The 69,122-nt window shown below is 37.3% G+C and overlaps 1 protein-coding gene across 1 annotated transcript; it reads left to right on the top strand.

The window, feature by feature from the left end:
* Window positions 1–917: 917 nt before the first annotated feature.
* Window positions 918–26,820, top strand: LOC143368049 (zinc finger protein Elbow). Its single transcript, XM_076810407.1, has 2 exons — window positions 918–1,331; window positions 20,186–26,820. Exons 1-2 carry the CDS (start codon window positions 1,269–1,271, stop codon window positions 21,581–21,583), a joined length of 1,461 nt encoding a protein of 486 aa, XP_076666522.1. The 5' UTR covers window positions 918–1,268; the 3' UTR covers window positions 21,584–26,820.
* The last annotated feature ends 42,302 nt before the right edge of the window (window positions 26,821–69,122 follow it).

Genomic DNA, 69,122 nt, shown 5'->3' on the forward strand with positions numbered 1-69,122 from the left:
AGTATTTTATGCTGTCGAATTCCCTCAAAATAACCGTTTCGAAAAACAAAGAAACTACATACTCCTCCCCCTCCAACCTCCAACAACAAATCATATGCGAACAGTTACCGCCTGGGCCCCCGCCCAGAAGGGCCCCCAGGGTCCCATCTTTAATAAAATTATAATTTTATCCAAACTATATTTGTTCTGTACTACTACACTAAGACCGTTTTTAGTAAATTAACTCTACATTTTCCTGAAAAAATGGGCCCCTTCAGAAGGCCCCCCTAGGGCCCCATCCTAAAAAAAATCAATTTCATCCAAACTATATTCTTTTTCAGTACTACAACCCTTAGCACGCTTCATTAACTACCTCTTCATTTTCCCGAAAAAATGGGCCCCTCGGAACCATTCCCACCTGGGCCTTTTTTCTTAAATCCGCCACTGGCGACAACCACTGTAACTGTCACTTGTAAAGGTTAGATAGAAAATATATCAAAATTTTGCAACTTTTTAACGAATAGATTCCTAAACTCAAAATTGTTAATTTTGCATGTTATTTGATACGAGCTTTCGATCCATATAAATTTTCGGTGAAAAAAAAGGTTTCCCGGAGGAAAAGTTCACATAAAAGGCATCACTCATTCAGAGTACCAAGTACAATATTAGTCATATCGTATAAACGTTGATTACTACCAAAAAAAAAAAAACAAACAGAAAAATAATTACTTTGGTAGAAAAGCATCATTCCCGTCGCTAGAAAGTCGAAATTACATGGGTGGGGGAATCCAGGATGTGCATACCGACCGAGCGAGTGGCGAAGGGGAAAGCTTCCCGGGGAGCATGGCGCGGCGGGGTAAGTCAGCTGAACGCTCATCGATGACCAAGCTCTGGCGGGGGTCGCGGCGGCGGTGGGGGTAAGGGGAGGCTCGGTCGACGGAACAGTATGCGAGCCGAGTCAGTCGCGATTCGAAGTCGGTCGTGTGAACTATAGTTGGTTTTGTGTATTGTAATGCATACCGTGTATCCCCCTTTTTATGATTCCACTGTATATTCTTGTGTGTGGTGTTCCTTGAACGTCGAGGGAAAATTCTGTGCACAAGGAATACGCCGTTAGAAGCCGCCAAATGGCTTCGCCTACATGCGCTTTCACTGTTCCGCCACGACGAATACAATAAGGAAAGAGTACGAGAGTGTTTACACAGAATCATCAAGGTTTCGATTGTCAGTCCTTCGTGGACTGTCGCGAGTGATCACAGTGTCATCTGTTAAGAGGAGAGTTAGTGAAGATGTTGACTTCTAGCGCAAATCAGTACCTCCGTCCGGAATACCTTACGCCTCTACCAACTACGGTCAGTGCTGTGCTTCCGTTTCCTTAGCTTTCCTTTTTTCGTCGCAGCGATTACAGTGGGCGGTTCGGTGCATCTGCGATACAAACACGCGTTAAAAACTTTCCGTCCAGTACGCGGTGACGATTGCGGGAAGCTTTTCTTCGGAACACGAAGCCCTAGTGCCCCTTTGGAGTACAACCCCTGCGGGAGAAATTTATTCCCCGACGATTGATCGTGTTGTACGATGCTACTGAATCTTACACTTTACTCCGCCGGTGTTCCTCTTAGAATTTTATTATTTATCCTTATTCCGTCGAACTTAGTCGGAGCAAATGAATGCCCTCTTTAAATCGGCAGGCAAGCAATTGGAGCACCCAATTAACCCTGTCGAAACCGGTTGGAAAATTCCTCCTTTATAAATAACTGAAAAAAAAAATATGAATTGGGTTACAACGTCGATTGAATAAATTGCAGGCAATTAAACTTTGGCGAAACGGCGTGGATGCAATAACAGCCGCTATCGGATCGTAATTAACTCGGCATAAAATAAATACCGCGAAGGACAATCGTTTCGACAGCCCATTCATTGCGACTGTCGGCGTGTCCCGTTAATCTCGACGGGAATGCATTTCACGTCTTACGCTTTAACTCCTGTAAACTATTTTGAGGACAGCGAGCGCTGGCAACGTTTCTGCCTGAACGTTTGTTGATTTACGACGCTCGTAAATCAAACGGCGATTCGGTAATACAATGCTTCGCGGATACACACTAGAGATCCTGCGGACGCACCAAAAACGAACGAAAGCTTAAACCCGTTTCTTCTCTTTTCTTTCACTTTCCCATCGCGCGCGTACTTCTGCGAGTCCAAACGGCCTCTTGCGATGACTGTGCGATGTGACGGAATCGGATCGCCATTTCAGTTTTTTTTTTTTCAGTTCTTTTACTTTGCCATTGCATGGTACGTGAACTGTAACGTAAGCTGTACCTACAATGGATATGTTTACGTTTTTAGAATTTTCTATTGTATCAACAGAGGCGATCAAAAGTCGAGAGAATTGTAGTTTCAACTGAAAACTGCAGTTAACACTATTTTCAAACGTTTCAGCATAAATAGTTGAATACTTTTTTTTTATAAAATAGATGAGCTGACTAATACATTGAAGCATATACGGTTTCATTTAAAAAAGAAACACAGTAGTAGTATTGGCATTCAATTTTGACTCTCTCGAAACCATTCAATTGTTGTTGGAAATGTTTTCCGGCATTATCAACAGTTTCGAAGACATTCGTGGGTATCGCTTTAAATGTGACACTGTACGTGCGGGAAAAACCTGTTTTATCTATAAAAAGAGGATTACTAATGCGTTTATTCTGTTCCCGGAAAGTTTCTGATATCGGACATCATTATTACTTAAGAAATAAAAGTAGCACCGACCTTAATACCCGCGTGTAGCGGATAATGTTTTTGTAGGTATATTTAGGGATATTACTACGAAAATACAAAACGAAGCTCACGAAAATGGGCAATTAAGGACTGTATATTGAAGTTATAAATGGCGCCGCGAAACTTCCCGCAGCAATCGGGACAACAGGAAAGTAGCAAATGCGTGGAAGAATTTATGCAGTTATTCATTAGATCCTAGAAAGTGTCTTGATTATGGAAAAGACCAAAGTCGTTAATTACTATAAAAGTCACAAATGGGGAGGGGAGACAAATCGCTTAAACAAAAATGGCGCCTCCATATAGTTGAGAGGTTAACAATGTACAGAATATAACTTTCTTTCCTTTTTATTTTTTAATTCTTTCGTGTGCTTTTATATTTCTAAAATGGTGGTCGTGGAACACCCAGAGGAAGTTACTAAACAACAAAATAATGTACTAGAGAATACTCGTAGGTACTTCTACCTCCTCTTTTTAATCGTGTTGAGTGCAAGTCCTCGAAATTATTTTTCAAAATTGCCATTTTTTTTTAAATTAGTTTGCAGTTTTGTACTAGCGAGAACGTTATTGCTATTCACGAACGTATTTCATGAGTCATTATATGTAGCTCTAAAAACCTGTGCAAAAATAGTACTTTGAGGCAAACTGGTAGAGGTGCAAGACATATTGGCCATTATGAAAGAAGATATAACGGATTTATAACACGTTATTGGATTCTGAAATGGTTAAATCGTGTTACACTGAATTAATTATATTGAAAGTGTTTGTAAAAAATAAATACCTAAATGCATTACGAAAATACCTGCATATAGTATTTCGCAATTAAGGTAGTTCCTGAATATTCTACTAAATTCAGGAATTCTTTTAAATTTCGTCCAAAACTAATTTCGAATACAAGAAACCCTTGTGCAAAGTTTAAAATCGATTTACCACATAGTTATCGAGAAATTGTTAATTAAAGTTGATGCATTTTAACACAGTGGCATATGGCGGAGTCGGAAGAGGGGGGTTATAGTTTCAGGTTTTCATCTGAAACAGGAAAACTATATTCAAGAAGGGTAGCAAAATTGGCAGAAAAGTACATCGAAATGTCACGAAATGAATTTATTAATTTCTGCGAAACTGACCGCATGGTTTCTTCGTAAATGCCCATAAAAAATAGGTTTAAATATTTTAGAAATTACGCAGAGCAGCCAACGTGGCAACGTCGCACAATCGATGTGTTCAGATATTTAAATAGCGAACGACGATTCAAATTCATATGAACATTTTTTCTGACATTTTGGTTATAAAAGACGCTCCGAATGTATGCGACGTTGCCAGATCTGCTGCTCCAATTCACTACGCTAACCGATTTAATATTCTGTTTTCGTATTACGATTATTTATATTAACATTGAACTTTTTAAAATATATATACACGATGTTAAAAATTATTATTATTATTTCTATAGTATCATACTACTTTATATTTATCGTTTATTACTCAAATCTAATTTGACTAACACAGTTGGTTAGGAATTACCTTGAGGGGAGGTTCCGGTCGAAAAGTCGATTTTTTTTATTTCATTTTTCGAATTCAACCTTTTAGGAATACGTGTTTAAAAGGATTTTTTGAAATTCGTAAAATTCCCGAAGTTATATGCATTTGAGTAGCGGCCACTCGGCACTTACGTAAAACTTTAAACGCGTTGTTCTCGAAACAGTGTTCTCAAGACGGTGGGAGCTGTATTTCCAAAAGTTATTATCCGATTCGACTGAAACTATTTTTATTTTGAAGAATATACTTCTGGCTAGGAAATGAACCAGAAAAATTGCAAAAATGACATTTCTTTTTAGAAAATAACGACAGTTGAAGTTTGAAATCACTTTTTCCCTATAGTTTTCATCCTTTCAACGCCCATGGAAATTATAAATTTTCAATTTTTTATTTTTCTGGTTCACCCCCTAGCCAGAAGTATATTCTTCAAAATAAAGAAAGTTTCAGTCGAATCGGATAATAACTTTTGGAGATACAGGTCCCACCGATTTGGATCAATTTTTTGACGCCTTGACTTTAACGACTCCCCAGTGCCGCCTGCAATGATTAATTATAAAACAAAAAATATATTTCTGTAGCTCAAGACATCCATAACGCAATGCAAAAAGTCCCATCAAATAATATATAGTAGTTTTCCTTTAATTAATTCCTAAAGATCACCTATTTTTGGGGCTCTAGACCGAAAGGTCCCCTTAAAAGATGTATCAGAAAAACAATTTTAGTTTCATGTACCTAGTAGGTTGACAAACAACTCTAATCATTAATGGAACATTCGACTACTTCTTTCCGGATTGCACAAGTAAAAGATAGATTTCATATTGACGCTGAAGAAGCAACTTACAGTTTCATAAATTTTACACTCTTCATTACACTAATTTTAAAATTGTGATTTGCGGTATGCCCTGCTAGCCTTCCTCTCGCTGGTGCAAATGTGACTCTGTTTCTAGAACTTCTACATTGCTAAAGTTTTAACTTTATGATCTTATAAGACAATCTAATTTTTCCTTCACGTCGTATTGTCTATTTAAATGCAAGAAATCTAATCTATAATATTACTAAAATCGATGCAAAACGTAAACACAAAAATCGATTGAATTTGAATTTACAAATTTATAGATTGTTTTCCACTGTGTAAACAAAAGCTTCGTGCCATGTAGTCTCCATCTGTTGAAAACATAAATTTAAGCCGGTTTAAAAATAAGCTTTCGTTTTTACACAAAATTATTCGCAAAACAAACGACAGATATTAATATCAAGCAGGTAGGTAGTTGCTTGCAGCATTGAATACGAATACGAGCATGCGTACTGTTTCAACTGCTACCACGAGCATAATGCAACAAGTAATTAACCCAAGTGTTGTGTTAAAGCGTAATGCTTTGTCATAATTGGGGTTAAAATTTTAAGTTACCGGCCATTTCAATTTTACACGAAAACTTATTACGTAAAATAATTAGGTCTTGACATGGACTATACACTCCCGTTTTTTCATATATAGAATTGTAAATACAGATAATAGTATTAAACTGGGGAGGTCCCAGGCGCAACACCATTATGAGGCGTCAAAAGAACGAGTCTATTTCAGTTAATCAAATTCATAGACACTTTTAAAATGTGGCCCCATAGGGAGTGAGACTCCAGCTTGCGCCTGAAGCTCCTTATGGTAACTGCGGCCCTGCATATGCATATATAATCTGTGTATACATGTACAGGATGTTTTGGCTTAACCCTTCGTTGACACACCTCTTTTTTCGAACCACTTTGACATACCTGGGTGGCTCACACCCAAAGGAATTTTTGAACGACTGCCATTCCCATCTAAAGAATCCAATCGTTATGAAAAAAATCATGGGTCATTTTCAAAGTCTTTGCAATGTATTCCAATAGATTTTTGATTGAAATTTTATTACCGTTTTTTGTAAAAAAAATTATAGATTACCACATGTCGAGAAAAATCGAGGAAAATCTTTAAAAAATTGTAACTTTTACAAATTTCAATATTAGAAGCTAAAAATCTACAGAGTTGTTGTTCGGATATAATATTTTCAGAGAAAAAAATAGTTTATATGTCAGCTTTGGAGAAAAGATATTTATTTTGCATATAGAAGGTACAGAGCGTCAAAATCGGCTTATGGGTGATTCACATTCAGAGGAATTTTCAAACGACTGCCATTCCCATCTAAAGAATCCAATCGTTATGAAAAAAATCATGGGTCATTTTCAAAGTCTTCGCAATGTATTCCAATAGATTTTTGATTGAAATTTTATTAGGGTTTTTGTAAAAAAAATATAGATTACCACGTGTCGAGAAAAAACGAGGAAAATCTTTAAAAAATTGTAACTTTTACAAATTTCAATATTAGATGCTAAAAATCTACAGAGTTGTTGTTCAGGTATAATATTTTGAGAGAAAAAAATTGTTTATATGTCAGCTTTGGAGAAAAGATATTTATTTTGCATATAGAAGATACAGAGCGTCAAAATCGGCTTATGGGTGGGTCACACCCAGAGTGTCAACGAAGGGTTAAGATGGAGGCTGTCTTCGCAGTGAAACTTGCACAGGATAGACATGACAAGCGTTTTCAAAGTATAAAAGTATGAAATATGTTGATCTATGAGACACTAGAAACAACCAGAAAGTATTATTTTGTTCTTTTAACATTGATGCATTTAGTGTTTCTTAAAAATTACGAGATATGGGAGTGAAATTATTAATAATAATATAATTGACATGTAATTTCGTGCAATACGAAGGAATTAACAGGTCTATTTCAATGGAGCTTCTTTGCCCCAAATTATGTATCAAGCGTATACTGCATATAGAAACCTGATATTAATTTTAAGAAGTTTAATCGAGTTCTGTTTCAATGCATCACTGTTTTATCTATAACCCTTCGTTGACACACTTATTTTCTGATCAACTTTGACATACATGGGTGGCTCACCCCCAGAGCAATTTTTCGAGCAATTGCCAATCTCATCTAAAAAAAATCCAATCGTTATGAAAAAAATCATGGGTCGATTTCAAAGTCTCTAGAACGTATTCCAATAATTTTTTCATTTAAATTTTATGACAGCATTTGTAAAAAAAATCTAGGTTACCATAAGTCGAGAAAAAACGAAGAAAATCTTAAAAAAATTGTAACTTAAAATTTTACAAACTTCAAATATAGTATTTAAAAAAAAAATATAATTTATAAGTCGGGTTTGGAAAAAAATTCCTATTTATTTTGCATACAGAAGGTACACACCCAGAGTGTAAACGAAGGGTTAATACATATAATGTATTTTATACTTGTAAGACCCTTGTCATTCATCTATTTTGCAAAATACTGAACATTGAAATAGTGAAAGTACAGATATGTTATTTTAGAGGTGTACTGTTAATTCTTTAGGCCAGGGGTTCTGAAACTTTATTTTTCGCGTACCACCAATTAAAATTAAGATGAATACTGCAGTGCAGCATGCGTCTGCTACACTTCAACAATTTTAGAACATGCAAAAAAAAACATGCTACTTAATTTTTCCTGACTTATTGCACACAAAAAGTATTCGGAAAGCATTCGCGCACCGCAGTTTGAGAAACACTGGTTTAGACGATAGTTAACGTCTAAAGGCTTGATCTTCTGCCACCCAAGCAAAGTCTACAGCTAATATTAGTTATTCGTATTGCCTACGGAATCAGTAGCGAGTCCGAGCAGAGAAGCGAGTACCTACTGTCTTCCGTCGTTAAGGGGTTAGTCCACTGTGACGGTTTGAAGAATTAAGCTGTTTTTAAAGATTTCTTTTTCCGTAGATACGACGTATAATGCAATAAATCTTTTTGGTATTTATTAAGCTACTCTTGTATTCTGCAAAAAAAATTTAAAGGAATTTTTTTTATTTGTTTTAAAACTTTAAACGCGATTATCTCAAAACAACATTTTTTTTAACTGGTGTAAGTGATTGCAAAAAAACTGTTTGACTAATCAGTCTGAGACTTTTACACGTTATTCAGCACATCAGTGGCTTTGGCCGGGACCAAGGAAACCTTTTTTGACTAACGATTTCATACTTTTTACAAGGCAAAATGATTGAAGAATTCACAGTATTTCGACACTTAAACTTTAAACCCCTGACATTTTGTTAATTTTTTATCAGGAAAAATAATCTTAGTTCCGGCGATAACCACACTCATAGTGATTACCACACACTTGGAATTTTTTGTTTCAAGTGCGTCGTTCTCCCAGAACCACCAGCACCACTACTGCAGCGCTTTCTCAAGGCGCTCAACTCAGTGCGATATATGAGCCGTTTATTTTGAAAGTGGCATAAGTCCATTTGTGTTCGAATTGAGGTATTGAAGGGTTTGCGTTGGATTAAATTTAAAAATATGGGTAACAGATAACATAGTAGTATAATGTTTCTGGGTTCCCAAGGGTGTCAAATTTATCACCCCAATTAGCATAATTAACATTATTTAAGAAATAATATGTGTTTGGTGGCTATGAATGGACTTACGCTACTTTCAAAATCAATGAATGACGTTTTCAATTCTTAAGAAAGCACAAGTCTATAGGAAAAGTAAATTTCCCTTGAAGTAAAAATAAATGTATACACTTTTATGTTATAAAATCAAAAAAAATATTCAACTTTTATTCTTTGTTAAGTAATTTTTACATTAAAATTAATAATGTTTTATTAATTATTATTCAGTCTTCTCCAGTTTTTGTATGCGGGAGTGATTTAAAATAATTATGGCGTGCAGGTGGTATATAATATAATAAATCCATTAAGTCCTTATATTTTAGATTGTGATTGGTCTCGTTTTTTTTTCGTTCAAGTCGCGTATTTTAATACATTTTTCGTGCATTTTATCTGTTTGCTGTAGTTTTAGTTGTGACTGATTTATTTCCCGCGGACATTTACTTTGTAATATGCTTTTAATTTGTTATAAACAAATTATTAACAAATTGCTGAAAATTACAAGGGCATTCCGGAGACCCGTATGAATCCATCAGCGGATCGAAAGTGAAAATTGAGATTAAATTGTTTGTAACAAATTCATTGCACATTGATAATTAAACTGCTACCTTGATAATTAAACATAAAGCTGTGATCTCAAAAAATTTTATTGCACAATATTTTCCATATCCATTTGAAACTCTCACAATGGGACTTACGCCACTTTCAAAATAAACTTTTTCATCACTACATTAACCAGCATATTTTCGTTTTACACAATTTTAATGATTTTAAATATATTAGTACAAATTGCTTTAGAATGAAAAGATCACGTAAAAATGTAACTATTAAGTTTGATAACTCGTTTTTTTTTTGGAAAATGGACTTACGCCACTTTCAAAATAAACTTTTTCATCACTTCATTAACCAGCATATTTTCGTTTTACAAAATTGTAATGACTTTAAATATATTAGTAACAATTTGCTTTAGAATGAAAAGATCACGTAAAAATGTAACTATTAAGTTTGATAACTCGTTTTTTTTTTGGAAAATGGACTTACGCCACTTTCAAAATAAACTTTTTCATCACTTCATTAACCAGCATATTTTCGTTTTACAAAATTTTAATGATTTTAAATATATTAGTAACAATTTGCTTCGGAATGAAAAGATCATGTAAAAATGTAACTATTAAGATAGCTAACTCGATTTTTTTGTGGAAAATGGACTTACGCCACTTTCAAAATAAACGGCTCATATATTTAAAAAAAAACTGTTAATACTTTAAAATAGATTTTTTTATACTGCCAATAAGTGTATTAATAAGTAGACAAAACATTATTTACATTGGACATTCCTCCGTTTACTAAAAAATAAATCCTAAAAAATTACAATTTTTCACAACTTCACAGTGGACTGACCCCTTAAGTACAAGTATGTATCAGCAGATGATAATTCTCAAAACTTCGTTTACAAGTTCGGTTGTCTTAACGGAAACGGATATCTTCGAATCCAGTAAAAAAAAACTCAAAAAACTTAAAAAAACTTAACTCGTGAACTGTATAATAATTCTGTTACCAAATGCTAGATCTAATTAAAAGAAGTAACTTTTGTCTCGAAACTTTTTTTCTATCCCTTACATTTCGCGAGTTATACCACAAAATCGGAAAATAGCCGAATTCTCAGGGGTTAATTTTACCCCCTTTAAATGAATTTGGGCAGCAAACAAAAATTCCATTGCAACCAAGAGGAAATCCCCTACAAATTCACAAAGTTTCAGAATTTTTTGAATTTTCGGGTCGGGGATCTTCCCTTGTCAGCTATTTTCTTAAAATCATCTTCTTCAGAATTGGGATGGTACAGTGTATGCGAAATGTAGCAGCGGGCAGGATTATTTTTCGTCGAAATGTAAGTTGGGGATGAAACGCCAGTGGGCAGCGTTAGCGGATTAAAATATTACGCTCGGGCGTTCCGTTAACTTTTGCGGGGACAATTAACATGCAGCTTTAACCGTAATGGCGTAATAGCCTGTTGCAATTCATGGCATTAATATCTGTCGGCATCGCGCCATTAGCAGAAGCAACCGTAAACGGCGGGTTAGTTGCATGAACGTTGCATTTTAATTACGGCGAGCATCTGTTCGATGGACGTATCAACAGCGAGAAATATCGTTCCTCTATACGTTAATTATACCGACTGCATCATCTCGGCGCTACTTCGAAGCGAATGCCTGCCCGATGCCAATATTAAATTCTCGCACACGTTCTTGCTCGTTACTCACATCCTTTCGTTGACAACCACGTATTAATTAGTTGCACATTCCGTGGCTGAAAGTGTCTGTAATTTTTCCCATTTTGTTTAAACACCTACCCTTATTTAATCAACATTGTTGGATATTTTACTGTTACTCGCATAACTAATTTATAGTTAATTAGCTGGCCCGGTTTCACACAGGAATTATTTATGATGTTTCCAAAATAAAAGAGCGTAAAAAATAAAATGAATAGCTTATAATCTAATCTAGGACGTATGTAATTTTTATTCAAAATTTCATCGAAATTCGTTCAGCCGTTTAGGCGTGAAAGAAGGACAAACAAACAGACAACGTTTCACTTTTATATATTAGTAAGGATTCAACAGCTTTGAGAACTATTTGCAGTAAGAAAAAATTGTGTTTGGTTCCCCGGTTGGAGTTGTTCGAATTACCTATTGGGGAATACTGTGAGAGCGCCATCTACTAAAGTTGGCTCTGTAATCGGGTCAATTGCGTTACAGGACTGGTGTCACACAAGTGTTGAAACAGTGCAATAATGTTTTTGTCGTTAAACAGTCTGTTAAATTTTACAAAAATCGATCATCAAACAGTCGAAATTCCCAATACTGCCAATTACACGTGACAGCTAACCCGATTGGACTGCTTTAATTTTCGCCACCAGATTGCGTAGCGGATATAAGAATAATGCCAATAGGAAGCGCTGGGATTATTCAGACTGATCGGGCTATGCGACGGATTCTGAATACTGAATACCTAGTGGAAATCCTACTACAGTTAGTGAATCGTATATATAAACACTCTGAAGTATTCTTTTTGTTTTTAATACATGGCGCTTTTATTTAAAATGATTTGCAACAGGCGTTCGAAGTCCCAATTAAAGTTGCATACTGATGTAATTAAATCTTGTACAAATGAAAGAGTGTCTGACTTCTGCATGAAGAATTTTGAAATCGTTATACTATATTTTTTTTATCCCAAAGATCTGTGTTTAATAACTGCAACGTTGGGAAGATTTCTGGTCGACTGGCAAACTCATAAGTTGGAGCGCGAAGGATTAACTGGATACCTTATAGTTTTCGCGTTATTACTGTATTCTTAAAATAAAATAAGAAGAATATTATTATTTTGAAAGTTGTTGCAGCGATTTCTTACTGGCGAGGTTCTTACTGCTGTGACGACCGTAATTTATGGCTTATGGGTGTCACGTGTCTTCTCGCTATTTTTCAGACTTCTCACTCGTTGCGATAGAAAGTAAAGGGAAGCTGAATAGACTGATTCGAAGTAGGCACGCTCTCGGCCCCGAAATTTTTCAAGACTACGCGTGTAACTGGATCCGCGTGGTTCAAGGGAAATAGATTAGGCAACGTTGCCCCGATGGGCGGTCCGAGAGCACGAGCATCCATCGCGTTTTCTAAAGCTCGCGTGGAAGGGGGCGCTCGGAACCAATGAAGTTGCGAGCATGTAACGGATGGGTTGCATGATGGTTTCATGTCGATTAAATTGATTTGGTTTGTGGTTACAGGCTGATTTCAAGTCGTTTGGTTTTTTGGTTATGGAATATACTTATTATTGACTGGGTAATTTTTTAAACCCCTGGGGGGGGGGTTCTTTTTCTATTTTGTATTGTCATCCAAACTACGTATGCCTGCAAAGTTTCAAGGCTATTGGATTGTTGGAAGTGCGTTAAAATTGAGTTTCTAGAGTTGAACTATAGTCGAATTAACGAAAGAAGGCACCTTGGGACCGGGCCCAGAATTTGCGACGTTGCCGCTACTCCAGGCTCGCGATTGGTGCTTCCCCTACGCCTTGGCCAATGACTTTCGACTACTTAGCTGTGGGCCTAGAGTAATCGTTGTCCTTGTCGGGTGCATATTAGACAAGTCGAGGAATACAGGCTCATAGGATTCTTATTCTATGTAGCGTCGTTCCACGGCAAATCGATCACTTATTGCAGTCGATGTCAGGGATTTTGTTCAAACTGAAATATTATATAGGAAGGGATTTCAGTCATCACTTTGCTGGTTTTGAGTTTGTTCAATTTTTGCCTATTTTCACGAAACCGAGCTGTACTTGTGAATTTTTATCTCGGAAACTCTTTATCGTATTGAATTCATTCTTTTTACATTTTAATCTTGAAAGTGCGGGCTATTCTAATACTCTTTTTTATTGAAAAATTAATTTTGTAATTTTGAAAAATATAACCAAAGTTTTATTTTGCAAATTTCACGTACGAAATATTCTGCTTTCGGGAATGGAATTTTGAAAATTAACGTCAGCATGAGCTGTTATTAACCGATGAAGAGTTTCATTAAACCACTCTTGGCAATGCTGTTGATAGTTTTCCAGATAGAAATTCGTAAGTACAGCATCTTTTCACGAACATAGGCAGAAATTGCACGATTCAAAGTCCTGTATTTTGTAACCAAGTTCAAAACGTATTAAACAATGACTCAAACCTTTACATAATTTCACGTGATTCACAAAATACATATTGCATTCTGATCAAAGTCTCTAAAAATGTTATCGATTTGGCGTGGAGTGACTTGTAGATGAAGGAATCTGTTTTATCGAGCGAGTGAGAGAGACACAGTTGCGCTTGAAGATAGAAAGAGACGTTCGATCTGCTACACAACGTGGCAACGTCGCACGAAGTACGGAGCAGGTATTGGGTCTCTCCCGCGCCTACGGGCCGCCCAGGCGCCTTCTTTCGTTAATTCGACTATATACTAAGGAATAGTTGCTAAAAAATGATGGATAACAATATAAAGAACCAACATTGTTTACTAATTTTATCATTTCCGCGGCGAATACTGCAAATACATAATACAGAATTAATAAATTGTTTATTAATACTGTGTTTAAACAATTTTTTAACGGTGACAGTAAAGTCCATTTCATACAATCAAATTGATCATATCTTGTTGTAACATTACTCTAAACAATTGATTGTTATGAAACAATTTGTTAACAATATAAAGAACCAACATTGTTTACTAATTTTATCATTGCCGCGGCGAATACTGCAAATACATAATACATAATTAATAAATTGTTTATTAATACTGTGTTTAAACAATTTTTTAACGGTGACAGTAAAGTCCATTTCATACAATCAAATTGATCATATTTTGTTGTAACATTACGATAAACAATTGATTGTTATGAAACAATTTGTTAACAATATAAAGAACCAACATTGTTTACTAATTTTATCATTTCCGCGGCGAATACTGCAAATACATAATACATAATTAATAAATTGTTTATTAATACTGTGTTTAAACAATTTTTTAACGGTGACAGTAAAGTCCATTTCATACGATCAAATTGATCATATTTTGTTGTAACATTACTATAAACAATTGATTGTTATGAAACAATTTGTTAACCTAATAGATTTCAGTAATATTTAATAAGGGAAATTTGGAAGGTACATTGTTTGTATGACGTAGGCACCCACTAAGTAAGGGTTCTTGGAAATTTCTTCCCCAAGGGGATGAAAATGGTTAAAATGTATTTTCTCGGACTCTTTTTTTGTATAGCCTTAAGTGCTCCACACACTACCCAGGACGATCACAGTACGCTCCCGCTTCTCTGATGACATGCTCTCCGTCGCATCGCCACTTCACTCGCGAGCCTACTCAACGAGCTTTACAAGGGAAGATCCCGAACCCGAAAATTCAAAAAATTCTGAAACTTTGTGGATACGTAGGGAATTTCCTCCTGATTACAACGCAATTTTTTTTGCTGCCCAAAATCACACTAACGGGGTGAAATTAACCCCTGAAGATTGGGCTATTTTTCAATTTTATTTTCTAACTCGCAATCTGTAAGAGATAGAAAAGAAATTTCAAGACAAAAGTTACTTCTTTTAATTAGATCTATTAAATGGTAAATGTTTTATCAATTGTTTAAACAATTAGAAAAAAAGTTATAAACAAAAATATTAATAATGTTTTCTAAAATTCGTTGTTTCACGTGAAATCTGAACTGGATGTTTTAATAATTATGAAACAGCATAATCCATATTTTTTTCCATACAATTTCAACTTTTGCTGTATTGCGGAAATATGCTCCTCGATAATCGAATAAATTTTGGATGCACACAAAGAATGATGGTGCGCTACCAAAATCCGGTGACATCTTAATTTTTTTTATGAAAGTCTCGAATTTTTACGGACCATATCAGAGGTTTGCGCCGAAATGACACATGTTCTACACATTCTGTAATTTTTTCCAAGTCGATTTGAACCTCAATTCGCTCGCAATCAGGAAAAAATGAAGAGAAAAAAATATTCGAGACAAACGCATTTAAAGTTTCTGGGCAAAGGCGACGCTATAGGTTGCCGTTTGACGTTTTTAGCTGCCAAATCTACAATTTTGCAAATTTTACTATAAATCAAGCGGCATTTTATTGAGAAAAGATAGTACTTTCGGAAAATGCAATAAAAAAATCGATTTTTTCGACTGCCTAGTCCCCTTAAGGGAGTGAAATTACTAGAGATGTACCGACTAGTGGCCATCTGTCCGGTTACTTCGGCTTCTTGGGGGCCGATTAATCGGCCAGTCGGCCAAAATCCTAGCTGGTAGATCCCTACATCTCTAGAAACTACCCTTCTAAGTCCGAGACTGGAAGATATTCAATTACATAGGGAAAGATGTCTCTATTTCTGTGCCATTAAGGGGGTATACCCGTTGGAACCCTCGGAAAATGTGTACATTTTGTGGATTTTTTTACAAGTCAACGGCTTCGTGAAGATTTCCGGTTTTTTTACTATCTTTACATAGTATTATGAACTACTTAAAAAAAAAGTTTCAGTTAAAAAACTATTGTTTTTCGGAAGTTATGCATACATATCCGAAAGTCTCTCATGAGAGTCTATATTCATGAAATTAATGACAAAATAATTAAAAAATAATAAAATATAAGATTAAAGTGTCTTGTAAGGCATGATATTTTTGTCTTATTGTGGATTTGCAATTAAAGTGCGCGTGGTGCGATAGCGTACAAACTAAAGGCGGGATTTTCTGGCCTCGATAGTATAGTAGTAAAATAACACAAAAGAAAAGCTGTGTTAATAAGAAGTTTTTACCTACTATCGAAGAAAATTGAGATCGAGTTGTAACAAAATTGTTTGTACCGGTTTATTCTTTCAAGGGGAGGACACCATGTGGTAGACACGGATTTTGATGAACCTTGGCGCGATGGATCTATGTGGAAAATAAGTAAATAGGTGTCCGAGCGTTTCTGCCAATGGGCCTCAATAATAGAGATGTTTACAAGGAAATTATTAAAAATTTCATAGTGGCCGTGGGTTTTTAATGTGTAAAAATCCCACGCTACCCTGGCGCCCCCGGGGGATTCCCCTCTGGAGGAGTTGGGGTGCTTTTTGAAGATTTCCCCAAGTTAAAAAAAAAAATTTATAAAAAAAAATTCATAAAAAAAAAAATTTTCACGTGAAGATGAAAAAAATGTTATATCATCAAAAGGGCACCCTGACGCCTCTAGAGGGGAATTCCCCGCGGGCGCCAGGGTAGTTGTGGGATTTTTACCCACTAAAACCCCACGGCCACTATAAAATTTTTAATATTTTACATGTAAATTTCTCTGTTATTAAGGCCCATTGGCTGAAACGCTTGGACACCTATTTACTTATTTTTTACACAGATCCATCGTGCCAAGGCTCATCAAAATCGGTGTCTACCACATGGTGTCCTCCTCTTGTTAGTTTTACCAAACATTCAGTTGGTTTTTGAGATTAATACATGTATAATCAGCGGTAGAGGATTTATTATAGTCGTAAAATCAGCCAGGTGTAAAAGTGAACATGTTCGTGCGCTGGGATAAGCGTCTCCAAAGAAAGGCACGGGGAGATAAGGACTCCAGTATTGCAAGATGCACGGAACTCTAGAGTGGAATGTTGTATATGACCGTTTTTCTGCCTCAATTTACTGCCGATTGTACTTCATTACATGCACCTATATCTACCGCTATCTGTGCTTGCACACATTTTATATGATAGTGGAAGGTCACTTTAGAAACTGATAGTTTTGAGAAAAACAGATGTAGTATATTTCCCACAAATTAATGAATACTTTGAGTGGCATCTGCGTGTTTTCACATCCAAGTGGATCCACCGGGTGCCTGGTTTTGATGTGTTTTGTTCTCACGTTGATGTTTTTTCAAGAGTATCAACGGAATTGCTTTTTATTTTGCTATTTCAGTAAACCCTATCCGCTCGGCAGTCGAGTCTATGACGAGTCACACACTAATACAACTTTCATTTTTATATTTTTTATTAGATCTTCATAGAAGTACATGTCACCAATCGATTGGCGAGGTTTTCCTAACAAAAATGAACTCGAACTCGGCATCTCTTGAATTAATACCCGACTGCGGCACGCAAAGAAGGGTATTGTGTTTATCAGGCTATGTATTTATGTCCATGTTACGCTCTAGAGTCTGTACGGATACACCGATTTGGACAAATGAGGTGTCGTTAGAATTGTCTTGACGTTCCGAATGTTATAGGATATAAAAAAAATAAAAAAACATTAAAAAAAAATAAAAAAACATTAAAAAAGAAATAAATAAAAATTTAAAAAATTAAAAAACCCGACTGCTTAAAAAAACATTTATAAAATAATAAAAAAAAAACATTAAAAAAATTAAATTAAAAATTTAAAAAAAATTAATAAAAAAAACATTAAAAAAATTAAATTAAAAATTAATTTTTAATTTAATTTTTTTAATGTTTTTTTATTAATTTTTTTTAAATGTTTTTTTTAAGCAGTCGGGTTTTTTAATTTTTTTAATTTTTCTTCTTTTTGCTTTAACATAATGCGGAATTGGTCCAGGGAATTCAGAAGTGATTCGAATTGCGCGTGATTAAAAATAGTCCGAACGAGGTCATATTTGGGTGTGTTTATTTTCATCGTAATAGGTGGCGTCCCCAGAAAGTAAGTTTCGATTGGATATTAAAAAAAAAACGAAAATTTCAAATTATGTTATTTCCTTCGTATTTTACTTATCTTAAACTACTTTCCCACGTAGTGTCCACGATTATTAAGGCACTTGTCATGACGGGGTTTAGTTTCTGTACCCCCGCCCGTCATGCACATTTTTACGTCTTTCATTAAAGCTTCTAATCCACCTCCTTACCGTTGAATCACTCATGGCATTTTCACCATACACCATACACCTCACAAAGATGCCGGCGAATGTCTGCTAGTTCACATTTCCCGCATTCAGGAAACGAATAACAGACTACATTTCATAGGCGACGGGTGTCTAGGTTAGATAATGTTAAACATGTTAAACACACAGATCAATTCGTCAACACGAAATGTCTGTCCGAAAATGGCATCTATGGCTTGCGAATGGATAAAGGAACTCAGCACACATACCTGCAATTTTGACTGTAGCGTCGCTCATGAAAGTCCAACAGAAAACATAGAAATTTAAATTTTCATTAATATCGACATATATTTATTCAAAGCGCATAGCGAGTTGGATACAAATTTCCCGGCAAAAGCGATCGCTCTGAAAACCTGACTGACTTGAAACGATATTTTGTCAAACTTCACTCCACTGACTGTCTTAAGGGTTTATGCCTACCTGCAAGGTCTGAAAACACAAGTATTTTCGGGATTTTTTTTAAAACACTCGAAGACTTTTTTTTAAATAAACCTTTATGTATTCGAAAGTGAACATGTTAAACTACTTGTGGTAATTTTTGCGATGGAAAATATACATAAATAAAAAAAATATATTAGCGATCTCTCGGCAGCGATTTTTTTTGTCAGTAGTTTGCGGTGAACATTCTAATCCTGACCTGGTCCATCTGAAATAAAAAATTCGCGGGAATTTAGATAGTATATTGGATTACCTTGTCCTTAATCGTTTATTATCCCAAGATATTAATTTGCTACAAAATGGCAACTTCTCATAGCAAAATTATCGATTTTCACCACAGAATCGCGCTCATGTTTCATCATTTTCCATCTGTAAAATAACAACTACCCAACGGAAATGAAAAACCCACGATTAAGGACAAGCTAATCTAATATACTGACTAAATTTGGTCGAATTTTTTATTTCTGATGAACCAGGTCGTAGCTATAGTGATCACCGTAATAAAAAAAGCGCTGTCGAGAGATCGCTTATAATTCCATTATTTATTTAGTTATCACATTGCAAAAAAAAAACTACAAGAACTTTAAAATATATACTTTCGAATATACTACAGTTTATTTAAAAAAAAGTCTTCAAATTGAAGAAAAAAAATCCCGAATATACTTGCGTTTTCAAACCTTGCAGGTAGGCATAACCCTTAAGGGGGGAATCCTCTTCTTTGGACTAAATACATAGCAAGAATTGGGATTTTTTTTTAAGAAACCAGCGAATCGATTCATCTGAAATTTGGTCCATGTTTTGATGCATCTTTGAGGAAGCTGCAGTTTGTTTTTTATTAATTTTTAACCATAAATATAGTAGTTATGCATGATCCACCATCACGTCGCGCAAAATTCGCCGGGCGCTAGTGTGCATAGTATTTATCTACCAGGTAATCTGAAACAGAAAAATGAAACGGCGTTTTATGTTATACATATGTAGCTTGAAATTGATGAGCCAGCAAAAAACAAAAAAAATTATTGAGTAGTCTCGAGAGTTTTCAAACTGAAAGGTCTGAACCTTTCATTTTTGCAATCCAATTTTGCGCCAATTTTCTTATGTATCAAAAGAAGTGTAGCACATAGCGGTATTCTGGTTCACCAAATGGTTTCATTTTGCTGTTTCAGAATACTTGGAAGGTAAATACCAAACACACCAGCAGACGACGAGTTTGCGCGGCGTGATGCATAACTCCTGTATTTGTTATTAAAAATGAGTAAAATGAAACTGCAACTTCTTCAAGGATGCATAAAAACATGGTCCAAATTTTTCAGATGAATCGAAATGCTAGTTTCATAAAAAAAATCCTAAATTTTGCTACGTTTTTAGCCCATAAAATAGGATTCCACCCTTAATAAAAGCTATTTTAGGGTTAAATGTAGATAAGGTGTTTGACGGGTGATGACGCGTTCGTTCTGATTTAGTAGCACAATTTATGAGGCATATGTAAGAACGCGAATTATCTAATTCCGGACCTTTCTTCATCCGTTTATTTTGATTTCAGTTGGATGCGAAGAAGAGCCCGCTCGCGCTGCTCGCTCAGACCTGCAGCCAAATAGGAGCCGACACGCCGTCCAATAAATCTCTCCTAAGCTCGTTGGACAAACCGTCGAGCAATAAATCGTCGAAGTTCGCGGATCAGTCGCGTGAAAAATCGTCGCCGTCAATCGCGCCAACGTCCACGGAATCCAGCAAGACTAATTTCAAGCCGTACGAGTCGTGCTTGGGCCGTGAGAAAACATCGAGCCCGGACGACCAGCGATCTGCCTCTAGTCACTCGACGTCCGGACGATCCAGGACACCCGGCAGTAACAACAAACGTTGCCCGAGCAATCAGAGCGCCTCGTCGGTCCGAGCGGCAACACCGCAGGGCCGGAAAACTGCGACGCCGAACGGCGACGTTGCTCGGGAGTCGCCCATTTCGAGGACATCGGCAGCGAATCTGTCGTCGACCCAACTCGAATCGTCAAGTTCATCTCAGCCAGCCGTCGTAAGCAGTCCGTCGTTACAAGCCAAACCCTCTTACAGCCCCGCCAGCGTTCTAGCCACGACGGATCCGTCCATCAAGGATCTTCCATTGGGAACTTTCAAGCCAGGGGTCAGTTTAGCCTCGTCAACCTATCTAAGCTACAGCCCGCAGTTACCCGTCGACGTGATGGCCAGTTCCCTGGTATCTCAGCACCACGCCGCCCTAAAGAACGGCCTCGTAGCCGGGAACCCATATCTGAGTTACGCCAGATTGAAGAGCTCGTCGGGCCCTGATTCCTTGATGCCTCTGTGCAGGGACCCCTATTGCACTGGCTGTCAACTGAACTCTCATCTGTTCGCCAGCTCCGCGAACGGGAAACTAGCGTCTGGTACGACTAGCGCATCCGGTTCCTGCCCCGCTGGTTGCGCCCAGTGCGATCACAAAACTGGAACGCCTTATGGCGCGTTAGGTGTAGCCGCTTACGCTCACGCACAGTTGGCGGCATTGGCGGCGGCTTCGCAGCTTCCTTACGTCTGCAACTGGATCGCCGGCGACACCGCCTATTGCGGCAAAAGGTTCTCCACGTCGGACGAATTGCTGCAACACCTGAGGAGTCACACGAGCGTGTCTACGAGCGGGGCTACAGATCCTTCGGCAGCCGCGCTGTCGCTGCTGTCACCCTCTGTTGGGCTACCGCCGACGCATCCATTGTTTTCCAGGACTTACCCCACGCCACCCTTGAGCCCGCTTGCAACCGCGCGTTATCACCCTTATGGGAAACCTTCGCCATTGTTGCCGCCGTCTTTATCTTCGCTGGGTTTACCACTCCCGCCGCCGCATCCCCATACTCCCGCAGGATTACCGCCGTATTTCTCCCCGTACTCGTTATACGGGGCTCCTCGCCTTGGCGCTGCGTCAGGCATGCCTCAATGAGTTCTCGACCACGGACTTTGCTGATAGGACGCGTCGGAAAAGTATCAATCGTTTAACTGTGATCCATGTGTGAGTACGAAGGAGTGTTTGATACGCAAGTATGCGAGCTGAAAAAGCTAAAGATACGGAATCAGAGCGCGAAGGAGTATCGTCGCCAAGGTAATCTCGTTAAACGAATAAATTGGTTGGTTAACATGTTCACTGTCCGAGCATAAACATAGGCGCGTAAACGTGTACTGGCCATGACTCACATCCCAACTGATGGGTGATGAACGTGTTAATATCCTGCCCGCGGTAGGGTTCCACGCGGTAACGTAACTCTGCGGTGCACCGATTCTCTTCCTTTTTCCTTCTCGCTCTATGAAATTGCTAACCGAAATGTTTTTATTGTTCAATTTGATACTATGCACATAGTAATTGGAATTATCATGTCGGTAATAGAAGGCAACGAGGAAGACAGACACGGGCGCCCATTTTACGTTGTGGCCAAGATGTCAGTGTCGCGGTTGCGCTCAATCTTTATTTCCGTCACGTGCGAAGTCTTCGGTGGGCTATGCTAAAGGGATCGCAAGTATTAGTGTACCAAACGTTTAACTGTGATTCTTGCGCGAGAATAACAGAGCGTATACTGGAAGGGAGCAAATCTGAAAATAACGTGTGCCTGAAAGAACCTCCTAATGGCTGCTGCGTAATCATTAATGGTCGGCACGGATTTAACGGAATCCTTTCTATTGATGCGTCAGGATGCTGTCCGGTGGTTAATTTTGATATCCTGCTGGCGTACCCTTTCCGTTTGTGTCGCGGTTCAAACCCATCGACCTGCTCACCTGCCTTGGATTGCAATTTTCACTGAAAGTTAAACGTCTAGTACCACACGCATGTTCGTTCCATTGTAGAGTCTTCTCCTCCGGTACCATCCGTAAGGTCTCATTCTCCGATAGGATGATAATTTACCGATTAAACATGCTTCGCCAACGCGCAAACTGAAGCATTCGGTTCCGGTCTGGCCCGTTCGCCATATCTTGCAAGCCGCTTGACTTAAAGGAATAAAACAAACGTGTGCCACGGGTAATGTTAAAAAACCAATGTTCAACTGTGATTTCCGAGTGAGAAAGGTAATTGCGCGTGAGTGGGATAGGTATGTTGCGCTTACGCTGCAGAGAATTATTGTATGTGTATGTGTGTATGCGTGCGAATGGGTGATTTTAGAGTTTATCGATACATGCGCGATCACGGAGTCTCTTATTCGAAGCAGCGACTAACGGGTAGCTAAGTTCTTAACACCAATACCTTCACGTACCTTACCATCGACGAAAGAAACTTTTTCACGTTTCGTACTTGCAATAGATTTATTTGAAGATACATCCTTGGAACGTGAGAATGACAGAGTAAGAAGCACAATGTTGTTTTGAAAATAGTACAAAATATAATAACACTTTAACAGATTCGCCGCCATGAAGAACGCATTTGGCATGGTCACCTTACTGGCGTTGCTCTTTCTCTTCGTTTGCACCGTAAATCGATTACCTAACTCCAGTACACTAGTGTATTAAATGAAATGACTTGTTACTCGGTTCAATGAGTTATGTTTTCTTGCTGTTATCAGTCATAGTCTCCTAGACATGTACGCTACTGCCTCGGAAGTCTTTGATCACTCGTTATATGTAGGTTTGATAAAAGGGTAAGTAGAACATCCTCATTGTCATCGTTTCATTCAATTGTGTTACCTTAAAAGTGGTTTTCGAACTGTAATTCGCCTACTTAATTCTGCTGCTGCCAGCTTCTATTTCACTGCGCTTGCAGATATGAGACTGTTTCTGGTGAATATTAATATTCTTTCAATATTATTCTGATTATTTAATGCATCGCTTCAGTGGATACTTTTGGCCTTCTAGGGCGTTTCATCGATTGGCAGTTTTCCGCAAAGTAATTTTAGTTCACTTGCAATGATTATTAATGATATATTCTCTCGGCGTCAAGTCACTTCTAGTTTTGAGCAACAATTGTTTTCTATTCACCATTTTTTATTCAATAATTAAATATTTTAGACGCGATAGCTTTAGGCTTTCACTTTCTAAAATACGACTGTTGACTTTGGTGGTGCAAACTTTTTCTTGGCAACCCAACCGTTGCCAAATATAGTAAATCATAAAGTATAATATTATCAACAATTAAAATGCCATTAAATGGTTTGATCACATAAAAAAGCAATACAAATAAATGGCAAGATTGTACATACTGCAAGGGTGTTTATACAAATGTGGAACATTTTCTCAGGGTCGGTTATACGCAACAAAATAATAAATAAAATTAGTATACGCATATGTCCGATAATGCTTAGTTTTGCACTTAGAAGCATTCTTATATTTTTGTAAAACTCGGTCCCGAAACGCCTGTTAGGGGAGAACAACACTTTGAATACCAAAAAAGCGTGTTCTTTGTGAATTATTTTTGAGACACACATACTTCTTTTAAATGTTATTAATTGGGGATTTAAATATGCATATATTTGGCAATATTTGAGATTTTTTATTACTACATTTTTAATCGCAATAGAGAATTCGCTGTAGAATGCATCTGGCAAACAAAACTAATTTTTTTTTTAATCAATATTAGTTTTACCCCAGTTAAGTGTACGGAAATTAAATTATAATAATTTTTGGGAAAATGGCAGACTGAAACAAAAGGTTGTAGAATTTCAGTAAGAATTGAGTACATTTTGATGTGAAAAACATACTAAATATTATTTAAAAAAAACTTCCATACGCCCAACTGAAGACACTTTTATGTAGAATAATAATTTGGCGGGAAAAATCGTTCAAACACTTTGAAAAACGTCATTTTGAGAACAACGCCTTAAAGTTATCCAAGCTCCCAAGTAACTTCGTTATTTACATAAATTTCAGTTTACAATTTTAGGAGCATATTCTCGAACGATTATACTTTCAACTTAAGTAAAAAAAAATGGATTTTTTCGACCAGTCCAAGTGGTGTGTTCCCTTAAAGTGGCAATTAACAAAGCCCAGTGGTGTTTCCGCAGATCGATATATATATGTATTGATTATCACTTCGCCTTGGTTTTTTTCAGAAGCGAGAAGGAAATGATATGAATGAAAATATACACTGCGTTCCACATTAGAGCATACTCGCTTCGCGCAGGTCTACACTGTTGATTGGTAGTAAACCGGCAGGGAAAGTGCTCCGACCAATCGCGTGTGTCAGATCCGTGGGAGCTGCGCAGTTCGGTCGCAAGCCGCTAGGGGCGTTGGTACACTCTTATATGGAACGCAGTGTAGTATATTCCGGGACGGCGTTTTACGCAATATAAAAATGCTTATAACTGCAAAACTGATTGTAAGTATCGTCGGACATATGCGTGTACCAATTCTTTTTTATTTTTTTGGTAGGTAGAACCGATCCTGATAAAATGTGTCACATTCTTATAAACACTGTCTACAGTAGTAAATGAGAGCAGCAATTTGATAAAGACATGAAATAATCAATTGTGTTATGTTTTAGTCTATTTTCTCTTTTATATAAAACGTGCATGGAACAAGGTGATCAAACACTTTCGAGCGGTAGTGTAAGTGGTATTACACGAATGTTTTCTTTCAAGTTACACATGTTGGTTATTCGTGACACATGGCTACGAATGTGGTAGAGAGACCATCGCGATTAATTTTTGCAGGAACTGTAAAAAAAATTCGATCGTATCTCGAGATATTACACTTCGAAATAAATTTTGCGGGGCATGCTTCGCACACCTTTCGTATAACCTCCGTACAAGTAATAGTAGAGTGATACGGTGAACATGAATTTTTGTTGATCGCGATATTCCAAACATATTGCCTCTATTATTGCGAACACTCGACTTAACATAACGTAATCAGTCTATGTGTAGTATTTATGAACTACTATCCATTACTAATCTTTATTGTAATTATTGTAAATTTGTTCATAGGTATGTAGGGATAAGTCGAAAAGAAGAAAATCATTTTTCGACGAGACGGCGAAGCTTAGTGATGATAGACGCGTCTATTGTAAGTTTAAAACAGCCACGCTCAGCAGTCGTGCCCGCACTCGCACGTGACATGCTACCGGAGCGCTCGCGGGCGCGGACGCGCCCACGGGCTCGTCCATTCTCGCTTCCCGGGTACCGAGTTCCACTCACCAGGGGGCCCTGACTTATAAACGCCGATTTTGATGCCACTTTGATCGAATGTTTCTTGGGCCAACCTAAGAAATTAGCCGTAATTCGTTCGTGGCCGTTTTTTAGTTTCAGGGAGAAATCAACCCTTGTATGAAAGTGTTAATAAATCTTAAACGACAAAAGATATCGAAAAAATGACTTCAGTAAAATTTATGCTGTTTCTTGAGACCTATAAACCTGTGCGATCTTCTTTGTTGAAATTTTTTTTTTTACAAAAATTAAATTCCCCCACCCCTTTTTTCAGAACTTTTTCCGCACAGGTTTATAGATGCAACTTTTATTTCAACCAATTTTTGATATCTTTTTTCGTTTCAGATTTATAAGCACTCGCGTAGAATGGCTAGCCCGGATAAAAGGGTTGATTTCTCCCAAAAATTGAGAAACGGGCACGAACAAATTACGGCTAAATTCTTGGGTTGGCCCAAGAAACATTCGATCAAAGTGGCATCAAAATTTGCGGTTATCAGTCACAGGGGTTCTCTTGTCAGTTGTCGAACTCACTCGAAACGCGCCCGCGCCTCCCCAGATGACAGTTGAGCATGTCTGGTTTAAAAGATCCCCTCACTAGGTGGCGAATATTGCGTCTATATTTTTTTGTAACCAAAGTTTTAGTAACCGACCGATAATTTCGTAGCGTTACGGGCTCGTGTATAACAATGTTATGTACCGAAGAAAAACAAGAGTATTGAGAGATATTCAGTTGTAAATAGATTTATTTTATTGTACACGAGATATATATGTATATATAGGTGTATACATATATAAATTATCATGATCAAAGGCATTTTGAATGTCGGGATATATTTTGGCTTATAAAGAACGATCCTGATTATTCGTTAAACGTGTAATAATGAATTTCTACTCCGATCTGAATTTTGTATTTTTCATTGCTTATTCTTCTTTGGAACGCATAATGAGATCTGTTGCTTTATCGTTGATTCTATTATTATTGTTTTGCATTACGTAACCCCATTGATATCCTATTAAAGTGAAATACATCAGAACTTGTTTCTTATCAGGACATAAATTTACCCTTAATTCAAACGTTTATATAACAAAATTACAAATAAATCGACTTAAAAATGTAAGGGAAAGGTAAAAATGATAGAAAACAGTTTCAATTAAAGACAACAAAATAGTATTTTTCTCAATATTTAATGTGCATGGAATTTAGTGAGTAATGGATATATTTTTTATACTTTCAAAACTGTCCTTTACATTTTTGAAAAACTTCCTCGTCCTTTTAACATTCTCCAATATTTTTCATAGGATGTGCGAAATCCAACGTTTTGAGGACGTCTTTGCAATAGCTATAGGTATTCTGTACCTACATACATATTCAAGGAGTCGAGACCGATATAATTTCGGTTACGGTCACGGTCGCGGTCACGGTCACGGTGAGTGAAACAACCGAAATGGCACTTACGGTCGTGCCAACCGGAATAGGTGAGCGACGATCGGTCAAGAGTTTCCTGTCCAACTTGGTGCGAGAATTTCTCTCGAAATTACGGCCAACCGAAATTCTTGAGAGATAGAATTACGGTCGACATAAATTGTTGAGAAATCGAAACAGGGTCAACCAAAATTCATGAACGATAAGAACACGGATTCAAATTGGTGAGAGCATTTGTTACAATCACGATCGCAAATTCTGACTCCTGACTGAAATTTGTAGATTACTTTAATTATTTTTTATCGCGTTTATAACCTGACCTTTAATCCTTTGCATTGCACGATGAAGTACACAGTAAGGGGAGTTGGGGCCAGTGACGGGTTTAAGAAATAAGGCCCAGGTGGCGAACGTTCTGAGGGGCCCATTATTTTGGGAAAATTAGGAGGTAGTTTACTAAGAGGGGGTAAGTGTATAGAAAAGTATAGAAAAAAATAATGCTAGATAAAATCATAATTTCTTTTTGAAGACAGGGCCTTAGGGGAGGGCTTCTGAACAGGGGCCCATTTTTCGGGGAAATAAAGCGGTAGTTTACTAAAAGGGGGTAAGTGTACAGAAAAGTATAGAAAAAAATAATGCTAGATAAAATCATAATTTCTTTTTGAAGACAGGGCCTTAGGGGAGGGCTTCTGAGCAGGGGCCCATTTTTCGGGAAAATAAAACGGTAGTTTATTAAAAAGGGGTAAGTGTACAGAAAAGTATAGAAAAAAATAATGCTAGATAAAATCATAATTTCTTTTTGAAGACAGGGCCTTAGGGGAGGGCGTCTGAGCAGGGGCCCATTTTTGGGGAAAATAAAGTTTACTGAAATCGGGCTCAGTGTAATAATACAAAAAAAAATATAGTTTGGATAAAATCATAATTTTTTTAAGGAATGGGCCCTGGGGGGCCTTCTGGGCAGGGGCCCAGGTGGCAACTGCTCATCGGCCGCCCTGTTAAATCCGCCACTGGTTGGGACACTTTGATGCAAGAGGCACAATGAAACATTAATAATATATTGACATCTGTAAACAGTTAGAAGTTCAAAACATGACCACAAGATGTCGCCTTATAAGCGATCGTCTTAACACATATACAATAGAACGTCGATTATCCGAACTAATTGGGGGACACTTCCGTTCGGATAAATAATCGGTCTGGAAGAACCAAATTTGTGAATATGTCGTAAGTCAACCAGAAATTAAACAACTGTTTAAAATGACCTATGGGTGTTTATTACGTAAAAGAATACATACCTAATAAGAAAAATGCAATACAAAAAATAAATTAAACGTTTTTAAATATTGCCAAGGTGCGGATTCCCTCTAAAATAAATATTTGTGCAGAATCTATTTCTTTTTCAGGTTTTGCTCATTGCAATGTGATATCCAATGCATTTTCCGCTCGGCTGTGTGTTGGGATAATACGTAGGTACATACATGGGCTAGTACTACATCCCCTCACATTTTCATTTTTTTCATTATTTTTGTCAAGTAGGTACGGATGAAATAATATCATTATCACTCATAGCTTTATATCCCGGATTATTTTCTTATATGTTTAAACATTCCTGAACATCGTCGTTACTACACGACATGAATTTTCCAATTCACGATTGGTTTCAATTTGGCTCACATTATCATCTGCATCATTCACCAACTTACTCCATGCTGGTTTAAGAGTAGTACATGTTAAGGGGATGTTCCGGTCTAAAGCCAATAAAAATAGGTGATCTTTAGGAATTAATTAAAGGAAAACTACTACAAATAAATTAATGGGACTTTTTGCACTGTATTAAGGATGTCTTAAACTATAGAAATATATATTTTTTATAATTAATCATTGCACTATTTTTTATAATTAAAGATGGCACTGAGGAGTTGTTAAAGTCGAGGCGTCAAAAAATTCATCCAAAACGGTGGAACCTGTAGCGTCTGAAATAAAAAACAATACCATATTATTAAAGGGCACGATACTCGCTAGTGGATTTACCAGAAAAAATTAGAAAAATTACAATTTTTGAGAAAATAACAACACTTGGCGTTTGAAATCACGTTTCCCCTATATTTCTCGTCCCTTCAAGGTCTTCAAAAATTACAAATTTTCAAAAATTGTAAAATGTCAGGGTTTCTCCACTGCACAGAAGTATATTCTTCAAAATAAAAAAAGTTTCAGTCAAATCGGATAATAACTTTTTGAAATATTGGTTCCACCGATTTTAAGAACACTGTTTCTAGTAAAACGCGTTAAAAGTTTTACGTGAGCGCCGAGTGGCCGGGTGTTACTATCGGAATTTTACGAATTTCAAAATATCCTTTAAACACGGATTCTTAAACGGTTGAACCTTCGAAAAATGAAATAAAAAAATCTTCTAAATTAAGCTTCTTATAAAACTGCAGGACTCCCACGTCGTTATCACCAGCAAACAACAAGCACCGTAATAAATTCTTTTCTTAATGTCTCTTCAAAGCTGCAACAACTGATAGGTCAATTTTCTGAAGCACTGATATTACATTGGGGCATAAGAAAAAAATCTCTACCATTTCGCTTTCAAATTGTAGAAGTTGTGCGGGGGGACGTGCTGGTGCATTATAATACAGGGGTGTCGAAGAAGCGGCTCGCGAGCCGCAGTGGCTCCTTCTCCTCTTCGCCTGCTCCGCAGAGCCGTAGGGGGACGGCCCCCTCCACACCTACTTCACTCCGATGAATTTCTTCTCCGCGTGCCGCAGTCTCTGTCTGCCGGGTCTCGCGCAACTCCTGGAGAAGAATAAGTGGGGGAACCGGCTGACCGGGGCCCGACTCGTGCGGCTCTCGGAGGGGGGAAGTTCGACACCCCTGATCTAATACTAAAAGAACTGAACGGATGCAATCGTTTCCCTCTTGATATGTTTTAATACAGGGTAGGAATATATATTTGAACGAACCCGTAAACGCCACAGTATTCATCCACGAATTTCTGTATATATGTACGTATGTACATAGGTGATTGATTCATCCTGTATTCCGATAATCGACGTTCCACCGTAATGCGTGTCACTTTGCAATCAACAACGCGTCAAGAGCAGGACGTGTTTTCGTTGTTCTGTATTAAAAACTAAAATAGTACAGTATAAAAATGTATTGTAATTTTAAAGCTTTGCTTGCTTCGATTTATCATCCATACTACAGGTAAGTTATTATATTGATTTTAGTAATCTTTATTTTATTTCTTTTCTGATGATCCTTCTTACAAGGGAAGGTTTTTAGGTGTCCGCCCCCGATTGTTTTGGTTTTTGGATATGTTTCAGAGGACAGGAAAATGAGAAATACGTGTTTTTTTATTTTAGCCCATTTGCATATTTAAGGGGTAAAACCACCCCTCAAAGTTCATAAGAAGAGGTACAAAAGTGTCTACTGTTAGTTTAAAGAGTATTATAATATTGTGTTGAATAAAACTTGATATAAATTTCATTTGCATCATAACTCGCTGTATGGATGTTTTTGACGCTAGTCACTTTTGTACCTCTTTATGATTTTTGAGGGGTGGTTACACCCCCTAAATATGCAAAGGGGCCAAAATAAAAAAAAAACTGGTATTTCCAATGTCTCGGTTCTCTAAAATATATCCGAAAACCAAAGCAATCAGAGGTGGACACCTAAAATTTTCTTATTCTTATATATTTGAACAAAAAAAATATTTTTGAGAATGTATCCTTTGGGGCACTATGATACAAAATTATATGGAGTGTACCAAAGTGCCGTGTTATTGTAAAATAGTGCCCCTATTGATCTTAATGATTTATTTTCCTACATTTGTACAACAGAAATGATCAGGAATTATGTACCTAAATATAATGTGCAATAAAAATGTGAAATAAGTACATAAGAATTGTATTATAATCAGATAATTACTATTAAAACCGTTATTACTGAAAAAACTATACTTTTAATTTTGAATGAAAAGCTAGTGATTTTAATTCCAAAGAATTATTAGTTTTCAAAGAGGAAAGGAGACAAATTATTTTTAATACTATATTTCTAAAGTAATAAAAGAAAATTTAAAAACGGAGGTGTACTAATTAATATTCAGTGATAATATTAATGCGCTCCATTTTGTATTAATGTACCCACCCCTATCTATGAATCATTATATCCCACCTATTGGGCAGATTGATGTAAATCTCAATTTTTAAAGAAATGTTAACAATTTTATACCTTTTTTCTAAAAGTAAAATAAATTATTAACATATTGGCCTCAAAGTTGTGCCACTAATATTGACATGGCAAAAGTTATTTAAGTTGGAAAAAAGTACATCAATCTACCCCAACTGTCTCTATACATAAAATAAATTTATAATAAAATTAATTGATTTAATTTATAATAAACTTCTAAACGTAAATTTGTTTTTAACAATTTATTAATTCGTTTAAAGAATTTTATAAATAATTTCAATATTCTTACAACTAAAATATTCATTTATAAATGAAACAGTTAATGAAAGATAAATTATAAGGATTAACAATTTCTTTTTCAGAGAACAACACCCAATTTTCAGAAAACTAACTATAAAAATATCTAGCGTCGGCCAGTCGCTAATATTGCAAAAGTTTTTGGGTGTAAAGTGTTAATGCTAATAGCTTCTATTTAATTTCACTATATCTAATCCGTACTAATATATAAAAGTGAAACGTTGTCTGTTTGTTTGTCCTCCTTTCACGCCTAAACGGCTGAACGGATTTCAATGAGAATTTGAATACACATTACATGCGCCCTGGATTAGATGATAGGCTATTTATTTTTCTTTTTGGCTTTTTTATTTGATTATAAATAATTCCCAGGTGAAACCGGGTAGCGGGTCAGCTAGTAGAATAATACGTCATTTAGAGTTTTAAATACAACAATGCTTCGCTAGGTTGACGTCGTTCAGGACCGACAGTGTCAGAGTCAGAGTAACAAATAACTCCACGGGTCTGATTTCAAGAAGCCCGAGGCCTGTCACGAGAGTGATAGACAAATGTGAGCGGCAAGAACAGCATAGGTATCTTTCCGGTCCGTTCAGCTGTGTCGAACCCAAGACCCGAATGGGACATTCCAAGCGAAATCGGACACTTTTTGGAGTAACATTTCGGATGTGGCTGAAATTTGAATATGTTGTAGTCTTTAGGGATATATAAACATATCTCGAAGGATTTTTGACGATTTTGAAAAATGTCGATTTTACAGCTGTCTGAAGGTAAGTGCTAACTTTTTTTTCAATAAATTATAACTATGGAAGTAGTAAACGGATGGAGTTGAGGCTTACGGCGATTCGTAGAAAAGACATTGAAGTTTTAAGAAAAAATTATTTCAGTTTCAGAAACAAATTTTTTTAACCATTTTTGTGCAATTATTTTAAACAAATGCAGTTTTTTAACAACGGGCGCCATTTTAAAAATCTAAAAAAAAACAGAATATAGTTCTATCCTTCCCCTTCATGGTCTAATTGCCAAAATATGGGCATTTTAAAATTGGCCTTGTAAAAATTGCCGAAAGTTGACGCTGCGTCGCCCAGCACCACTTCGATTGTATCAACAGAAAAAATTATTCGTAATAATTTTTAAGGTCCTACAGTCGGTACATCCGCTGACCATACTTTCAAGACCGATTGCAGTACTTTGGACATCGTTGAAATATGTTAGAAAATACAAATTATTACTACATCCGTTGACATTACGGGTTTGTTGCTACTACGAGACCTTTCTGATGCTCTACTTTTGATTTTTAGTATCGATCACTGAAAACGAACGGCTTCGGGTGGTAGCTAAAACAATACAGGGGCGGGATTCGCGGATATAAACCAACCAAATCCAAACCCCAATCGCCCAGGCCGAGAAATAATTATTAATATTAAACGTCTTCATTGCAGAACAAGCATAGCAGATTACAATGACAAGAACGTGAATCGAGCGTCGTTGCTGACGCGCATGATGTCCTAGCGGGTATGTGCGGGTTAGACGTCTAAAAATGATATAAGCTTCAGGATTTTTTTCTACATTACTATACAAGATGCTTTGGCGAACCTTTTACATTTTATTAATCTATGTTTGCACTATATTTTTTCATTTTTATATTGTCAAAAGAACAATTATGTTGTTTGTATAGAGGGCGGAGGAGTAGCATCCTTAAGGGGTTATGCCTAGTCAGGCGGTAGAAATAAGGCGAATATTTGTGATTTTTTTTTGAAGAAGCGGAAGCACATAATTTTACAAAACTTTTTGCGTTTAAAAGAGCAACATTTAATGAACATTTGGTAATTTTTTCGTAGAAAAATATTTAAGTTTATAATAAAATAACAAGCGACATCCAAGAAGCATTTTTAAAAATTTGCTTTCGCGGTGAGCACTGCCATTCGGAACCAGATAATCTAAAATCAAAAAACAAAAAAGATATCGTTAGTATATTAATGTATCCTCAGGTTGACGGAGAGAATTTTCCGAAATATTAAGTTAAAACAAAATGACGACTATTTAAAGTTGAAATCCTGATTTTTTCGCGGGATTTTTGCACGGAAAAATCAGGATTTCAACTTTAAATAGCCGCCATTTTCTTCTAAATTAATATTTCGGAAAATTCTCTCCGTCAATCGGAAGATATATTAATATACTAACGAAATCTTTTTTGTTTTTTGATTTTAGATAATCTGGTTTCGAATGGCAGTGCTCACCGCAAAACCAAATTTTTAAAAATGCTTCTTGGATGTCGCTTGTTATTTTATTATAAACGTAAATATTTTTCTACGAAAAAATTACCAAATGTTCTTTAAATGTTACTCTTTTAAGCGCAAAAAAGTTCTGTAAAAATATACGCTTCCGCTTCTTAAAAAAAAATTCACAAATATTCGCCTCTTTTCGACCGCCTGACTAGGCATAACCCCTTAAAAGATGGGTGTTTGCGGCGTGCAATGTAGCACCTCGTTCAATTATCGGAAATCGAGGAATCAAATTTTGACATATTTTTGTTAACCTTTATTGTGACAGTTACAGTGGTTGTCGCATATGATTCGTTGCTGAAAGTTGGAGGGGTAGGAGTATGTAGTTTCATTGTTTCTCGAAACGGTTACATTGAGGGATTTCGACAGCATAAAATACTTATAGCGAGTTCGGTACCTCGCACTGACTCTGCACTGGGGCCAGAAAATTACTCGGGCTGGTTGTTTCTGATAGAAACGAAGATGGCTGTATAAGAATCAACCAATTCAAATCATTTTTTTGGCACCAGCGCAGAGTTAGTGCGAGGTAGTGATCGGAAAATGTGTTCCGCGTTTTCTATTGGTCGACGCAATTGGGGTCTAAACCGGCAGTAGAGAGAGCAAGAAACTGTAAAAAAGAAAGAGACAGAAATACTGATAGAAAGAGACAGAAATACTGACAGAAAGAGGGAGAGAGAAATACTGATAGAAAGAGATAGATAAAAGTTTAGGTTATGTTATTTCCAGTTTTGCTCCAAAATGGCTGCGGTTATACCCATCGCTCCCTAGAGGATCACTAGTGCGAGGTACCGAATTCGCTATTAGGGTGTTTCGAAAATACTTTAAAATACTTTTTTTACATTTCGAACAAAATTGTCTTTTTATGTTATATATTTAAATACTGCACTCCCTCCCCTCTGTACAGTATTTCCGTTGACTTATTCCGAAATATCGCATTCCACTTTCTAATTTGTCCAGGGTATTAGTATTGGTTGGGGCAGGATTAGTGCGGGGGGCGCGTAAAGCATGGTAGCGAACCGATGTGAGTTTGGGCATAACCTAAAATCATTTTTTCCCCAAGAAAAGTAGGAAGAGGGTGCGTTTTTAGTATCTGAGGGTCTGTGATTATACTCACCAATGCGACCTTGCCAGGCCCGTGGCCTACTTTGTAACGTAATAGTAGTAGCGAAGCATAATAGTTGGCCACGTTCGAGGTTAGAATAGATTCCTAACCTCAAAATTGTTATTTTTCCATGTCGTTTGATACGTGCTTTCGATTCGTATAAATTTTCGGTGAAAAAAGGTTTCCCAGAGGAAAAGTTCACCCAACAATAATATTCGAGTGACCTTTTTCACGTGCCACCGACTCAAAATAAACTATAACATGGGTAATGAGGGCCAAGCCAGTTTTGACACAGAACTTAGAAAATTATGTAGCCCAAAAGAAAATTAAAATCTTTTCTTCTAATACTAAAAGGGTAGCACTTATTAGTGACCAATAATATCCGTACAACAATCAAATTTAACGATTGATTAATGTTCAACGAATTCTAATTAAGTGGACACACTTAGTTACAGAAATCACGTGTGTAAGTACTTATTTGGTGTGTCGCCACCTGTGCCAACCGTTTCCAAGTTCTTGGCATGTGTGGCAAAAACAGCTGTCCCTATTTAATGTTTTTCCCGGGTAAGGAGCCACTTGACTCTCGTTACCCCCACGAGAGTTACTTTACTTCTGTAAAAATAGCAGAATAAAATTTGACATAAACACAAAGTTGAAGTTATCATAACAAAGCTTAACTATGGATCTTTCAAATTAAGCCGAAAGAAAATATAATAGACACAGGTCAGGTTACTATTTCGATACAAATTTTCGAGAAATAACAGGAAATGTGTGCTGAATAAACAACGTATTCTCTGGCACCGGTACGAATGCGACTAGCCAGACGAATGCGCAGCATCATTGTTGTGGGGGAGGTGTACCTTCGGGCGGAAATATGTCGTCGTTTTATTTACAATATTGCTTAAAATACACTGGCTCTCATTTCCAACGTCTCCCCTAAGTGGGTTCTAAAAACTCCTCTCACGCAAAATTCATCGTCACTTTGTGCGCCTTCCGTTTTGTGAACGCAACTAAATATTTTTTCAAAGGGTTGTAATACGCTCATCCCTTTCATATTACACGTACTCATAGCTGAAAAGACACTCTCTCACGTTACGTAGTTAGATTGAAGTAAATTCCTATCCATGGAAACACATAGTGAGGCAAAGTACGTCAATTCCAGAAAACACATGGTGGTTCCCAAACAGGAATTTTTCCCCATCTTCAAACGTTTTTAAAACAATTTTGGGTAACTTATAGCAACCCTTATCGGTGCAAAAATTTAGTCTATAGATGTGAGAGTCTATGGCGAAAATAACCCACGAGTATCATAGATTTCCAAAGAGGTAGAACATTTGAATCTAGCTCGGGTGTTTCTGGGATCGGACCACTCTGCGATGGCGGTGTTTCTTTTTGTTGTTCGGCTAGCGGCGTGCCTTGCTTCCTGTCTGTTGGCCTCTGTCGATTATGTAGTCGTGTTTAGTAGCGGCGCGGCAACGTCCCTTGAGCGCAACAAGAAAGTCGTGCTGGAGGCAAGGCGAGTAGCTTGTCAAGAGCTTCCTTCTGGCGATGCAGTACGTCAGGAAGGTATGGAAGCCGGCAAAAGAGACCAGCACTCGCCGAAGGGTGCTTCAAACGAATTAGTTGGCGCCAGAAAATTCAATGGTTTCTGTCCTGCGACCGGCAAACCGGTTTCACCATGCTGCTTACATTATATTTTCCCGCCTGCGAGTCATCTCGCCGCACATCAAGTGGTTGCACTCCACTTTTCCGGGGTTTTTTTCCACAGCTTTGGTGCTTGTCGGCAGAACTGAGAAACCAATCCGCGCAATATTTCCAACTTGGAACTTAAATGGTCGAGATAACTAAATTACATATTTAAAAAAAATGGGGCTTACTGGAATTCTATTTTCCTTTCGTGGTAGTTCATTTAGCAAGGGGTTCAGTAGATCATGGTATCGCAGAGGTAATTCGTTGTGAAAATAACAGGTAGAAGATGGAGAATAAGCTTTTTTTATTGATTCCATAGTCCCTAGTAATTTTAAATGTAAAAGTAGGGGAGACCGGGGCTAGTTCACTAATTTTTAACATTTCTAATTTTTATATTTATAAAATTATATATTTCTAATTTTTATATTTATAAAATTATATATTTCTAATTTTTATATTTATAAAATTATATATTTATAATTTTTATATTTATAAAATTATATATTTATAATTTTTATATTTATAAAATTATATATTTATAATTTTTATATTTATAAAATTATATATTTATAATTTTTATATTTATAAAATTATATATTTATAAAAATTAGAAATATTAAAAATTAGTCAACCGGCCCCGGTCTACCCTACTTTTACATTTAAAATTACTTTTCCTATTTAGACCATTGGTATTTTGTTGACTTGTTGCACACCAAAAGTTTACAAATTTTTATATTTAATTTTTATAAATTTAAAAATTAGAAATATTAAAAGTTAGTCAACTAGCCCCGGTCTCCCCTACTTTTACATTTAAAATTACTTTTCCTATTTAGACCATTGGTATTTTGTTGACTTGTTGCACACCAAAAGTTTAGAAATTTCATTAGATATACAGGCTTAATTTTTAAAATTGTGTTAATTGTTGCTAATTTGAGGTTTTAAAAAACTTCTATTAACGCTTCCTATATACAGTCAACAAAACTACATGCTATCTGCGAACGATTGCTCGAGACTGACGCTCGTATTTACAGGTCATGCGAGGCAGACCCGTTACCGGAGATTTGAAAAACACCAACCGACAAGTCACGTGCTTCGCTATTCTCAACATTAATTGAGTCTAGGTCGTAGTTTTTATTATGTTTAGAGTAGTGAAACGAATAAGTCAACAAACCCCGGCTGTGGGGTTAGTTGACAAATATGATGGGGTTAGTTGACTTGACATTTACTATTCAGTTTTAACCCTTTGCCTGCGAAAGGCGTATATAAGGGAGAGCAGGGTAAACACGAACGCGGGGTAATCGCGAATGCGATGGTTACGGCGTTTTAATAAATAAAAACGATGTTCCCTCTCCACTAGCTAATAGTTTAGGTCGCATCCAACGCCGGGCAGAACGTAATAAATACAGAACGCTCATGCTCATTCAAGATAAACACAATTTATTATTTTCATCATGTTTCAAGTAATATTTTGTCTATTTTCAATTGCATGTAATTACTTGTTGAATTAATGATAAAATTGTATTTTTTTAAGCTGAAATAAAGCACTTTTTTACCAACATTTTGTGACGAAGGCGTTGCTTGAATCATGATTCTAGCCTCTGAAATAAATTCTTTTTTATTTTTTGATGTCGTGAGGTATTGACGAACAAATCGGATGGGGCAATCTCGAACCTTCGAGACTAGCAACGTTAACCGATTTCGATGAAATTTTCAGCATGTATAATACTTATTTAAATCTATAAAAGGAATTTTTGAATTTTCATTACAGGCTAAGAAAAAAAAATTAAAAAACCACCTTTACTATTTTTTTTGATATTCCGACCAATTGCATTTTTTTTTCTAACGCACAAGAAGAGGAATTTGAAAAATACATTAGGTATAGGTTGTAGCAACATTTTTTATGGGTTGACCATTGAAGTTGCGCTTTCTGGGCGACTTCTGCGATATTTAGCACTCTGCTCGTGATTACCCTACGGCAGTCGAGTAATCACTAACATCAAGGGTTTTTCTTTTTCACTATAAAGTTGATTATTATTATAATTTTTCAAAAAATCGTAACAGTACTTTATAGACGAATAGTTTAAGTATGTTTGTAAATAATAAACAAACTTGTTTCTCACATAGTTTTCATTTTGTTTGCTTTTTTGCTTAGGTGTTCGAAATTACCCCACTCTCTCTTATACGCTGTCAGTTCCATGAATATACATATCCGAAAGGCGTACATGTATATCCTACGACCAATAAATTTTTTTTATTTTTTTCACTCCTTCACACTGCTATTTTTTTATTAAGTATCGTGGTGTTAGAAATAATTATTTATATATAATAATATTTCATATATATAAAATTATTATATATAATATATAAAATTATTCATATAATTACTTTTAGGAGAAAAAGGAACCTGCAGACATGAATATTTTTCCAATTTTTTTTTTACATTTGTATTTGGTTAATCAAAAGACAGCTATCCCGCACCCAGGCCAACTAAAAATTCAAATTTAAATTTTCACCTATATAGTATGATTATATAATTATTTTTAGGAGAAAAAGGAACCTGCAGACATGAATATTTTTCCAATTTTTTTTTTACATTTGTATTTGGTTAATCAAAAGACAACTATCCCGCACCCAGGCCAACTGAAAATTCAAATTTAAATTATCCGCACCGCCCTAACGACTAGTGTTTTTTAAATTCAGTTATTGTACTGAACTCTTCTTTACTTACGCGACAACAATCTAAAGCAGTATTACCATACTGATTCAAATCGAACGAGCATGAAAGACACATTTAAAGTCGAATAATGAAGGAAGAAAAAAGCGAGAGAAGGTAGATCTGCCGGTAGTTCGAAGTCTGAAGAAGCGAGGTTGTAAAAAATTCTCATTGCCAGACAAATCGGTTAAGAGTCGCGTCTGCAACAAGGATAAAGTCGATTTACTTTTAGAGCCTCGGGGCAGTCTGAGCAGGGGCGTGGGCGCGAGCAGAGTTTCCGGAGGAGCACTCCGGTGAATTATACCTTTGACTCGTCGAGCGTGATTAAACGTCAGCTAAATTGGATCGTAGTTTGTAAATTGTGTTTCCCAATTGATATAATTTAGATTATGTTCTCCCATCTTACCCCTCTTTATCATTAACGGATTCTTTTTTCGTCGTTTCCGCGATAAATTCTCCTTTACCTCGTTGCATTCTAATGGGTACGAACAAAATGTCATGTGGACGCAGATGTATACTTAATGAAGATACGATCAAAGAAAGTAGTGATTATATGGAAGCAGTGTAGTATAGTTGCCGGTGATATTAAGGTAACAAGCCGTACGCATGCTTCCATGATTTCCGAACCACTTTTAAATTACTCCTTCATCTGTCTCTCGCATTAAAGAATTTGAACATTTTATCGTAATTTTTTATGGGCATATTCTGGGTCATACATATTCCGGGCACTTCCCGGTCAAATCGCCCGAAAACATAGGTGGCTTTTATGATTTATTCTAGGAAAAAGAATATAGGTAATATATGTATGGGTCTGACACTTTTTGCACTTTATTCTGCTACAAATGTAGAGTATAAAACAATTTTTTTTATAAAAAAACAGGCCTCACTATCGCCACGATAATTTTAGATAGGATCATCCAAAATCGAAAACACTAATCTTAGTGTTTTACCTATTCCTTAATTACATATATGTGAATATCGCGCTACCCCCAAGCAGTGTTAACCCTAGTTCGGCTGACGAGGCACCCGGGTGACAATTTGAACTGCACCGCGGAAGAAAGATTGCTTCTAAGTACTTTCTTTCCTGAGCTTCCATGACATCTCAAACTAATGATTTTTTTAGTAGAAAAAACATGCAATAATGGTTTTTAGTTTTTTTTCTTCGCCTTACTTTTACCCGTGGAAATGTTTTATTCTGGTTTGGCTAACGCAGTCATCCGGGTGACTTTTAGAAAATGTATAGAAAATAAGAATGTACGTAATATTTTTTTATTATTATTACGCTAAGAATAAATAACAGTCAAACGGGTAGGTTCAAGCGGAGCCGGGCAGCGTTTCCGTTACCTCGCCATACCCTGCGGGAGCCGCGCAACTCCAACTGACAAATCCACGATCGTCAGGTGGTGGTGGTTGATTTCTCCTCGATTGCTGCTCGCGAAAACGAATTCACCGGCCAATATATCTGGCTTCGACCTTAGTCTAGTGCATAAGTGGTCACTAGCAATAAATTTGCGACATTTATTGCGCAAGAAACTTGCACGAGTGTTTACACTACAGCAATTTTTTAACGCAAGTTCTTGCCTGCAAGTAGTTGCCAGAAAAATGTTGCAGAAGATATGTCCCGCGTGTCTACACCACGGTGTAATAGACAGGTGTTCCGACTCTGTACCTTTTACCCCATCGATTTTGTGTGCCGATTTCTGTTTAGTTCCCCTGGCCGCCGCGAGAGGCGTCGTGACTTAGAAGGCATATACATATGTGTTAATGAGACTGTGGTAGTAAAGATTGTAATCGTATTACTGGGCTTGCCAGAAAAATCCTACGTGTGACGGAGGGGGAACATGCAACACGCATGCGTGGCGCGTTCCCCTTCCACTACGAGTAGGAATTCCATACCAGGCCTGTATATATGTGTAAATACCTTTACAACAGCCACGAAATCTGCCAGGTGCCAGAAGAACTAGGACGAAAATGTCACACATTCTGGACAGGAGTCGGAACACCTGTGTATTATATCACTCTACACTGCAGTGTTACGCCTGAGAATTGACAGCAAATGTTTATACATAAAGTATCTACTATAATGTCGGTCCAACAAACTAGAATTTAGAATTAGTTGGACCAAACATTACTAAAAGTGATACAAAAATGCTGACGTGCACGTAGATTCGAAACCGAATACCATGGTCCAGCTACTTGCTTTCTACTCTCGCCAAAAATTTCCAATTCGTTTGGAAGTAAAATCTTTTCTCAGAGAGAGAAGATTATCGGGTGTCTACACTATGACAGAATTCACTTGCTGAGACCAATTGCCGCAAGTAATCAGAACTTGCTAGAGTTACTCTCAGACGTGTTTACACAGTGCTGACATCAAAACTCTCGCAATAAATATCGCAAGTTTATTGCTAGTGGCCACGAGGCTATTAGACAGATAGTGTCGGTTTATACAAGGTCCAACTGACGCGCCGCGCCTCAGAGTTTCCTCTATAGCGGCATTGAAACCAAGCAAGATGGAGTGAGCATTTAATCTCTTTCTAGGAGACCACCGTGCAGCAGGCCACAGGGTGGACGGAAAGCAGAGTGAGGTCTGAAAGACCACGTCTTGACTCGATGGGATATCACCGTAAGGAATTTTTGCTATTGGATAGGCCATAACGGTCACGAATTATAAACGTTCGCAACCGGGGAAACCTACGTAAGGTTGCCAGCAGCAAGCAACGCACCAGGAGAAAAACGGTCACCCATCTTTCCCCGATACGCGCCCCACGATGCTTAACCTCGGTGATCGAACGAGAACCGGTGTTTCCATCGCGGCCACTGCCGCTGGCCGAGGCTATAGACATGACGAAACATGTTCCGAGCAATGCCACTTGTAATTATTAACATTGCTTACATACGTTATTCGTGCAGATCTATATTATTGTTGCGCCGGGGCGTTTTCACCGCAGGCCCCCGACGCAAAGGAATATAATAATTAGCTGGGCGCACACACGACACAACTACATTTCCGGTGTACAGGGCAACAGCAATAGATTACAATGTTACAAGCCCAACCCGTACGTCCGAACGCTACGGCGTTCGGTACAAGACCTTCTTCTGGTCGGCCTCCTGATCGTCCTCTTGAAGGGAGCCGATCTTCTTCTAGCTTCAGCTGCGAGCACCAGCAGGCTATGTACGGGCCTGTACCCGGTGCTCGCAACACTATTATATAAAGAGAGAGTCGATTTTTACGTTCGCGCAAAACTCAAGACCTATTGAACCGATCTTCCTCAAATTTTAAGACGTTACTCTTGGATACTCTAGGACCGACATAGGCTATGTAGCATGTCTCAAAAACGCGTTATTAACATGGAACGAAGAAGCGCCCGGAATATGCTGCGATGGAGGGAAAGTAAGTCTCTCAAAGGAGAGAATGTTATCTTTTCCGAAATATTATCAAGAAATTAACCTTTTTTTCAAAATACCTAATTTCCTTAAAAGATGTTAATTCTAATAAACATGAAGCAGTCACGCTAATATCTCGGGCGAAGCCGACACGGGGGACGCTAGTGTACATATAAAATTAGTCACCGGGGTGATTGCGGCAGTCTAAATGAGCTTTAAAATTTGTCAGCTGAACTAGGGTTAAGAAACAACTGGGCGATGTGTTGCCGTACGTTTCAACGTTAGGGTCCTGAAACGTGGGTTTTTTCGCATAAAAATGTTTCTTAAAAAAATTGGGTGTATGGCAGTTCGCAATAGAGGGTAACGCGAAAGCTAGTTTAATTACGAGTAGAATTCCGTTTGAATTTTTAGATTCGGTCAAGAATGGCATTTTTTATCGTGGCGATAGTGCGTGAAAAATTGTTTCGAGAAAAACGTACTTAAAGTCTGACGCCGAGCGCCTTCGTCTAGTGACGGGGACTTGCCCGTGAGCTACCTATTTTCCATGTGTTTATTCGATTAAAACAAAATTTGATTCTTTCTATAGATCAATAAATGTATTATTAATTAAAAGAAAAATCACATTTCTATCTATCATACTTGCGCCACAATCCATCTTCAAAGAGCACCTATTTTTAAGGCCGTCACACTGGTGGTCCCCCTAAATTGCCTGTAAAATCTGTACCGTTAGGAATTTCGTTCTAAAATTGTACCTGCCCATTCTTCGGATGTTGTGGCATGGAAATATGCAAAAAAAAATTTTTGTATGTTTTGACCGAGAAGTGCCCTTAAATGGTGCCCTGAAATTAAGAGATCGCATCGGAAATAGGTTAAAGATGTATACATACTCGCTGAGATCTATGCTCAAGAACTACTAGCTTGGGTAAAATTAGGTCGGGGAGGGATAACCGGAAAATGGAAGAGGAATGAAGTAATCTCGCCTCGAGACATGTGGGAAAAAGGGGAAATGGAAAGGCGAGAAGGCAACCGGTTTAACTTCAGCGTGTAAGCAAATTAGGTGGCATAACATTGTTTGGTTGATTGGTCGCGTACGATTAAGAATCAATTACTCCAGTGAAACGGGATTACGTGACCAGAGGCTTTTGCCATTTTGCTCTCCCGAACTCCTTGGGAACTCATCCATAAATCAATTCTTGTTTCGCGGGCGTAGTACATAAGTATTTACACTGCGTTCCACATTAGAGCACACCTGTTTCGCGCAGGCACGGCCCTGTACTTTTTCTGTAAACTTTTCGTGCGGGACGTTGTTTACGTTGACAACGGTCAGGTCCCGCGTTTGGGATGTATCAGTTAGTGATCCTCTAGGTAGTGATCGGAAAATGTGTACCGCGTTTTTTATTGGTCGACGCAATTGGGGTCTAAACCGGAACTAGACAGAGCAAGAAACTGTAAAAAAGAAAGAGACAGAAATACTGATAAAAAGAGACAGAAATACTGAAATAAAGAGAGAAATACTGATTGAAAGACATATATGTATAACCTCGGCAATGATGAAGTGACAAAGCAGATAATAAGGCCCACCAAAATATTAATTGGGCTTTATTTCTTGTCGCTACCTAACAAGGGAAGCGGATGTTTCATTTGGGCCCTATCACTCTTTAAGGGGGTGAAAACTAACCTCAAAGTCAAATTGGCACTTCCACTTTTTCGCGTATAACTCTCAAAGTACAACAGACAGATATAGTGTCGGTTTTAGAAAGGTCCAACACTGACGCGCCGCGCCTCAGAGTCGCCTCTATAGCAGCATATAAACCAGGCAAGATGGAGTGAGTGAGCATCTTTTCCTCCCTAGGAAACCACCGTGCAGGCCACAGGGTGGGCGGAAAGCACAGTGGGTTCCGAAAGACCACGGCTTATTAACTCGATGGGATCACCGTAAGGAATTTTTGCTATTGGGTAGGCAGGCCATAACGGTCACGAATTATAAACGTTCGTAACCGGGGAAACCTCCGTAAGGTTGCCAGCAGCAAGCAACGCACCAGGAGAAAAACGGTCACCCATCTTTCCCCGATACGCGCCCCACGATGCTTAACTTCGGTGATCGAACGAGAACTGGTGTTTCCATCGCGGCCACTGCCGCTGGCAGTACAACAGACAGAAAAAAGCGCTACAAACTTCCGTTAACAAAATTTTGAAAAGAGTTTTTTTCGCCAGTTATATATATATTTTTTTTTAAGTGAAAGTGCCAATTTGACTTTGAGGTTAGTTTTGACCCCCTTAAAGGGCGATAGGGCCCAGATGAAAGACACCGTTGTTCTTGTTTTGAGTCACTCTAAAAACCCACAAAGTTGCATTCCAATTGGTGAGACCGGGTTCGCGGTGTTCCCTTGTAAGTTACATTTCTGAAACGATTCTTTCCATTTTGAAAAGAGCCCCAAAGCACGTACCACTTCAACCGGAAGAAAAAAGACAAGAGTGTGTGCACAAGAGCCCATGCCATCCACCTCCAGAGAAAACGTGGACGGTAACTCTGCAGACAGTCGGTTTTACAAATTATGCAGAACTGCATTCAAGACAGACATCCGACAATGTGTCATGTGTCTCATCTGGATACACGAGGAATGCGGTGGGCTCACACCTGAGGTCGAATATGTCTTTGTTTGCCCGAATTGTACATATTAAATAGGTGGGCCTTATTACCTGCGCTACAGGAAATAAGGCCCGTTTACAAGATTTTTAAAATCCTATTAATTTCCATATTTATTTTGTTCATATGTTGTTACAAATATTACAGTGTATAGTTTAATGCCCATAGATTTCTATAAAAAAAAAGTTTTCAAAAATATGTACAACGTTTTTTTTTTAAATTATAGAACCTTAGGTGGGCCTTATTACCCGAACTTACCTTATACACTGATATATTCAGGCAACTCTCCTGTACCTTTTGAGACTAAATAAGTTGAACTTTCTAGCGTTCTTAGTTTTCACGTAATGCCTCGCTTTTGCCCCAAATCGTGTGTTTTTACAAAAACTCGCATTTTTCAAAAACTGAGTGTGATAAAGCAATTCTGCTTACGGATTCGTGTTCAAGGCGAAAAACTCTACAAGAATCACCCAGGGGGTATTGCGGACCAAAAATCGTGTTGAACACTGTTTTACATCCTTTTTGAAGGATGCAATGGCAAACCCGACACCTACCGGAGTTATCACTTCTATTTTTCATGCCTGTTATAAAAAACTTTCACTTTATTAATGCTCAACATTTTTTCTTCTAAACAACGAATGATCTAGGTTCGTCATAGATTTCATTCTACGCGAGAGTGTCAGACAATAAGAGAAAGACATAAAATTTCCTACTTTTTTTAAAATAGTAACTTCGTTAACTGCAAGTAGCTAAAAATATTCAGGAGATTTACATAAAGTAAGAGATAAAGAACACGGATTTATCTGGGAACATAAAATACATTAAAACTCGAAGACAAGGTCGAAGCGGAAATATATTTTTACTTTTTTTATTGCTTTTTAATGCTAAATCCATGCTTGCATTGGGTCACATATATTATGTTACCCCCGTATGTACTGTTACGCACTCCAGGAAATTAGTAGGTACCCGAAATTTCCTTCAATTCTTGCTTCATTGCTGACTTTATTATTATTCATACCAAAAAGGTCAATTTTACCTTGGGAAAAGGCGATTATCCCGACAAAAACATGTACACGAACGATGTATCTACCGTCTCATTGATTACAATCATTCCCATCTTTGTGTACAACTGTGCACTCCCGTTCGAATCCGCTTGAAACTTTTATGGTCAGTCTGTTAAACCATGATGCATAATCGTCGATTACATTGCGCAATCCTTGTGACGTCATTTTTTCCTTGGTCGGCTGCGAAAGCGTATTACGTATTTCGCATACATAATGAACAATTTCAGCAAGGCGGCGCGCAGCTGTTTCAAAAGTTTTAGCTGTTGGTTGTCAATCAACTTGCTGGTTGAGCCGGTGACAAGAAAGCGGTCGCTGAAAAAGAAGATTAATCGCTGGCCCATAAAGGCCCCCATACACCAGCGAGCACGCTGGCCGAACTTGCTCGCGTGAAGCTCGCTGCCATGCTGGCCCCATGCCCGCACATACCCGAGCATGCCCGCCTGGCCGCTCGGCTCATAGGCGATTTCCAGCGAGCAGCGCATCTCACGAGCCGAGCATTTGCACCGCACGTTGATCCAACACATTAGCGAGTATACTCGTTGGTGTATGGGGGCCTGTAGTGCGGCTGGTCAACACAATAGGTTATTTGTGCGGCTGACGTTACTACAACAGTCATCCATAAAATATTAGGCGTCCACGCAACGCCATCTTAAGGAGCAGGCGTGATTAATTAGTTACTTCGGTGACCGGGCGCTGCTTGTAACTTCCAGCGATGATAGACTGCTTCTTTTATCTGTAAGACCGTCGATTAATACCGCAGAGAAAGCAAACAATTTGTGTAAATATGTCTCTGGTGGGCGAGCAAACGAGTATAAATCTAACTTTGGTCAAAATGAGATAAATTCGCTAACATTTTCTACACTGCTGCCCTTTGCTTACGGTTCCAGTAGTACCAATCAATATCACTTTCTTCCCACTTTTTTCCAAAGATCGCAATAGTACATATCAAAAATAAAGGAAATAATATCCCATGCCAAGCTAAAAGTTTATTTTTTGTTTGTTTTTGCGAATCGAAGTTATATAAAAATGAAATTTCGTTTGCTCAATGTAATTTAATTCCAATTTTGCATTTTTTTTTCGAATATGAAGTATATTTTGAAAGCCCAATGTGACGGGACATATGTTACCAACATTTATGTCCAAAATTTAACGCTTGATTTTACATAACATTTTAAATATTCTAAGTGTCTTCCTGCAAAAGTAAAAATTCTGACTTATACTCGTTTGCCCGCCCACCAGATATATATCATGCAACTATTCAACGCTATTAGATATCATGAAGGAAGGACTGAAACCAAAATGCAACCAAAATAGTTGCAGACACTTAAATTGAAAACTTACCATGTGCTTACATATGTCAAGTAGTCAGGTGAAGAAGTTCGTTTCTAGGAAAATATGAAGTCTGTGTGTTGCTGCGTTATTATCGACAAATTGTATATATATTATATACCTAGTTGAGGCTTAGAAAAATTGTTATCGGACTGCTTCATGTATCTGATTTTTGAAAGTCTGTGTTCGAAACTCTCTCACCTTTCCCGCGCGGAAGAGTAGCAGGCAAGCATTGATAAATAGGCTGTGCGATTTTTTCTTGACAGAGGTAAACTGTCCAAACGCATTAATTTTATTCGACAAGATTTAGCGGGCACGCTCGAACAGCAGAAGGGGCCGTAGGGGAGGCAAACGGCAAAATCTTTCCGTGAGATTGCAATGCGGGGACGCGGAACCTATATAGGCGTTCCTGCGGAACGTATAGGTACATACGGCAAAAGGAAGACAAACGACGCGTCAGCGGAGCTCAAGTAGAAGAGATTAGTCTCAGGATGATGAACGGCCGACGAAAAACCGCGGGATGTGTCATAGTGTACATTACAGAAGGACAGAAGGAAGATTGGTGTGCGAGGGGAAAGGGAGCTGGGTAATGGAAGGGACACCCCAACGAAGGATATCTCGACGGGAAGGAACAGGCAGCGATGTCAGGCAGGTTTCTCGCAATTAGTCAAGTTTTCCCGTGCGCGAGCGACCGTGTCCGGCACCGTACCGGGTTATTTATGACCTCCGGGGTACGTGTAAACATGAAAGTAGATGCAGAAGGGGAGGCCTGCTCGTTTCTACGCGTCCCGGTGCGCTCACCTCGCGCCATTTCACTCGGCTCGTCTCAACTTGACTCGAGTAGACTCGACTTCGCTTGTCTCACGTACTCTTCGCTACGGTATACTTATTGTTAATCGTTCACTTCCTTCCCACTTTTATCCGCCATTCCTGTTATCTCTCCCGCTTTTCTTCTCGAAACTGCGCCACTTTTCTTTAAGGATCTATCGGACGTACAATATTAGACAAAAGTATGTGAAATTTGAAACACTGGAATATCTACGTATTACGCGCAGTAAATCTAGATGTAAAGACCGCGAACGACAGTTGGAGTCTTATTTCTACTCCTAGAAACGTATTTTTCACTTTATAAATGCTTTTTCAAGAATTATTTGCTAAACTTTTGGCAGGGAAATGACAGGAATTCAGAATTTTCTCAGGTTGTAATTTATTTCTTTAAAATGGTGTAGTGAAAACAATTGAAACTCGGCTGATATTTTCCTCCATACATAAAGGCTGATTCAGATACGTCGAGTAACTTAGTCGAGTAACGAGTAATTTAGTAATTTTTCGCGTGTGAACACTAAAATTTAGTCAAGTAGTTTAGTAAAATAATGGTAAAATACTAAATTACTCGCTACTCGACTAAATTACTCGACGTGTCTGTTCTATCCTTAAGGCTAATTCAGATACGTCGAGTAACTTAGTCGAGTAGCGAGTAATTTAGTAATTTTTCGCGTGTGAACACTAAAATTTAGTCAAGTAGTTTAGTAAAACAATGGTAAATTACTAAAGTACTCGCTACTCGACTAAATTACTTGACGTGTCTGTTCCAGCCTTAAGGCTAATTCAGATACGTCGAGTAACTTAGTCCAGTAGCGAGTAATTTAGTAATTGTTCATGTCTGAACACTAAAATTTAGTCAAGTAGTTTAGTAAAACAATGGTAAATTACTAAATTACTCGCTACTCGACTAAATTACTCGACGTGTCTGTTCTATCCTTAAGGCTAATTCAGATACGTCGAGTAACTTAGTCGAGTAGCGAGTAATTTAGTCATTTTTCGCGTGTGAACACTAAAATTCAGTCAAGTACTTTAGTAAAACAATGGTAAATTACTAAATTACTCGCTACTCGACTAAATTACTCGACGTTTCTGTTCGAGCCTTAAGGTTAATTCAGACACGTCGAGTAACTTAGTCGAGTAGCGAGTAATTTAGTAATTTTTCATGTGTGAACACTAAAGTTTAGTCAAGTAGTTTAGTAAAACATTGGTAAATTACTAAATTACTCGCTACTTGACTAATTTACTCGACGTGTCTGTTCTATCCTTAAGGCTAATTCAGATACGTCGAGTAACTTAGTCGAGTAGCGAGTAATTTAGTAATTTTTCGCGTGTGAACACTAAAATTTAGTCAAGTAGTTTAGTAAAACAATGGTAAATTACTAAATTACTCGCTACTCGACTAAATTACTCGACGTGTCTGTTCCAGCCGTAAGGCTAATTCAGACAGGTCGAGTAACTTAGTCGAAAAGCGAGTAATTTAGTAATTTTTCATGTGTGAACACTAAAATTTAGGCAAGCAGTTTAGTAAAACAATGGTAAATTACTAAATTACTCGCTACTCGACTAAATTACTCGACGTGTCTGTTCTATCCTTAAGGCTAATTCAGATACGTCGAGTAACTTAGTCGAGTAGCGAGTAATTTAGTAATTGTTCACGTGTGAACACTAAAATTTAGTGAAGTAGTTTAGTAACACAATGGTAAATTACTAAATTACTCGCTACTCGACTAAATTACTCGACGTGTCTGTTCCAGCCTTAAGGCTAATTCAGATACGTCGAGTAACTTAGTCCAGTAGCGAGTAATTTAGTAATTGTTCATGTCTGAACACTAAAATTTAGTCAAGTAGTTTAGTAAAACAATGGTAAATTACTAAATTACTCGCTACTCGACTAAATTACTCGACGTGTCTGTTCCAGCCTTAAGGCTAATTCAGACACGTCGACTAACTTAGCCGAGTAGCGAGTAATTTAGTAATTGTTCATGTGTGAACACTAAAATTTAGTCACGTAGTTTAGTAAAACAATGGTAAATTACTAAATTACTCGCTACTCGACTAAATTACTCGACGTGTCTGTTCCAGCCTTAAGGCTAATTCAGATACGTCGAGTAACTTAGTCCAGTAGCGAGTAATTTAGTAATTGTTCATGTGTGAACACTAAAATTTAGTCAAGTAGCGTAGTTTAGTAAAATAATGGTAAATTACTAAATTACTCGCTAATTACTCGAGTAATTTAGTCGAGTAGCGAGTAATTTAGTAATTTATCATTGTTTTATTAAACTACTTGACTAAATTTGAGTGTTCACACACGAAAAAGTACTAAATGACTCGTTACTCGACTAAATTACTCGACGTGTCTGAATCAGCCTTAACTACATGTAGAAAATAATTGAAAGCATTGCTACCATTTCTTCAACATTTTTTCAGCTGTTTTATCTGTCAAGATCGTCTCTTTCCACAAGAGTACGTTTAAAATCAGTGAAAATTAAAATCGTTATAACTCAGCAACCGTTTAGTGAATTCGTTTAAAATTTTTGGAGCACACCAGGAAGATTAAAAAAGAAAAATCTCGAACCATTTTGAAGATGGGTCCGATACATCCTTAACCTCTGATCATTCAAGAGCAGGAAAATTTGCTGCAAATGAGACTTGTGATTTATTAATTTTTTTTTCAAAGCCCAGCATTCGGAGAGAGTGATAGGTACATATATCCCGAGAATTAAGTTCATTTGTATGTACTTTACAAACGCACCGTTCCTGTGCACAATATTAACTGCTACCTTGTAGAAAACACTGTAAGTGCCAAAATTAAAAAAAGAAAATTTTTATCGTCAAATGTTCTACGTGCCGATGGTAATACTACAGTATAAAATTTTATTTTTGGCATTTACAGTGCTTTTTACAAGGACTATTCAATTAATGTTTTCTTTAAAAAAAACGTTTATTTGTTGTAAAATACTGTAAATAGATACTTCAATTTCTTTAAAATTCCCGGATATGATTTTTTGATTTTGCACAGCAATGGCAACTAGGAATGCGAGGGGGGGGGGGGGTGACGTATAATATCGCCACTTAATATAATATTTTTAAACATCAGTTTAATCACGAAACATTAGCCTTTAGAATTTTATTGCCACTTCATATGGAACGTTGTAATACTTTCTGCCTCTAAAGGCATCTCGATCGAATGACAAACGGAACACTGCCGGTGTTATTTATCTGGCAGCCTTAATCTCGTCGCTACCCTTCATTTTTAGAGCGTCACGAGTGCGCCCTACTGACCGTTGGTTTCTCTTCCTTTCAGTCATGGTAATCGATTACCGCAGCGAATATTTCTCGATCCCGTGGCATTGTGGGGCGTGCTCCTAGCGAGAAGTAAATTCTGTTGTGCACACAACGGAAATGCCCACGACGACCATGAAAAAGTTTGGGGAAAGAATTGGTTCAGTTAGAGGCGAAGGGAGAATTCGATAGCATGCGGCGATATTGCGTGATCATTTGAAAAAGTTCGCCCCGGGTAGCTAACTAGTTTTTAATTTCTTTGTTCCCCATTTCAGCTCTCCTAATACGTTTTGCGCCGATGAATATCTGACGTGAATCGTAGGAATCACGGATGAATAAATTTCAGCCGGCTTCGACGAACCCGTGTTTTGTGAACAACGCTGAAATTGACTATAGTTATTCGTGTATGTATAACAGACATTGTATTGACGCGCGATAACGACGGGGACGAAAATCAATGACCTTTCTCTAGTTGCGCCTAGTTTTTGCTCAGCTTAATTGCTGAGATATCACTGCGTGAAAAACCACCTGCTGAAATTTCCAATGGATTGATATTACGTCATTGTTAGCTAAATAAGGTATTTTTAATTTATAATCTTGGATTGTTATTTGAGTCAAAGAACATTTGGTAAATAAATCTTGTCGAGCTATTTGGAAAATAAGCGTTTGCATCGATGACGACCAAATTACTGCCGAGCACGCACGGGGTCTTCAGTAAAGTAGCTTCTACTGACATCTACACGTGAACTTGGAAACTGCTTCAACCTGAACGAATTTCTCCTACTCGCAGTACGAGTTTTGCATCTTGCAATATAAAGATAAATTAACACAAGGAATACAAAATGCGAAGGAAATATTGTTATTGCAATATAAAGATAAATTAACACAAGGATAATAATATATAGATAAAATAATATTTCCTTCGCATTTTGTATTCCTTGTGTTAATTTATCTTTATATCGCAACTTACTAACGGGAAAACATAAGTAACTATCTCGTTTATATCAGTTAATAAGGACAATCGAATCAAATTTTCGGATACATATGTATGGCTTATAATTTTGCACTATTTTTGTGCGTACAGGATACTAGATTTTAAATGAATAATTCTTATTCTCATTGCGACTGAGAAAATGTGATCAAGTTCGGTCCGAAAAATGGAGAATTTCTTGGTATTAGGGTGCTAATATGGAAGAACCTTAACATTCGCTTATAACAGTATCATTTTTTATTTAAACGCTTACTCATAATTCCCCTTTCCAGCATAATGATTTATGTGTCTTTCTTCGTTTGCTACATTACTTTCTCGTATATTTAATAACATTTTAATTTTATTTTTATAAAAATTCGTGTTGTTTCTGTTTAATCAAAATGATAGAGGATGCTTTTGATGTTATCACTGTTATTTTTCCTGCCATTTAAATGATATTGATTTCAGGTGAGCCTAGAAAACTATTGGTCTGGAGTGAATGGGTAGTAGACTGAATGAATCACTCTTTCCCACATATTTAGTAAAATTCCACAAAAATGATTTTTCAACCCTAACTTTGAACGCAGTTTCCACCCCCCAAATATGAAAACGGGGAAAAATAAAAAACACGTATTTCGTACTTTTCAGTCCTCTATAACAAATCCTAAAATCAAAATGATCGGAGGCGGACACCTAAAATACTCTCCTTGTGAGTATTGGCTTAACATTATAATACATAGGTATCTTTATGCGTGATTTAACACTGGTGTTATATCCTCATTTTTTTCATTTAAACAAAAATTTTTACATTGGGAATTTTTTGCTTATTTTTACGACGAAGTGTGGACAAAAATGGACCGTTAAGAATTTTTCCGGGTAAAATAAAAAAATCATGGTACTAAGGGTTAATGTCTGTTTTGGTACACCTATGTGGGTGTCCGTTGTTCTTGTACAAGAGGAACTCTCCTTCTGTTGAGAAAAGCCTGCGGTTGTATTTTCAATGCTGATTTCAATCGACTCACTTTTTCACAATAGACTTTTGCAAGTGATTGTTCGGTTCGATTCAGTAGCTCGAAGTGTATAACACTGTGCGTATACTAACAAACAGCCTATAGGATTTTCGTTAAGTGCAAGCCTGAATTTGGTGTGATATCGAGGGTTCGGACAATACATGTGCTCTACACATTTCCAATTTACATGTTTTTTATGGGTTTTCAAGTGCCAGTGGATAGCGGAAGGAGTAGAATTCAATTTCTGAGACGTTTGTTATTCAAGAGTAACTCGGGAATGTGAAAACATTATTCGCCGAAGTCATACTAACTTCTGGGATAATCTAATAATAATAAAAGTATGCATGATGCTTAGTGATTCATAACACAAATTTTCCATGTTACACATGTAGCTTTTGTAAAGGTAAATAGGAGGAGTAAATACAGGTTAAGTATTTAGTGGGTTCCTAGATAGCACACGACATTTTAAAGACGTCCATTTTACGTCTGCTTCTGGTCTCAACATCTGAAGACCTTATTAGGACGTTTCCAGATAGCACACGACGTCTATAAGCCGTCTTTAAGACGTCTTCAACGTCTTGAAAGTCTGAAAGACGTCTTCAGACGTCTTGAAACTCTGAAAGACGTCTTAAAGGCGTCTTGAAACTCTGAAAGACGTCTTCAGACGTCTTGAAAGTCTGAAAGACGTCTCCAGACGTCTTGAAAGTCTGAAAAAAGTCTTCAGAGGTCTTGAAAGTCTGAAAAAAGTCTTCAGACGTCTTGAAAGTCTGAAAGACGTCTTGAAAGTCTGAAAGACCTCTTGAAACTCTGAAAGACGTCTTGAAACTCTGAAAGACGTCTTAAAGACGGCTTATAGACGACGTGAGCTATCTGCGTTTTTAACCCTCGGTTGTCACACCTAGTTTTTCGAACGTCGTTGTCACACTTGGTCAATTTGACCCTGCCAATTTTCAATCAGTTGTTACTTAAAAACTATTTGTTAAATTAAGTGTAAAAAATTCTAAGATAAAGTTTAAACGTTGTAGAATATATGCCCATCATTGAAAGTTAACATTTAAAGTGTGGCACAGTAGGTGCTCAATGCGATGCCCGTTGACGTGCATACAGCTGTTATTATTATTATTAATTTTAGGAGAAATAAAGCTTAATGTTTTCTTATAAAAAAAATCACTGCTCCTTTAATATTCATACTTTAGAAGTTATTCGGGGTGGGCAAGTTTTGTGACACTCCCTGTATATAAAATATTCAAGGTACAAACATTTTTAGACCTCGCGATGCTCGCAACACGAGAAACAGTGGATCGTAAAGAGTAAAGAATATTGAAGGGAACATCATAGTCGTTGTAATATTAAAATATTAATATTTATGCATGATTTATACGAATTTCTATGCGTCGTTGTAAGTTCGAGGATGGACTAAAAAATGACCGCGGCAGGACGAATAATTTATTACAACAGCGTTATAATTCTATAATCTGAGCGTAATGGACGTCATTAGCGTAATTCTTGTCTTCGAGGTGGATGATCACACTGCCCTGAAATCTGTGATCATTTCCGACAACCCCCTGTACCCTTCGACGTTGCATGATTACACGTCTATGTGATTCCTGTTATTTTCAATCATTATTTTCGCCGACTCCTCGTGCGTCCTCGCCATCCCTCCATCAGCAGGTAATTGTTATTATGAACAGGAAAATGATAGGTTTAGCCTGTCTTGCCTCGGGTTTTGTTTGGAAAAAAAACACGTACAATACAGTGAGCCTTGACGACCGTTGTTCACTGAATTTATTCTAGGTTCAAAAATGTTTTCGGTTTCATCATAAAATCGGTCGGTCGATATTATTTAAAACGCTTTTGCGACATCTTTTGTTTCGTTTCTTGTAATACAGATTTCCATTTCGGAATTATTTTTGACAGTTTATAGACAAGGAATGTTATTATTTATATATTTTTGAAATGTAAATATACCCCTTTTGTATCGAGAAGATTTGCAAAATCCCTAAAACCCAGAGTATTTAAAAAATATTTGGTTCATTTCGCTATAAAATGAAATTACTCTTGCAATAAATGTTTTATTATCAGTAAAATCGAACCGTCAAGCCATACGAAATGCCGGCAGTAGCAAATGTTTTGGAAATTACATGACCCCACCGAATTATATTTAGGGACCTGCTCTGCACTGGGGCCCCACAAGGAACCCAGCCATATACAGGGGAGGCCGGGTATGGTTGTCACACGGGTAGGTTGTCACAACCGCTATATCAGAGAAACTATAAACAATAGGAATGTACTAACAATCTATGGCGATGCGTAAACATATCGCCGCCTCCTCCTCCATCATACAAGTCGTTATGGAGTCGCACGGAGACACAATTGCTTGTTTTCGTGCGCTCGAACTAAATTACGCCGTATTTTCTATCAAGTAAGTATAGGTTGCTTCTTACTATTGACTATAACATTGTTACATTATTCTCGCAGTTTAGAGTTGTTTCTAACTTACTGTAATGATTTTTTGCATTTTTTAAACTGTTTAATACATGGGTTTAATAGGGAGGTGAAATTGTTTAACGGTTTGGGGCAAGTTGTCACGGAACTTTTTATATTAGGTGTTTGCCGCAGGTGACAACTAATCCCGGTGTAACTTGCTGTACCTATCATGTGATATTATTTTCTTGTTTGTATGGCAACAGTTCTCAATAATAATGCCGCAAACTTATAAGAAGAAGACGTCTAGAGAGATTAGAGAGGTTATAAAGGGCATTTACACAATAAGAGGCATTGCAAAGGATTATAATATAAATTAGCGCACTCTAGCGCTATATTATGAGAAATACAATAAAAAATTATATTACTTTCTTAATTGAATCGACTTTTTATACATAAACTTAACTATCCAGATACTGTGACAACCAACCCGATCTCGGGGTATGTTGCCACAAAATAGTTCCTGCAAATAATGTGAATTAGCTCCTAATCTGATTGACAAAATCCACAGGACTAATTTTTTTTATAAAGCCGGACGTACGTAGTTTATATTAATCTAAGTTTGAATGAACTTGCCTGCAGCCATAACCTCCAAAAAAATAAAAATAAGAAAATGAGACAATCAACCCGATCTCGGGGTATGTTGCCACAAAATAGTTCCTGCAAGTAATGTGAATTAGCTCCTAATCTGATTGACAAAATCCACAGGACTATTTTTTTTTATACAGCCGGACGTGCGTAGTTTATATTAATCTAAGTTTGAATGAACTTGCCTGCAGCCATAACCTACAAAAAAATCAAAATAAAAAAATGTGACAACCAACCCGATCTCGGGGTATGTTGCCACAAAATAGTTCCTGCAAATAATGTGAATTAGCTTCTAATCTGATTGACAAAATCCACAGGACTAATTTTTTTTATAAAGCCAGACGTACGTAGTTTATATTAATCTAAGTTTGAATGGACTTGCCTGCAGCCATAACCTACAAAAAAATCAAAATAAAAAATGTGACAACCAACCCGATCTCGGGGTATGTTGCCACAAAATAGTTCCTGCAAATAATGTGAATTAGCTCCTAATCTGATTGACAAAATCCACAGGACTAATTTTTTTTATACAGCCGGACGCACGTAGTTTATATTAATCTAAGTTTGAATGAACTTGCCTGCAGCCATAACCTACAAAAAAATCAAAATAAAAAAAATGTGACAATCAACCCGATCTCGGGGTATGTTGCCACAAAATAGTTCCTGCAAATAATGTGAATTAGCTCCTAATCTGATTGACAAAATCCACAGGACTAATTTTTTTTATAAAGCCGGACGTACGTAGTTTATATTAATCTAAGTTTGAATGAACTTGCCTGCAGCCATAACCTACAAAAAAATAAAAATAAGAAAATGAGACAACCATACCCGGTCTCCTCTACTCTTACACTACGCGCCTACGAGCCCGCATCGACACTGCTGCTGTTCTCCTCACTGATTCTACCCTTAGCACCGGGACAACTGGACGCACGGCTGGTTGCTATCCGCTAGGCGCTGAGAAAGGCTTCCTGTGCAGCTCTGCTCTAAACTAAGTTCGATAAGAACTTTGATGTTGTTGATCATTAATGCGTAGGTACTTTACTGTCTTTGTAGCGTCTTGCCTTCGTTAAACATGTTCTTCGTAACCTTTATCCGCACACAAGTAACTTTACATTATCTGTATCATCTTCGCCGTTCTCTAAGAAACAAAACAGTGTAAAATGAAGTGTTTTATTTGCTATTAGCAAGGATGTACAGATAGAAAAACCTTCTCCTGTGCTGTGCTATAGCATACAATTTACGTCACACCCTGATTAATTTGGAACCATACGACACGTCTATCTTGTATTAGTATATCTGCATATTTTATGAAAAAAATGTAATTAATATTGGAATGAGCTATATTTTTTGCAAATATTTCCTTGTTCTGCATATTTCTGCAATTATTTCCTTTCCCGCTTCGCAAACATTCATCCTTCAAGAATGCATGTAAAAGCAGCTGAAAATATGCAAATGTATAAACATGAAATAGCTTGTAATCCGTGTATAGTTGAGAAACAGAGGGATTTGCATCCTGTGCACAGCTTTGGCGTGTTTTACGCGTGCTGTATTGTCCGAATGTCCACGAATGTTTGCTCAGGGCAAGTTGAGCAAAACTTTCTCCGCAACGATCGCTCTGAAAAGCTTGACCGACTTAGGGGGTATTTCTCAAAACCGTGCGCCATTCGTGTTAAAATAAATATTTCCATTTCATCCCAAAATTGCCTGAATTTCATTTGAATCCCGCATCTTCTGAATACCGAGTTTTCTAAATAATCGCTGCCTTAACGAATCTAATTTGATAAAATGTTTATAACAATTACCCTGTTCCATAATTCTTCACCCTAATTCAAACCTCTTTAAAGACACTGTTACGTGTCTAACAAGGGAAGATCCCGAACGCGAAAATTCAAAAAATTCTGAAACTTTGTGAATATGTAGGAATACGAAGGGGGTGAAATTAACCCCCGAAAATTCGGCTATTTTCCGATTTTGTGTTATAACTCGCGAAATGTAAGAGATAGAAAAAAAGTTTCGAGACAAAAGTTACTTCTTTTAATTACATCTATCATTTGGTAAAAAAAAATTATACAGTTAACGAGTTATAACAGAAAATCGGAAAATAACCGGATTTGCAGGGGTCAATTACACCCCCTTAGAGTGAATTTGGGCAGCAAACAAAAATTGCGTTGTAATCAGGGGGAAATTCCCTACATATTCCCAAAGTTTCAGAATTTTTTGAATTTCCGAATTCGGGATGTCCCCTTGTAAGCGAAGATTTCCATTGCAATTGTAGATTAGTTAAAATCAGTCTAGTCGTTAAATTATTACGTTAATAGATATCTGATGAATTTGATTGAAATTATATTCCAAAGGGATATGTACTGGTTACATCTGCAAGCAACCCGGGCCGAGGGTGCTTTAAATACCTTATGCGCCACGAATTCGTTTCAATACTATATGATATTATACTTTCTAGTCCAGCTTTAAATAATTGCCTGCGGCGGATATTTCTGTGGCGTATGCTTTAGCGAAAATACGCTTTTATATTGGACCCTTGTCGAATATCCTTATCCTTGTACATATTTTGTAGTCCCAATGAGATTGAGAGAAAGGTTGATGTTTCCTTTTCTGGAACGCGGGTGGGATAGTAGTGGAAATGTTGGACCGAATGCCGGATGTAAGTTAAGCTCCCGATAAAAGCTGCTTTAAATAAAGCGGTAGACATATGGTAATCGTATAGACGGGTACATGTACCGATACAGGGGTGGCATAGCGTCGCGCGGTAGCGTCAAACATATTCTATCAGTCTGATAGCTCTCGGTGGGAAACTCGATGGCGAATGAAAGCCAAGGCAGATGCCTTGATATCTAATATCGGCTGTGCACCTTTATGTCATCGGTATCGGTTTATGTCGCCCCGGGTAATCTTCACCGCCCCACACCAGAGTTAAACTTCCTACGTAAGTGGAACGCTGAATGGTAAATAAAAGTGTGAAAAGTCGCTACCGAGGAAGCGACACGTAGCCTTGGGAGTAGTTGTTCGTTGTAGTACTCGCGACGCTCCTCCATCCTTGGTATTCCCTCTACAAGATATAGGGTTTATACAAAAACCGACTTATGAAAAGACAGTTTTCGAATTCCACTATTCCCCAAAAACCGGTTAAACCGGTTTATCGAATTTTCACAAAAAATGTAATTAAAATAGAAAATAAATATTTGTATTTGTTTAAAAAAAAATCGTTTTTTTTTAATATTAATGGAATTACAAAATATTACAAAATAAAATGTACTCTATCTATACAAAACCGAAAAAATAAAAAATATTAAAATAACTAAAATCTGTTCAAAATGTAAATTATAAATTTTTATTTCATTTAGTATTTTTCTTCCGAAAATATGACCTTATGGATATTAATTTTACAATAAACTGTTACCTACTAAAATATGCTTGTGTCCGAGGCGATTTCACGTCACAATGTTAACGTTTTTAATTAAATAATTAATTCATTTTTACACATTAATTTTAGTATATAAAATCGTTTTTTTTTTTAAATTTAAAAACAGGTTTTCAAATTTTACAAATATATAAAAAACGGTTTTTAAAAACCGACAAACCCTAGATGTAGCAAAAGTAAGTACTCATATGTCTTTTGTTATATTGAGATCTATGGTATGAGTAGCTATATAGGTACAGTAATCCTGATGGATAAACTAGAAAAAGATTATTTGATTCTTAGTCAATTATTTATAATGCATGCTTTAATCGGATTTTTTGTATAAAATATCGCTGGTTTTCGTAATATTTAGTTTTAGGGGACCGACCTGCCATGTGTTAACAAGATTTGAATAAACCTATTTGAATAAATCTGTTCCGCAACTGACAGTAGAAAATGAAATGGGTTATTCTAAACAAAATAAAATAAGACGAAAATCAAGAGTAACGAAATTGCGGTGAAGGCTTCGTTTCTTAGTTATGAATGTTTAAAAATTCGGGTCAGAAATATCTGAAGCACGGCAATGGGAAAGCTGTCGCAAAACTCAGCGCAGAGGGCGCCACTATCGCATGCACTTTTGCTGACTGTTGATTACAATATTAAAATCAGAACAAATGGAGAAAATTATAAAATGTTATAAAAAGTTTGAAAATTATTTATGCTAAAGTTGACTTCTAACATATTTTTTCTTTTACCAGGTTTGACGTTTTTATAACCTACAAGATGCAAATTTATTTTCTATATCTACATAATTAATAATAGCTAATATTAATAACAATAACAATTAACGATACGTGCACTTATTATAGAAATAGAAATTAAGAAGTAAAATAATTTATATGCACCTAAAATACCGATGACAAGTGGCACATGTGCTGGTGGCGCCACGGGTGGGAAAAGTTGCAGTCAGCTTCCCCATTCGCAGTCGTCGTCAAAAATAATTAAATATTCAATAAAACTTTCACTGAAAGAATTTAGAAATTCATAGAAGCAAATGTAAGAGAAGAATTTTCACACAGCATGGTTCATTGCTTAGACCTTTAATTACTACAAAGTTTGTTTCTATTAAATGTCAATATACAGCAATATACTAATAATCTTGTTTGAATACTTTTGCAATTTGCAGTAGCTGATATTTAAAACGAGAGACGGACAGCTGACACCTTGGTACTGTGCTACACTTTCTTCTTTATCAACATAATCCCGATACTCGTGGCTTATTATAAACATAACCCTGTTTTGAACACTTTAACCTCTAGAGGGCCGGGCTGGCTACAGTGGCGACCTAAGAATTTGGCTACTTTGCCGGCCATTTTGCTGGCATATATGCATAAATTTTAAGTAAATAAAATGTACAATTTCAATGAAAAAATCCCGGCCCTCTAACGGTTAAAGTGTTCAAAACAGGGTTATGTTTACAATAAGCCAGGAGTATCGGGATTACATTGATAAAAGAAGAAAGTGTAGCGTCTTAACCTGCACATTTTCTTCGTTAACGTTTTCCGTTATAAGCTCCGCGAGCTGCTGTACGTACAGTATACACGCGTTGAATTCGCAACGAAGAACGAGTTTGCGTTGTTAAAGAAGGCTGTGCTGTGGGGTAATTGCGAGACGGGGAAATAGACAAAGGGCGGGGAGAGGGAAGTCGAGAAGTTCCGGATAATTGTCGTGTGAATGTATTAGGATAGTGAGAAAATAGGTAGTCAGTGCGCAAATAATTCCCACGCGCAGTTTAAGGGCTACCTGAGATGACAGGCTGGAGGGAAGCTACGGTAGCTATTTAACATTCCGCCTCATTTCCGGCCGCCTCTACGACACCGCCCTCTTCTCCTCCTATTTCTCCTTCTCGGTTCCGGAGGAAACGTTCGCGCTCGATGCGAAAATTGCCTCGCCAAGAATTATTGACTATAAATTACTTGTCTCGCTACCCTAACCTCTTCGTTCCACTATTACTCATGCAAATGACGGCGAAGCCTGCGGGGCCCGCTCGGTACTCACGCTCAAGCGTTTGCCACTTACTCACTGTTACGGGTCCAGTGAACAAAGGGAAAAGTATCTCGGGAAGGTAAATAACTCTCGATATTGGGCGCGAATTGGCGCGCATTTACATTTTATTGCACGCGCCCAAGACAGACTGCCGTCTCTCCAGTCTTTATTCGCTTCTTCTACCTTTCGATCGCTTACTGGGCCGCCTCGCCCATTCCTACTTAGATTGCAAAGATTCTTCTTGCTCTACGAGACGCAGCGCGGACAAGTAAGCGTAGGATATTGCTACTTAGGTGCTTTAAAACACCGCCGATCAATTTAAGGACAAGTTAACGAGTACGCGATTAAACGAATATTTATTTTGGGTACCATGCAAGCTTTTAATCATTTTCTTCGTCTCTAAAATAGTTGGCTTTTAAGCGTAGTAGTGAACCGTGTTACTTATTGTTGGAAATTCAGCTTACATTATGTCTGTAAGTAGTACATGCAATAGAATTCGACGCACATTTTTTTCGAAAGAATCATTTACTGATCGTTGAATTATTTATTATTTATTGATCGAGTTTGCCTCAAACTCTTGTGTAAATTAAAAACTTTTTCTTCGCATCACATATTTAAGTGTTATTTATTAAATATTTTGCTAAGCGCGTCAAGTGGCATTTAACGAAGCCTAGCTGTGTCTCCGCGGATCGATATATTGATTAGCACTTCGCTTTTGTGTTTTTAAAAGCGAGAAGGAAAGGATGTGAATGTAAAGTATATTAGGCCAACTAACAAATGCGCCCCTCAGCTTGTTGTCCTTTAATGGATGCTGTGTTTTACGGAATATAAAACTGCTTATAACTGCAAAACCAAGCATTATGGGATACCAACTGTTTCATTATCTTGGCGAATAGAAGAGATCCTGAAAATGTCCCTCGTTTTTATAAACACCCTGTATATTGCTTTGATTCATCCTGCAAGAAAACCCTAGGTGTACAAAATATTTTTCCGCGACTTCTGTATGTTTTTCTGTTCACGCCAGACGCTATTCACAGATCTAAAAAAAATAAACAACTTAATAGTGCAATGGTGCATTTGCCATTTAAGATTTCTCGTGTTGACATTGCTGCCTAACTGTCACGTGCCTGCCAATTACCATCACAGGAGTGAATGTGTCAATTGCAATTTAGTTTCCCATCGCATTGCCAGGGAAACAAGTGGATATTTGCGGACGAACGGTAGGAAAATTTTAGTCCTTTTGTGATTCATCAACTGCTTTTAATATCTTCAGGTAAACTAAATGTAGGTCCTTAAAACCAGATGTTTCAGTGTGCAATAAAGTAACAGAATTTACGAAATACTCTGTAAACCAAGTATACCGGGACTTGGGGTATGTATGCCAGTCATAGTGTAAGACTTTCAAATAAATTGTACAACACTTTATAAATCATAAATTATGCCTTTACTTCTTCAGTTTCTAATACAATCTGCCTGTCACGATCAATATCCAATATCCTATCAGTCATCCATGCTGACTCTATTCTCTCAAATCCCTTATTGTTCTTTATGTGAACGTCGTCTATCATTATCCTCTTACAACACTTGCCAGCCTATTTCAGAAATGCGAATTAATTAACGTAAATGAATATACAGGATGTTCGGCTACACGCGGGAATGAATTTACAGGGCGATTCTAGATACCATTCTATGACGAAAATCAAGAATAACGATATTGCGGTTGTGGATTCGTTTTTTAGTTATAAGCGTTTAAAGATATGCCTAAAACCAGGCAATCCGCGTGCAGCCCCCACTACTGCTTACGGGCCCGAGGCATGGAAACGAAACGACGCCAGCGCCAAGCCAAATCAACAACCAAGTCAAGTGAGGCCGCGGCCAACCAGCGTTGCCGGGAAATAGGTTGTCGACACTGGTTGGCTGCGGCCTCACTTGACTTAGCTAGTTGACTTGGCTTGGCGCTGGCGTCGTTTCGTTTCCCATCGTTTCCCACCTTGGCGTTGATTGGTTCGACGTCGCGGCGTCCATCGCGCGCATGCGTGAGTTCCCCCACCGCTTTTAGAGGTACGGGCGTACGGGATTTTCGCCGTTCACTGACCCTGGCTTAGAATCATGTCCCCGACAATATATTGCAAAATCACTGAAATCAGTGCTGAAACACTTGTTCTGCATAATTACCGAATATCTTGCTGTAAGAACTGAAGTCAACAAAATTAATACATAATAAATCTCTATGCACCATAGTTAAATAAAGTACAAACAAAAATATAACAATATACAAATTCTCGAGGCACGTTGCTAACGATTCTTTATTCATTGATTTTGTACTGTTTCTCACCTGGGTTTCGAGAGTTACGAATTACTAAAAAAGTGCAAAGTTTTGAATTCTCGAAACTCGAAACATGCTTGGGTTTCAAGGGGTTTCGTGGTTTTGAAGCTTCGAAAAACCCATCTCCAGTAAATTGAAGTTCATAATTCTACTTTTTACATTCATTAAATATGTAAAATATGTATGAGATAGGATATAGTTGGATACTTTTGTAAATAACTGTATAGTAGCTATTATTTAGTGTACATTATATTTATTTTAAATCTAACCACACAATTGTATCAATTTTCAGTTATCTATTTTACTGTAATAATTATTGTATTACCTTACTTAAAATGCGAAGCAAATGTGGGGCATTTGAAATGACGATAAAAACAAACATATCGTTAACATCTCTATGCATCTACCCCAAAAAAAAGATATTATACAGTGAGGTGTTCCTAAAATTGTTATGCTTTGTATAAATTAAAAGTTATTTAAGCGGATCATAATCAGGGCCGGCTTTAAGGGGGGACAGGCGACTGCCCGGGGCGCTAAATCTGTAGGGGCGCCGCTGTATGCGTTTATTCATTTATATCCGTTCTGCTAATTGAATTGTATTGTATTTTTGTTTTTCCTGTGTGCTCCTAACACACAGGATGGCATTTCAAGCATTTCGCTTATATTGCCCAACGAACGATAGTCCATTTTTTCCTTTTTCCCTCCTCTCTCCTTCGGGTCCCAGCAGCAGCGACGCACCGGGAGACAAAGTGGTCGCGGTCACCCATCTTTCCCCAGTACGCCGCCCCGTGATGATTAACTTCGGTGATCTTACGGGAACCGGTGTTTCCATCACGGCCATGGCCGCTGGTTCTGCTAATTGATTTTCGTGCCCTTAGAGGGACGCCATGATAATTTTGCCCGGGGTGCCATATATGCTAAAACCGCCCCTGATCGTCATAAGTGTTACCCTTTTCGAGTGACTGCTATTGAAACATTTGCTGCTGCGTGTTAACAATAATTTTGATCATTGCGCTCAACTTTCAAATGAACATGTTTCTACAAATGTCCACATTTTTTTTCTCATCCATTGAATAAAAAATAAAACATCAAATATATTTCATGCAATGGCCTAGAAAGAGAAACGACTTATAATACTGCGTATACACATAATTTTTTGCAAATTTAATTCGTTCCTAAACGGGTGAAAGAAACGTATGTAGTGAAAAGAAAGTACGAACGATAAAAAGAATACTTGAACTTTAGAACACCCAGTGTCTTTTGCTTTTTTGAAGCGAAGAGGAAAACACACGAAAGAATAAGGAAAGGGGGAATGGAAGAGGATGCGGTATAGTGACGCTAAATTGAATTTTTTTCAATTCATTCCACTACCCACAAGCGAGACGTTCAAACTCGATGAGTATCTGTGCGCGACAGCGGCACCTATTCGCAGTAAATTCTCATTATTTTTAAATTGGAAATGAGAAGTGCACGCGGCGGGTGTGGTTAAGAGCACCTTTACCGGTATAGAAAAAAAGAAAAAAAAAACAGGAGCCCAGCAGTGTATTATTCCAGGCCGATGCCTATCCCAACCCCGGAAGAGTCGCAGAAATTAATTTAATTACGCGGCTGATGTCAATAACAGTCACCGTTCTCGGCTAAACGGAGACCCGTAGAGGTCTGTTAGCTATTGGCCACCCAGTTCTGTACCTATAGTCATAAAGATTTCTCAGTTTAAATTACGGCTCAAATTTGTATTGTAAAATTTGCTTACATTTTATATTGCAATGCTTCATAATAGATACATAGTATAATAAAAATTTCGAGTAAACTTATTGTATGGAAAAATACGAAATTAAGTACATTTTGGTTGACGGAATTAATATGATAAATGAAATATATTGGTGTAATATGATTGTATAGGATGTCCTATTAGAAAGAAGAGACCTGATTATTTTCGTTAGTTATAACGACTTGTGCACGTAGAAGAATTTTTTTTCCAAACCCATTTTATTCAAACTCTTTAAAGCCATGTATGGTCTTTAAATGGAAGTACATATTTTTTCTTTTATATGTGGTACCTGAGTGTGCATTAGCACTTAGCATTTTTTTATTATTATGTCTCCTATCCATGTTGTATTGTTTCTTCATTGATTTCAACAAAAAATAACCGTTTGTACATATAATACGCAATGTGCTGCGTTTATATTATTACACACTACTTGTTACTACGATTTTGTAATTCTGGAGACTACTTAGTTTTTAATTTTTGCTTGCGATTAAGTTAAAATTCAGGTACTTTTAAAAAGCTAAAAGGCAATTCACTAACAAATCACCTAACATTGTCATTTGTAGAGCTAAATTATGTGGAATATTCTTTTGACTTTCGCAGATGCGTTGTGACAAGTCATTAATAAATCTGCATTTTCAATCAATTATGGCAGAGATTCTGACTTTTTGATTACTAACAAGATTTCATGCTTGAACAATGAATTGTGAAAACCTATTGTTAAAACCTATAACTGTGTTACACAATCAGTCCTGTACAGGGTGCGTCAAATAAAGTATTACAAGCTGTGTTCTTCGAAACCACAGCAGATATTGGCTTCAATTTTTTTTGTACATTAAATGAGACAGGGACTAATTATTTAGGGGGAGCTACTAGGGAGACTAAGTACGAAATATATTTTTTTTATTTGCATAGCTCTTATCGGGCTTAATAACATTTACGTGAAACTTTTTTCTTATTTTACATAGTTAAAGAATTGTAACGAAGAATTACATTCGATTCATTGAGTACGTTTAGAGAAATTCTGAGTATGTTTAGAACCAAGTATACTTAGTTATTTCGAATTTTCTAATGAACGCTGTTCCCACACTTTTGGAAAATATTCCATTAGACTTGAGATGAAACATATGATTTCAACATTATAGTGCCTCAGCGGCCAACACTATACCAGAAGTCATTTAAGAAGGAACCCGTTTCGCGCATGTAGAATGAGCTGATTGGCTCCGAAAGAGCGTTGGTGGGGGTACAGCCAATAGTGGCTTCTCCCGGCACCAATGAGCGTCAACCTGCGCAGAACCGGTCTAAACTCGTCGGTCGGCAGGTTCCTTCTTAAATGACAGGGAGTATAGATATCCTCAATGAACATATTAATGTTACAACTGATGTGAGCTGTGCTACAAATGATACTCCAACTCCAACTACAACATCCTGTTCTACTGGCACTCAAAATTTTTTTTAGTTTTATACATTGAAAACATTTAGAAATGATAAAGCAATACGTTTCTATATATACTGGCTTACAAACATTTGAAAAATGCATGCTTGTGTTCCAAACACTCTGTCCAGAGTCCTATTCTTTACGCTATCGCAGAAGCCAGGTGCTAAATATAAGTGCTGTAGATCAGTTCCTCATGACTTTGATGAAATTGCGAAGAAATAAAGAAGATTATGAATTATCATTATTTTTTAACATTCATCAAAGTTCAGTCTCTAACACAGTTGTCACTTGGATAAATTTCATGCACCAGGTTTGGGAAATGTTAGATATGTGGCCAAGTAGGGAGATGGTAAATTTTTACATGCCAGAAGGATTTGCTAAATTTTACCCATCAACCAGAGTTATCGTGGGTTGTACGGAAATACCCATTCAAAAGCCAGCAAACCCAGCTATTCAGCAAGCTGTATGGAGCTCTTACAAAAATCGGTCCACTGTAAAGTTTGAAGTTGGAGCATCACCAAGTGGCCTATTATCTCATTGTTCAGAAGGATATGGAGGAAGCACAAGAGATCGACAAATGGTTGAACGCAGTTCTCTTTTACAGAAATGTGAGCAAAACGACAGCATCATGGCAGATCGAGGATTAAACTCGTAAGATATTTTTGCTTCAGAAGGTGTTTCAATAAACATACCATCATTTTTAAAGGGAAGAAATCAATTACCAGGCTTGACAGTCTTACAAGATAGGAAATTGTCCTCAAAACGTGTTCACATCGAACGTATGATTGGTTTAACAAAAACCTATAAAATACTGCAGGTACCTGTAAATAGATTTTACATTCCGTTACTTTAAAAAATTTACTTTGTTTGTCAAATGCTGTGTAATTTTAGAGAAGGCATCGTTTCGCGGATAGCATGATAACAATAAGAAAATAAAGTCCATTGTATTTTGGAACTATATTTCTTTATTAGTAATATTACTTTAAAAACATAACATTAACTATAAAAAAAATGGAATGTAAAAATATGATAAAAAATTTAGCTGTCTAAATAGTTAATGATATTAATTATTAATAGCATCTATGGGTGGGGTGA

Source organism: Andrena cerasifolii, chromosome 4, assembly GCF_050908995.1.
Source record: "Andrena cerasifolii isolate SP2316 chromosome 4, iyAndCera1_principal, whole genome shotgun sequence".
Lineage (NCBI taxonomy): Eukaryota > Metazoa > Arthropoda > Insecta > Hymenoptera > Andrenidae > Andrena > Andrena cerasifolii.

Excerpts from the sequence above, each read along its gene's own strand:
- LOC143368049 (XM_076810407.1), top strand. The coding sequence starts at position 1,269 with ATGTTGACTTCTAGCGCAAATCAGTACCTCCGTCCGGAATACCTTACG. Across the intron at positions 1,332-20,185 it reads TTACGCCTCTACCAACTACG|TTGGATGCGAAGAAGAGCCC; the intron begins GTCAGTGCTGTG and ends TTTTGATTTCAG.